The following is a 51,573-nucleotide window of genomic DNA, read 5'->3' as shown; positions in this document are numbered from 1 at the left end:
AATGGCTTTGGAAGAAAACTTTTATTCAAAAACCATTTTGAACCCTAAATTATATTTGACAGCGAGATGATCTGTTGGATTTCTAATCGCGGTGACGTTCACTTACGTCTCTGAGGAAACCGTCGTTCCACTTGTTGATGTCCATGCTTCTGACAGGGTTGTCAAACAGGTCAATCTGTCGCGTTGATAACAATATAAGATCAAGACATTTGTTCATAAAAGAGCTACAAAAGGTTCGCATAATCAAAAGGACATATACGGCGATGCTGTGAATCATTTCAGAGGAGTAGGATTGTTTCTCACAGCCGGTCGGAGCCCCTGCTTTGACAGGAAGTCCACAAAGGAGAGCATCTCTGACGACACGTCTGAGGAGTAGGTTATGAAAACCTTCCCTGAAAAAGAGATCAAAGCAATCAGATTGTGAATCTAAAACACTACTGAACAAGAAGTGTTGTATTTATTGATTTCTGAAATGAATGGAATTATGAAATTCGTACAAATTAGCAAATTTGTATAAATTTGCACAATTTGAGATTTTGCTCGAGTGCACATTTCAAGTTGTTTTGGAGAAAAACAAGAAAGTGACTCACTGCACTCCTCGGGCAGACTGATGGTTTTCCTTCTCTCCTGTGGATGGGACTCCTTCCCCGCTGCAGACCTCAGGTTCAGCACGCTGACCTCTGACACGCCCTCTGCAGGCGGGGCCGCTAGCTGTGGGACGTTGACTGAGACGCCCCCCTGGGCCAAGCTGCCACTCATCAGGGCGTCTGGACGCTGGAGCCTGAAGCAGAGACAGACAGGAAACTAGAGTCAGTTTTCTGTTTTCCCTGTTTGGATCACAGACACACAGATTGAGGCTGTCTTCAGCTGAACCTCCTTTCTTTCTTTTACCAGTTTTGGGATTCATTCCAGGGATTTCTGTGCTGCTGGAGACCAAAGTGTTGGCATGGCTGAAGAAAGCGTCCGGCGGCCGGGCCGTGGTCGCAGTGTCCGCTCCCTGCAGTGTGACGATGAATAGAGAATAAATACTCCTCTGCGGTTGGCGTGAAAACCGAAACAGTCGTCTGTTAACGTTCTGAAGTAGTTTATACCCTCAATTCTAATTTTGTGCCTTAATCTCATACAAGTTCCAGCAAACAGCCCGTTGCTGTGATAACAGACACAGCAGCAACATCCTGATGAATCAGCAGCATTATTTGTACCAACTTATGAAAGCTGAGTTATTTCAATAACATTTCAAAGTTTTCTCATCACAGCTTTTTCGATTTCATATCTCCTCTGAATGCAGTGTAGATACAGTATACGCAGTATTCGGGTGGAGTTGAAGTTTGGGGTGTGGTGCAGCTTCTCAGTATCATCGACTCTCTGTACATATCGAATGAGTGCATACTTCACCTGACTGTCAGGACACACTGCAAGGCACTAATGTAGGAGCCATGTTTAAATCCATACACTGACACAATGTAAGCAACTTTAAGAACTATGCTTGTTACTTTACTTAAAAAAAAAAAGATTTTTTTCAGACGTGTTTCATTTTCTCCTGAGGTTACACTGTCTTCATTTAAAATTTCAAGAGAGTAGCTTTAAAAAAAAAATATCATACCATAAGAAAATACTGCTGAAGTCTTTTCTTGTTTTCTTCCTTTGTGTCACGAGAAGTTTTGCACTGAGAAAAACAAACATAGAGCCTGTATTTCTCACCACGAGTGTGAATGAAGCGTTGTGGGAGCAGAACAGAGTCGTAGTTCCTCTGCCACTCATGGTCATCTCTCAGCGGCAAAGGGAGCTCGAGTTCCTCCTGTTCATCACTCTGATGCTGAGAAATGGGTCCAAACTCACCTCTGCATGTTAAAAAGATAGATTTTTCTGTATTATTCGGAGTAAAAACTACACAGTCACCCCCAGGTCCATGTGCTCTGAGTTACCTGGATGTGTCGCCGTCTGAAGGGTCACTCGACCGCCACCGGTCCGACCTACAGTTCCAACAGCCGCACTCTCCTTTAGTGTCGCTCCAGCCGGCTTGTGCGGGATGGAGAAAGCAGCCATCGGCCGGCTGATGCTGGAGATTTATCCCAGCAGACTCTGCTCTTCTCTGTGATTCGTACTGCTGCATGCGAGCCGGAGACCCCTGGAAGTCTCTGCTGAATCGTCCACCTCCACACGGGTCTCGGAAACCATCTGCACCTTGTTGTCTGGGTGGCATCCTCCTGTTCTGTTGCTGATTAGAGTAAAGCACTTGATTTTGCCTGACTTCAGGGCTCGTAAACAGAAGGAAATTTTCTGGCACTTGAGATTCACTCATCTCACGTCAGTGGAAACAGTCCTGGAAATTAAAAACAGGCAAATGTCGAAAAGAACTCAAACAGTTCACACTCATTCTTCACATAAAATCCACAGATTTTCCTTCGGTCCCTGTCGATACTGTAAAAATCACATCAAAATAAATGCTTCTATAGTTTTTGTCCACTGTTGCATCGAGACGAGACAAACAGATCTGCATACCGAGTGTTAACAATGACCTACCTGTTCACTGCTGGAATCTACACTCCTGCAGATGCACAGACTTGTGTGCTTAACCGGCTATATGCAAATTCTTCAGGTCTGAAGCTGCATCCAATCAGAACAAAGAGACCAGAGAGAGAGAGCGAGTGTGTGCGAGTGTGTGTGTATTGCTTAGCCAAATTGAACAGGAATGAATCCTGTTTAAAATTCACAACGGTCGTTGCTGAATAGCTCAGATGGCAAGAAAAAAAGAGGGCTTTTACAGATTAGGTTCAAGAACAAATCGCATCTCACGATCAATAACACATACAGAGGGTATTGGAGAAGTATTTGCTGCACTCTCTGATTTGCAGTTTACCGACTGCAGGGTAGACACCTATTATGTGATTTGCATATATTCAGCCGTGTTGATTTTTATCTCAGGATGGGCCCGAGGGAAAACCACAAAACGTCAATCACTCCGACAGACGCCGGATCCACTTTCAACGCGTCGCGTTTACACAGTAATGACGGACTCCTGCCATTCATTCTCCACGAGCGCTGGGGGAAAAAAAAAAAAAAAAGTGTTACGTTGAAGATAGTCCCATGGTTCAACTTTAAGAAGTGTGAATGGTGGCAAATTAATGGCAAGATTGTTTATTTCAAAACCAGTTGTGTACGAGTAACAGACAGAGACAATAAATAATGCAGAGACCACAAACTTCTCATTTATAAGCTAAATTAGGGCAAAATTAAACGCTTTTGCACACTTCTCCATCCAAAGCAACGGAAGATACACATAGAAATGTTGCAATGTCCTTCTCAGCCACTGAGAGACAAGTTTGATACTTCGGGATGATAAACTGCTGGGAAAACAAAGAAAAAAAAATAAAACAAACGTATTTATGTAATTTAACAACATACAAGACACAAGATGTTGAGAGAGGAAAGAGATAAAAAACAGAAGGAAAAAAAAAATAAAACATTTGGTCTCTTAAACATGTTATTTCCAAATACACATCATGAAGGGACAAACACAGGTACACTTCCTTCATTCTCATCATGTAGGTGGCAGTTTCTCCATCTGTTTGGCCGCCGAAGCAAAGAGACAATGTCGGATCTTACACAGCCTGCTGCCATACATTAATGCAACATACATTTTAAAATATCATCAGTATATTAAGCAGTCAGCTGAACAATGGCTGCAGCTGCAGAGGAATTGCCCCCCCCCACTTTTTCAACTACATTAAGCTGAACTAAAAGTTACTTTAAGCCGATCTAGAAATCATTGGCTGAAGCTGAAATGCGATGAATGCACTTAATATCTGTGCAGATGCCATACAGTTTGGGTGGAAGAGTCCATGATGCACTAAGTTAGTGTGTATAAAGCATGAAGGCATTCCCTTACATTATAAGAATATTACTAAACATGAAAAGGCAAGAACAGGTGTTATAGTACATCTAAGTTCCTTGAGAAGAGGAGAGCAGTATCATTATTTTAACCTTGTAAAGGAAGGTTAGTGGACTCCCAGAAATATTTCAGAGATACTCGCCGTCCACGTTGTCCTAACTATTACCATTCCAACTATTATCGTTATCATTGTTATCATCATTATTATTATTATTATTGTTATTATGTCAGGATTTGTAGCCAACTGTGAGCCTCATACGTTTCTCTACGAGCCGTAAATCTGAAACAACTTTAACCTTGGATTAAAAAAAATCCACACATTTCCAAATTATCAAAAGTAATATAAAATGAAACCAAAGAGAGAAGTAAACAAGCAATTCATATTTACACTACGTACAAGTGACACAACACAACTCATGTCGTTCGGCCGTGACGGTCATTTTGAACTCCCCCTCCCCGCCTTTCCGACACATCCGCTGATTTGATAGTCAGTTTGCCGCCGTCGCGGCGCTCTGTCCCCGTTCGAGTGAAGCTTGGAAGTCAAAAAGTCAGTCCGTGAAAACTTTCAGAGATCATCAGAGCCACATGATGAGACAGAGAGAGAGAGAGAGAGAGACAGAAAAAGAGAGAGCGAGAGAGAGGGGGGGGGGGGGGGGGGGGTGTCTGGCTCCCTCTGGTGGAGAGCTGGTGCGATGACATGAGATGAGGGTGGCGGTGCTCAGAGGTTGTCCCCCGGCTGGTACTGAGGCTCAGTGGCAGTGAAGTAGTCCTCCAAAAAGGCTTGCAGGTACTCGAAGGTGGGCCTCTCCTCCGGGTCCTTCTTCCAGCACTGCACCATCAGCTCGTGCAGGGAGGAGGGGCAGTCCTGGGGGCACGGCATCCGGTAGCCCCGGTCCACCTGCTCCAGCACTTCACGGTTGTTCATGCCTGCGGGGAAAGTCACGGGGACGGGCACGCTTTAGAATCACAACGCTTTCCGAGAGAACGCCGTCTCCGAGAGAGACAGCAGCTCTGCAATTGTTCTCCTAATGGGTCCCTTTGTGGTCTAAATGGATCTGTATTTTTAGATTATCGATTTAAAAAAAGATTACGTGGCTAAATCATTTAGAAACCTCGGCTATATGTCTACCACATGGTCCATAACCATGAACAGAAGAGCATTCCACATGTTCGCACGGCCAGCTGGGAGCGCTTCTCTTCAAAGTGCACCCGTGTAGCGTACATTATGCAACGCGCGGCTCTTTTTTTAGGCCCGGCGTCCCATCGAACGCTCGCAACATTCAGGTCGATCGCGAGCGATCATCTGGAACTGAGAGGCGGTTACGTAACGTTAACGGCGAGCGGGGGGGGTGGGGGGCCTCTCTCACCTGGATAGGGCACCCTGCCCTTGGTCACCAGCTCCGTCAGCAGGATGCCGAACGACCACACGTCTGACTTGATGGTGAACTTCCCGTAGAGCGCCGCCTCCGGAGCGGTCCACTTTATGGGAAACTTTGCACCTGAAACAAACGAGGCGAATTTAAATACCATGTGGCGTTTCACTTGCAAACATACACACCGAAACAAGAAGCAACTTTTACCGAACGCTCCTGTAAGTAGGTCAGTCTTCACTGTACAGATTTCTTTCTTTTTTTTTTCTCTTTCCTCTCGTCTGTGTTTTCATTAGAGCAGCGAGCGGAGGACATCATAACATCCCACCAGGGAAATAATGGAACAGATTCATTATCTGTCTCAGCCTCGGTTTGCGCTCGGCCCAGGTCGATCAAGTAGGCATTTAAATTGCTAATAAATGAATGACTGAACATGTTGACAGAGTGACTAACGGAGTCTGGACGAGCGCCGGCCGCAGCCCGAGCCTGACTCAGGGGAGAGCGGCACCGAGTGATTCGCTCCGTTTGACCATCCATTCCTCATCATTTTAACTCGGATCAGTGGGAGAAATTGATTTGTTTTTTTGGGGGGGTTTATTTGTGGATTAGAAGGACGCTGCGCAGGGTCCTCTCCAGTCCTGAAGGCTGCGCTGGGACCTTGTGGCCTTTAACACGGTCAAACCGCATCCGATTCTTTTTTTTTTCCACCGGATTCATCCAGACAGATTGGTGCCCGTTCACCGTGCTTGTTCTGAAAAACTGGTGAGCGCGTCTGCTGAAATGGGACAAAGTGGAATAATCCCACTGCCAGCTCTGACTTTTTCCCTTTGACGACAGGCGCATGGAGCAGTTGACGACTAAAATACCATGAAAACAGTCTGAAAAGAGTCGTGGATCAAAGTCTCAAGTTTAATCTGTGTACTTGTGTGTGATTTCTGAGCAGACTTCAGCAGTACACACAGACAAATTGACAGTTTCTCTGTTTACTGAAAGTTTTCAAACTTTGTCGTTTTCTTTTTTCTCCTAAATTAAGGAGGTCACTCAAAACTGTTCCAGAATCCAGTATTTCCACCAGTGTGGGTTTTCTCTTGTATCAACACAGCTTTTGGAGGCAAAACCTTAAATCCATAAAACTTGCAACACTGGATCATTCGGAGCAAGAAAAGCTCTGCAATAACTATCTGCTCGAAGCAGGAAAAGTCTCTTGAAAAGTCGCTTTCGATCCTATTTAACAACACAAGTATTCAGAAAAAAATCAATAAGAAAAGGGACTGTTTGGGTTAAACTTTCCCAAAAAAAAAAAAGAAGAAATCTCAAAGTAAACTGGTAGATAGAGCTTCAAACTAGCGCTTGAGAACTAGTTGAGCGCTGTGTTTTGTGAGAAGCTGGCGCCGCCCAGTGCGGCGGGCTTACCTTGCCTCGCTGTGTACTCATTGTCCTCAATCAGCCTGGCCAGACCGAAGTCAGCAATCTTGCACACCAGACTGTCTCCGACCAGGATGTTGGCCGAGCGCAGGTCTCTGTGGATGTAGTTCATCCGCTCGATGTACGCCATGCCGGCTGCCACCTGGGACAGCAAGGTTTAAAAAAAATAAATAAATTACTACTATTTATTTAACAGGTTTAAGGTTGTTAAATCAGGGCTAAAAAAGATATTCTTATTGAAAAAAGTTTTTTTTTTTTTGCAGGTTTTGTGCAGTTTGCTTATCAAAGACAGTCACTGTGTCTCAATTTCTATTACTATTTTTTTTCATTTTGTTACATTATTGGCCAGTTAACACAGTAATAGTTGATACAGGAAGTAAACCTTCCTGAATAAGCAGATACTTCCACAGTCCACATAAACCATCAAGGTCTTCTCTTGCGCCGTACCTGAGCTGCCATGTCCACCAGGTTTGGCAGTTTGAGGCCTCGTCCTTCTCCATCCTTGAGGAAATCAAGCAAACTCCCTTCAAAAACACACACAAAAAAAAAAAAAAAAACAGGGTGAGAAAATCTGTGGGGCTCTGCTGTCTCATACTGACTCAGTCTGCCAGATCCCAAGTCGCATTTGATCAACTGAAGCTAAATTTTAGTTAATGCTGCATCAATTCTGGGATTTCTTCCAAACATGCCGCACTTGGCTCGGAGACGACTCTCCAGTCATTGCTGCGGTGACTGAATACATTCTCTGCAGAGTCACTCCGGGGGACTGGTGGATTGTGGGACATGTGAGGGCTCCGTCCCAACATAATAACATGTGAGTTAGTTGACATGAAGCCTTGAGCTTGATGTGCTTCGTCACCGTTTGTCTCTCTGGTATTGATGAGGTTTTTTTGGCCTGACAGTGACGCTCCCTGCGCGTGTGGACAGGCGGAGCTGCGCTTCCCGCTGTGAAGTAGGACACACGCTGTAGCCGTGCGTGCGGACGCATGAATTATGTAAACGCTGCGTAGGTGTGCGCATAGAGAATGCGCATATGTAATATTGATGGCGGTGTCCTTGCGCTTATCGGTTTTAAAAAAATGGCAGTCACCTTTGCTCATGTACTCCGTGACGATGTATATGGGCTCCTCGGACACCACGGCGTACAGCTGCACCAGCTTGTCGTGCCGCAGCTTCTTCATGATCTGCGCCTCCTCCAGGAAGGACTCCGGTGACATGGTGCCGGGCTTCAGCGTCTTCACCGCCACTTTGGTCGTGCCGTTCCATGTGCCTGACGGCGATACGAGCATTGAGAAAGAAGACAGAAAAAAAAAAAAAAAAAAAAAAGCTTATTTCTGGAGTCGCCAATTACCTAAACTCCACCCAAACTCCACATAGAAAGGTCTGATTAAACTGGAGTAGTCTCACTCTGAGGCGAGAATGCTAACCATTTCACCGACGTGCAGCCAGCACTCTATAATTAGAGTACGTACTGACCTTGGTTTTATAAGTAACAACAACAAAACAAGTACAATACAGTTGAAAAATAGTAAGAGTCATGAAACATGCAAACTGGGAGAGCAGCAGTGTTCAGTCAGTGTTTTCTTTTTTTGATGATCCAACTTATTTAGACAAAAAAAAAAAAAAAAAGAGAGAGAGAGGACCAGATGTTGAGCAACGGACCAGATGTTGTGCAACAGAGCCGGACAGCTGTCCAAGAGATACACACCCATCCAGACTTCTCCGAACTGGCCGTTGCCGAGGCGTTTGATGAGCTGCAGCGACTCCCGCGGGATCTCCCACACGTCTTTGGTCTTGACGGACAGGTCGGTCAGACGGGGCATGCCTTTGTGGCACGGCACGATCAGCCGGCAGCACAGCCCCGCGGCCCTGGCTGCGCCCCCGTGCGCAATTCCAGTCGGGGAGAAAAAAAAAAAAAAAAAAAAAAAAAAAAACCCAGAAAAACAACGGATGAAAATAGCCGGCCTCGTGTCTGGGCATTTTCTGTAATTTCAGAGGAGGAGTCTCACCGGAGTAGTGCTGCACGAGCTGCTGGAGCGTCTCGAACTGGGCCCTGGTGGTGATGTAGTAGCCGCCGCTGTCCAGCTTGCGGATCTTGTAATGTTTGACGTGGTCTCCCTTGATGTCATCCCAGTCCTGGATGGAGAGCGAGTAAGCTCCTGGAAACCAGAACCAAAAAAAAAACACGAGTGACCCAACTGGAAATGCGAGAGTACAGCTCTAAAGCGAATAACATTTACGTTGAACCGAAATTTAACTTTTGGCGGTGATGGTTTTCTCTGTGAATAATTCACAGCCGTATTCATGAAGTTTTGAAAGCATTTATGAAGCCGGGAAGCTGCAGCCGCTGCTCAGTCTGAGTACCTTTGGTTGTTTCGCTCTCGCGGATGAGGAAAGTGCCTCTGGCGTTGCCGTTGGAGAGCAGTTGCCTCTCAGCGTCTTTTCGACCTAATTTACCAAAATACCAGCTGTGAAGAGAAGGAAAATGAAACCCAAACTGTTAGGTGGGATATTTGATTTTACCGTTTCTGGGATCGTCTAATCGCGTCTGACGATAAACAAAATGAGGTAAAATGACTTGTCAGATATTTATGAGGCCGCTCGCACATTAAAAGGCACAAATTCACTTACTCCTCGGCTTGGATGGAGTCCACGGGAGCTACGTAATTGCTAGGAATGTATCCAGTTCCACCTGTAGTGAGAGAACGAGCCTCCCACCAGTCTCCCTCCCTGAAACAGAGCGCCGTGGATGGATGGATGAATAAAGAGGTAGGTGGGAATACACACAGATAGATCAACATTTACATAATATCCAGACAGAGATGTTTTTTTTTTTCTTCTTCTTTTTTTGATGCGACAGATGCTCCCTTGTTTTAATTCCACCATGCAGCTGTCTGCTGCTTCTGTGGACTCATGTCAAACTGAAATCAAAAGACTAAAATCACTATTCTTTATTTTATCATTCAATGAAATAGTTTAGAATTAATTATGATACGATGTCTGTTAATTGACTCTTTACAGTTATTTATATCACCATAGAGTAAGAGTTGATGCATTTTTCATGTGTGTATGAGCCTACACACACACACACACACTGTTGACGTTTCAAGCACGATACCATCCATGTCTGGGTGATTATGTGCAATTTGTCATTTATTTCTGAGTCTCTGTGAGGCTGAACTGTTGGCAGTTCCGGAGACTCGGAAGTGTATTATTTTTTTTTTCCAAGGCAGCGGTCTCCGTCACGTCACTTCAGGTTGTTGTTATCGCGGCGAAGTGTTAATTTTTTTGGACGAAACTCATTTTAATGAGTTATTTCGGGGGAGGAAACGCCGCGCGACGGCTTTCCCCAGTAAACAAGTCAGTTGTGATTAAATCAGCTCAAAGACCTGGAGACTTGGATCCCTGCTACACAGAAGGTGTTCTGAACAGTGGAGGGAAGGTTGTTGCATCACTCGAACGTTTTCACTGAGGATACCCGGTCTCCACTCGTCTGGCTCTGACTGTACGTTTCGCCAGAAAACACGAGCGCCGCCCTTTCGGATGCCGTCATGCAGATGTTTCCACTCTTACGTGCTGTTGAGGATCTGGAACCTCTCCCCCTTTCTGAAGCTGAGGTCATCCTCGGTCCGCGCTTCGTAGTCATAAAGAGCCACGAACAGAGTCACCCCTGCAAGGAAAGCAAAGAAACGCATCATTGCTGCTGCTGGTTCGGAGTTAAAGAGATAAAGTACTGAAGATTTCCCCGGTCGTCTGTCTGGACACGTGGACTCCATGTTGCGTAACCGCGACAACAATTACTGAATTTGTTTATTCTTCACACCCCATCTGCTGCTTTATCTCCTAATCCTGATGCAGTTTCTGCGCACAAATCTTCCGAAACTACTCCGTCTTCATTTCGGACGGGCGGCTGAGAGGTCAGCTCTACAACCCCGACGTCTGTTGCTGTGGATATCCTTAATTACTTGCATCGCACGTTGTTCCTCAAGGTCAGTCTCGTAGAACCACACACACCGCTGGTGATGGCTGCCATGCAAAGTGGCTGCTTAGGGTTCAGCGTTTTGCCCAAGGACACTTCAACACGAGGTAAAAGTCACTGTACTGCACGTATAATGTGCAGAAATCAGCAGCAACTAACATTCAAGTCACAAAAAAAAAAAGAAAAAAAAAGAAAACGAAAGCAGGCCTTCCTCTTCTGTAAGATTTAACAACCAGTGGAAATGGTGAATGAACAGCTGCTGCCAAGGCCAATCAGCTTCCTTCCTGATATGATTGGGAGCAGCCCTGGAGTCCCCGTATCTCCGAATAAGCCTGAAACTGTCAAATGATTTCATTTTCTGATGTGATCTAAATCCTCTCCTGGACGTTCGGAGTTACAGTGCCGCAGTGAAAATCCCGCCCGTCAACGCCATGATCCCTGAATTCTGTGTCAGGCAGAAGCGCCGAGCGTCTCCGGGCCCGACGAGCCGAAGCTGTCACCACGAGGTCAAGTCAGGTTTCTGCTCTACTTCCATCCAAGTCGCTTTTCTTTTTCCTTTTTTTTTTTTTTCAAATTCCAGTCATTGCTTTACAATCCAGGATATAAATATTCCTCTGCTCTGAGCTCCTGGTGCAGTTTTTTTTATTCATACAAGCTGCTGGTGCTGACTCCTGTTTATTTGTGCTGCGATGTATCTTAAGAAAAAAAAAAAATATAGCTGACATCAAAGCAAAGACGCTGTTAATTTATGCATCACATATCATATGTATCTTTAAAATCTGAGGTGAGAGACTGGAAAGCCCATTTTTGTTGACACTGTAAGCACATTGTCGGGTTTCTCCGGTTGTCAGATGTAGCCTCGGAGAGCGCCGGCGACAATCCGGCCCACTCTGTTTTTATATTAACTCTCAGACTGCGGACATTCATCTTCTGCAGGAGGCTTCATTTGTCGCGGCGAGAAAATGCGTCGATGCACGCCAAAAGAATGCCCATATTTTTATAAACAGAAGCAAAGAAAAAAAAAAAACCCCTGACGATCTAAATCTAGACGGACTTAATTAAAGATCAAGCGGCATCCAGAAAACTGGAGCTGGTTCAGCCGACGAGAACGGCTGCCAGACAATGAGTGGGCTTCACTTCAGAGACGGCTTTACAACTGCCTCTGACATTTCATCTCCTTTTTAATTGCTTAGCTTGTAAATTGACCCCTGACTGCACCATATTCCATCTCGCATGAATGTGAGTTTAAAAAAAATCTATCATATTGCTGGATTGTTGGGATTGAGAAACCGAGTTCCATAAGGGTTCAATCTAGCAAAGTGTCAAAGTGAGAAAGAAATTAACAGCTTCAACGTGTCTGCAGTGGCTAATCTGTCCGCCGGGAGTTGCACTGCTTCAGTGAGAGTTTGGAGCGACGCTGCAACTCGCCGCTGACCAGCAGGTGGCGGCGAAGCAGTGAGCGCTCCATCACTGCTAGCAAATTAGCCGAAGCATCAGGAGCACGGTATGAGGGAGAGTTTGTGTCAACAGGCTCGGAACTCTGCTGTTATCTCCTGTTCAATTCAGGCTTTATAAAACTTTTTAGTTTTTAACTAAAATTAGTCCTTCGGTCAAAACTGAGATAAAAATCATCCACAAAAAAAAGTCTAGTTTATTGGACAAATAAAGTGTGCAGCTGCTGTGTTTTTCTACTGAGGCGATTGAAATGATTCCTGACGGAATCACAGATGTGTGTGTGAAATGATCTTATTTCAGCAGGAAACCTTGGAAGTTGTTCATTTGTTTGTAAATTTAGTTTTCGCTGAACATGCAATTGACAAGATCCAAACGGAGGTTTTGAATCTGGGACTTTCTAATTGCTGGTTCTCACGTTGAGAAGAATACAGACCGTTGTCAGAGCGTGACCTGAGCAGTGGAGACGCGTGTTCTACCGTCCACATGTCTCCAACACAAACCCGACTTTCCAGCCTGGAGATCCGGGCTGTTTTCTGGGTGGCGGATGTAATAAAACGGCTGCTGTCCTTAAGGTAACCTCGGGGGCAGATTCTGAGATTCAAACACGGCCGAGCGCAGCGTGACACGAGCATGATTATAGCACACGAGCACATACAGTTCTGCGCAGTGAGTTACACTGATCTCATAGTGAAATGACATTTATCTAAAATAAAAAAAAATTAACACAGGAAGAAGCAGGATTCCTTCACCTGTCCCTCCCCGAGACCGCAGCGTGCCGGACTGCGAGGACGTGTGGACGCCGCCGAACACCGTCACTCCCTGCGTGGCGGCGCTGTGGAAGTTGTTGTAGTTGGGGATGGTGGTGACCCCGAAGCTGGGGTAGTGCTGCGGCGTGGGGTCCGACCCATAGCGGTAGCCCGAGTTGTGCGAGAGGCTGGTCTCCCGGTCATCAGTGAGTTTTGCTGCTTCTTTATCCTTACATTGGACACAGCCCATTCTCTACTGTCTGAGGGAGGAGAGAGAGAGAGAGAGAGAGGGAGAGAGAGAGACGGGATTAGTAGGTAAAAAAAAATGGCTCCAAAGGAGTCTCCATTGGGGAAAGATGATTCAATATTCTATTATTTCAGGGCTTCCTTTGAGAGTTACAGACTCAAAATCTTTCAATTAAACCGAAATTAAACGATACTTTAGCTCCAATTAAAAAAAAGAACACAATGTGACAGAGCTGTGCGTGCAGTGGGATGGATGACCGTATATCTACGTGCTGGAAGACTTTAAAAAAAACACTCATCATTTCTTCTCTCGTGAGAAGAATTCACACCCCGCCATTGCAGCTTTTTCTGGTCCTTTTTACAAGTCGCTCCCCACACGGAGTCGCGGCACTGAGTTGACATGCACTGAGAGGCCCCCTCGGCTCTGCAGTGAGTGCCACCCGGGGGTGGGTGGGCTCTGAGAGCGTTTGGCCTCACTAGAGCAAAAAAAAAAAAAAGAAAAGAAAAGCCAAACCAGTTTCTGTAAAGAGCGAGGCAATCTACTTTGTCAATTAAAGAGAGCCTCGCCATCTTTACAGACCCAGTTAAACTAATGAACATCTCGGCTCAACGCCCCCCCCCCCCACTCCCTCTTTCAAGCTCTGGGAGCTCACAAAGCCGACTGAAACGCGGGCAGGAAGAGGCCGCTGACAGCGGCGTTGTCTTTCATCAGCGTGAGCAGCCAGCTGACTTCAGAGGCGGCTAATTGGAAACACACTTGTTTACAGTGTGTGTGAATGAAGGGAAGAGGTGGCGCCCGGCGAGAGGATGAGGGACACCCTAAACGGGATCAGCTATTCATGAATGACAGCGTTAACGGCTCGATTTGTAGGAGCTTTATTCAATGACACAGATAAATGTGACGATTTTCCTTCGATACCACCGGGAAAAATGTCCCGTTTTCGCTCTGGAAACTCTCGCATTCCTGAGTGGCGTGTTATGAAGGACTCCAGCTTGATGGTTTGCAAAGCAAAGCTACGCAGTATACGACCAAACTCCTTCGGGCCTGTTTCACATTTACTAGCCAGAAAAACCCAAAAGCCGACATTAGAAAAAAATAAAAGTGCAAACAGATGTGTCACCCGCTCGCATATTGCAGACAGAGCAGCTCGGAACAAGCCAAGTCAAACACTGCAAGTGTAAAAGCCATGTATGTTTTTAAATATGTTCGCTTTAACGCAAATGGAAACTAAAAACCGAAACTTGTGTTTTCACTAAGCGGTCGCTGAAGTCTGAAATTCTTACAGCGATTGAAGTTACGCAGTAGTGGAGAGACAGATAAATTAAACAAAATATATATTTCTATTTTAAAACTATTTAAAATCACTCCTCAGTAATGAACCGGAATCGGCACCGACTGCTGGATCTGTGCAGAGCAGAGTGCATGCGTGGGTTTGTTTCCCTTCACCGTCTAAAAAAACATCCATCTGCGGCTCACTGGTCACTAAACTGCCTATAGATGTGAGTGTGTGCAGCTGTGTGCATGTGTGTGTGTGTGTCTGAGTTTGCCTTGTGATGAACATGTGACGTGTCCACAGTGCTGCCTGTGTTCAGCTGGGATCGGCTCCAACGCCGTGTGGATTAGATAATGCATTCACACTTTAAATTCAGAATCAAACCGTTTCAACTGCATTGTTTGGAGCCAGTGAGTCAAAAATTTACTGGCATTAAGTATCTCGTACTTTGGGTACTTTTTCCTTCAGTATTGTTGAAGCCTGAGGCCCATCGGCACATTAAAATAAAAACTGTAATTATTAAAAGTAAGTGATTACTCTCTATCGCCACCCGAACACATTCGGTTATAGGAATTAACTTCTCGGTGACCCAGATGACTAAACGTCACCTGTGGCTCCGACAGCAGGATCTGAAACACTCATTTCTCTCTCTTGTCTGTGTGGTTTTTCCTCCGCTCGGCTAACCAAAGGGGTTTGAAGACAGCCGCTGCACAGAGAGCGAGAGAGAGATCATAGTGATTCATTGCTGCCAATAAAAGCCCATAAAACACTCAGAAGAAGAAGAAGAAGAAGAAGAAAGGAATCCAGCAGCAGCAGCTTTACAGGATGAGCGCCGGCTGAAGCTGAGGCCGTAGACAGAAAGGAGAGGAGAGCTGCTCCTCCGCTGATCCTTCAGCTATCGACTCTTCTTCTGTTACATTTCTATTTACATCTTCCATCTCCGACTCTTTCCCCAGGCTGGAGCACAAGATCACCTGAGTGATGCTTTTCTTTCTAAGAAATTATTACAAAATATGAGAAACTGTGCATAAATAATGAACAATTAACTTTTCAGGAAGTGATTGTAGGACAGTTGGGCTGGACAGTGTGAGGTGTGTCAATAAGATCGCATTAACATTAATGAAAATATGAGCAGACTCCGTCTTTTTAGCCTCATTTGTCCTTATTTTAAAGGCTCGAGAGCTCAAATAAGTTCCAATTAAGTAAATTATTTGAGTTACATATAAAGTAAAATATGAGGTGAAAAGTGCAATGTTTACAGGTTCTAGTCCATAGAATGATAGAAATCATTATTTTAGGTATTTTTATGAATCAAAACATGTACTTTAGGGAATATTATGTATTCTGAGTGGTTTCTAATGTTTACAGAGAGATTAGAAGAGAAGCTACAGTAGATTGATTTAACTTTACAGATTCAAAGAAGAATTTAAAATATCATTAATCTCAAACCAAAAAAATAAATAAAAAAATACAATCTGTGCATAATCAAATTAAAACAAGTCTGCGGGCATCCAGTGCAACATAACGTGCACGGACATATTAAGTGATGTGAGTGGGATAAATCAGGTAAAGTCTGCTTTGGGATGGATTTTCTCTTCAGCTGCAGTGATTGAAATAGCTCTGCCTCCACTCCTGCAGGGATCCGAGTAAATGAGTGGAGATCTCATGTCGTCGTGCTGCCTGTGGGGATTATGAAAATCCCCCTGCACTTCAAGTAAAAAGGCCAGCCACTACTATAGCTTCGACGCTTCTGCCAACGTTCTGCTGACACGGAATCTAGGCCAGCCGTATTGTTTATGTACATCCAGTCCGTTTCACGTGTCGTAGTTGGGCTTTTTATAAACATGTGCTCTTGAATCATGCCTGTGTGCATCTGTGTTGTGAGATCGTTTCCCTCTAAAATGTCCACTGTGTGGGAGTCGGGGGGGGGGGGGATCTGACGGGGAGAGATGCGAGGATGAATCAAACGAGTCGTGCACGGGGAGAAAGTGCTCCGAGACGAAACGCAGCCGTGACGCTGACAAGTTTCTACAGTGAAGACTCGAAAGTAGAGTTCTGCAATCTCGCCTCACACGGATAATATCTCCTGTTTTCATCTGAGTTGACTACAAGCTAAACACTAGGACTGAGCGATTCTGCAGCCGAGAGGAGGGTTTTTTTTTTTTTTTTTTTTCTAACAGGTTTTGTGGCCACCAAAGCTTCTTCTGCACGCTGGAAGGGAAACCGCGAGGGCAGCAGTATTTGGTTTGATTGTAATCTGCAACCAAGCTGCTAAATGCCACTAAATCCTACATGCTGCTCCTTTAAGGAGATAAACAGTCATTTGGATTTATCAAGCAGATTCAACAGGAACAGGCCCGACTTATCAGATTTTCCCCTGTAACATAATAAGAGTTTCACAAGCATTCATCACCAGCTTTCAGATCGGAGGGACAACAATTCCCGTTATTCAATTACACGCATGAGTCAATGCCGTGTATCATATCAATACATCAAGACAAAACCCCCACGATGCAGTGATTTCAGGTCAGCGTTTCCCCGTCCTGCATGGAAGAGACGCACGCAGACACAAGCAGCGCAACGTTTCCCAAAACAACCCCCCCCCCCTCACAAAAAAAGCAGATGATGGCACTCTGGCCTCGGGGCTTGTTCCTTTCTGTGGCACAGACTGGGTATCGCATGACCACCTCAGCCTCTGCGAGAACAATCATCATGCTATTTTCAGACCCAGATGAACAGCTTTGCCTCAGAGGAGGACGGCCGTGGCGTGATGGAGGAGATCCGACCAAGTTTAAAGTGAGGAGGGCGGAAGAAGTCGGCAGCCGGCCGCCGCCGCTCCGCGCCGCTCCGCGCCGCTCCGCTGGAAATTAATGAACTAAAATGACGGCATTTACTTGAATTGCTGCGCCAGTGTTAATCGTCTATGATAAACACTCAGGGCGTCGGAGGCAATAATGAGATACCAGGTCGTTCATAGTAAAGCTGCAATCAATATACTAAATTAAAAACGACAGACATGTCAGGGTCACACGGCGTGACTGATGGATTAGACAGGAGGCCGACAGCCAGGCCTGAGAAACACACACGTGTGTGTGTGCTCTATTGTGTTTTACCGAGAGGAAAACACAACGTAATTGGATGTGCTTTATCAGAAAAAAAAAAATGGTTTTACTTACTGAACAACTGAAAGGATTTGATTAGCGATCGGATAATCAATGGGCAGAAAACGCATTAACGTTGTGAGAAATGATTAAAACAGTTCCTCATGAAGTCAAACATCTCTGATCGCTTTATATGATTCTGTATTAATGGCAGTGATTTCAGAAAATTTTAGAAACTATCTGATCAGTGAATTGAAACTAATGATTTATTGAACCTCATTCATTCAACTCTGAAAACTCATTTTAAAAGGTTTTCACTCATACAGGAAGTTTTCATGAGGTCGTCCTATAACACTGAAACGGAAACGGGGTCTGAAAGTAATTATTTCTATCATGAATTTATCTGCACTTCATGACACGACGTTCGTCAGGAAAAAGGAAGACAGCTAGAATGATCACGAGCTAAAATCAGAGGGTTTTGGACTAAAAATGACTGAAATTACATGCAAATATCTGCCTTTTGTTAAACCGCCAATCAATTAATCAATTCAGCATCTGGGTGCAACAGAAAGACACGCACTTTTTTTTTTAGGTCAATACTTTCCGGCTGCTTTGGCTCCTGTTTGTTCACACTGCTGCAGAAAATCTCAAGTCACTCCTGTGCAGGAATTACCACATCCTGTAGTGAATATGTTCCACTGGAGGCCTGTCTGTGGAGTCTGCATGTTTTCTCTGCACGCGTTTGGTTTTCTCATGTCTTCCCAAAGTCCTGCAGAAGATGGATGTTTCTCCGAATGCATTGGGGGGTAAAGATAAGGCGGAACTTCTGTATAAAAGATGACGTTCTTACTTTTGCTGGGTCACTCTATATCCAATTTATTCCTAAAGGAAGTTCGACCTCGTCATTTCACCTCTCTAGATAGACGTTATAAGCATCTGGATGAGAGGCGAAATATCCTCTAACCTTCAAGAAGGAATCGTTTTGTGACCTTTTCATTCAAAAACGTAAAGACTTATCCAACTGAAACTGGGTTGGACAATAGTCTCTGTGGAAGCGTTCCTACGTGGCAGCAGAGTTGTCCACGTTTGCATTTCATGACCGCTAAGTGGTTTGGAAACATAATCGCTGTCCACAGCTAAAAGGTAATTAACACGCTCACCTGAATCACATTTCTACTAGAAATGAAAACGGTCTTTGATAGATCTTCTCCGAGTCGTGATGAATAAACCATGTCAGCGCCGATGTTCGTCATCACATTCATAATTTAACTTACAAATTTCTCCGCGCCACAATTATTTTGCAATTCAAGACGGCCGCTAACAAGGAGGCCTGTTCAATCTGAAGTGCCCGGTCCCTTTGCGCCCAGATCATTGACACGGCACAAACCAAGGTCAAACTTCCCACACCCCTCCCACCGACGCCGCGCTCACACTGACCTTATTCAACTCCAAAACCCTCCTTTCTGTTCGCTCGACAAAGGAGAGGCCAGAGGAGGATGGCTTTCAGCTATGTGCCATTTGAATGCACGTGAAACCCACTGTCTATGTTTACTGGATCTGGTACGACTCTTGACGGTCTCCTCCTCACGGCCGCCATTCTCTGAATAGTTACAACATTTTGCTTGTGTCACACAACTGAGTTCATTCAGTGTATCAACAACAAGACAATGGGAACATTTCACTCTGCTACAAGATTATGAGCACAATGAGAAGCAGTGTTGGGGCTTTCAAAGCATTCTTCATGTACTGAATGAACGGCGCTAGTTATAAAACCCACAGCTGAGCTTTATACAGTATGTACATGTGGGTTTAGGCCCCACCGTGTTTTTAGTACCACACTGTTCACGGTCGAATATGTTGAGTCATGTTGTTTAATCACTGCTGCCATTGTTGATCTGCGGCTCGCAGATGAGCACTTTCCAAATATAAGAAAAGAGCAAATTAGAAAGAAGAGTTTTCTTTCTTTTTTTTTTTCTTCCTCTCTCTCTCTCTCTCTCTCTCCCCCAGAAACAGGAGCGGACTGTTGTTTCTTTTGCCTGATGGTCTGAACCGGGGGGGTTATAATGATTTCTTTCCAAACGCCGTGCCAATAGAGAGCAATAGTTGATGTAAGAATCCGCTGGAAATAATGATGTGGTGCGTCTATAGCGATGGAGGGTGGAAGGCTTTCGAGTTGAACTGAAATCACATTTGAATTGATGGAAAGTGCAAACCGAAGTGGGACCACAAAGTGTACAAGTGCTGTAGGCAGAGCAGCAAGCATGAGCCAATTAGATGATTCAGAAAAAAATAGAAATCATTATTGGAGCAACAAAAAAAAAAAAAAGAAAGAAGTGACAGTTTGCTGTATGTCAGGGCTCACTGCTTTTAGTCATTGTGGTATTCGTATCATCAGGCGATCTGAGGGCTGAAGTGTTCTAAAGGTCTGTCTTACTGCGAGATCAGTCCATTCAGGGTGTTTGGTAAACTAGAACTACATTGAAAAAACCTACAACATGGCCAATTAATAAAATACATAATGTAAAGATGTGTTTTTCCATAATCGATTAATCTATTGACTATTTGTTGTCCCCCTGAGGGTCACTCTGTTAATGGCACACACTGGGCGTTTGAAATGTATTGATCATTTGAGTTGTGAAACACCAGGAAACCATGACACATGCCCATCACCGCTTCCTGGAGCCCACACTCATGTTTCCAGGCGCCAGTGAAATGTTTAAAGCGGCCGCCATGGTGGAGTGGGTCGTCCTCCGTTCCAAGGCTGGCAGTTTGATCCCTGATCTCTCTCTCTCTCTCTCCATCCCTGTTTGTGTGACAAAGTGCTGTTGGGCAAGACACTGAACCCTCCAACTGATCCCAATGGTTTACGCACACCTTACATGGCAGCCGCCGTCACTGCTGTGTGGGTGATTGTATAAGAGACGGTGACACGTCATGTAAAGTGTGCTGAGGCTCAGAGTTTCCACAGTGTTATGACAACAGGAAGCATAGATTATAAAAATAGTTACAGGATAGTCATCTGTTGAACATTGACATCACGACGTGCAGACATGGCTGCATGTGTGACACCGGGCTAGCAGGGCCTACTGGCAGCCACCGTGGCTTGAATCACAGTGATCGCCTCGGTCCTGCCTTGCTGATCATTTCTACTTGAATTTAACAGACTTGACATGTAGGAGCTGACGTGGGAGCACCGTCGGGCTGTGTGGTTTGCAGTGTGCAGAGAGTGGGCCTGGGGGGGGGGGGGGGGGGGGGGGGGGGGGGAATGCAAAGAGGTGCGTGAACCACAACATGCAACTCCTTTCATTCAGATTTGTTGCAGATCACGCACAGCCATTGTGCAGCCGGTTCGTGGGCAGAGCGAGAGCTCCGGGAGGGGAGGGGGGGGGGCTTCTGAGGGGGAGAGAGGACATTTGCGAGCCATCACACTGATTGCTTAACTTATCTCCCCTGGATGAGGTTAGCTCTCAGCTACAAACACAGCGCATCCTCCCCGGTGTTTGCCTACAAGATGGATGGCTGCACCCCCGACCGTCGGATGAGAGCGCTCCGACGGGGGAACTAAACAGCTTGACAATGCAGTTCCCTCAAAGCACTGCTTAATATTTCCAGAGGGGGATCAGCGAGGGGCTGTGGCGGCGGGGTTTTCAGCACGGCCCGGGCCCGGCTCGGCTCGGCTCGGCTCTGCAGCGCATCCATCCTTGCTGCTGCTGCTGCTGCAACACAAGAGAGCCCCCTCTCCCGATGGCAGCACTGCAAGACATCCTCCACATTGGCTCCCCCCGTCAGCGCCGCTCGCTACGCTCCCGACGGCCAACTTGACACGGATCGCACGAAGCTACGCGGCGCAGAAAGGCTCCGGGGAAGCCGGCGTGACTGCGGGCGTCTGGATGTGTGTTATTTTATCCGCTTCTTTCCCCGAGATGAATCCATCTCGCAGTCCACACAGCGCAAAAAAAAAAAAAAAAAAACAGGGGACGAGGCGGCGCACCGATTGAAATTCAGCACAGGAAAAAGAGGCTGCTTACCGCAGAAGAATCAGATTAATCCATCGGAGTTTCCAGGAGGAGTTTCGAGGTGGAAAGTCGCCGATGTTTTTCTCCTCTCTGTTGTCCAGGGTCTTTTCTTCACGCAGAGAGAGAGAGAGAGAGAGGGAGAGAGAGGGAGAGAATAGCGGTGGGAGAGCCGTCGCAGCCGATTCAGGAGCTCCTGTCGCCGCCGTGTGTACAGATGATGACGACGGAGAGCAGCGTCAAGCTCGTCATAGCAATGACGCCCAGTTCCGGTGGGCGCCTTCAAAATAAAAGATGGGCAGGGAAACATGAATCGAATACAATAGAATAGAATAGAATAGAATAAACACCAAATCATCAAACAGAACAATCACTAGCTGGTGCACATTTGAATGACATTTTGTTGTAATACAACATAAATGTGACTCGTCACTTTGAAAGATTGAGCTTAAACAGTTTATTTTGTAATAAATAATATGCAGCACAATAAATTAGCGTTATAAATTGGCACAAAAAAATTAAATAAATACAAATAATTGTCTGTTCAAAACTGGTTAGGCTTAGATTAAATAGATCAAAAAGAAATGCTTGTCTCACCTTGGCTAAAGAACAGCTATCAATCAGAACTAAAATGCTAAAATGACAAAACAAAGTTCAAGTGTTTTAATAAAAAGTAAAATAGAAGTACAAAGTCTTATCATGAAAATATGAGATAAGTAATGTTCTTTACCAAAAAAAATATTGACAAAAATGTAGAAATAAAAGTAATCTTCAGGGTGAGTAAATTAAAATTTCTCATAAATATAATGGATAGATGAAAGATGAAGAAAAAGGATGAAAGAAACAATGCTATAAAATGAGTAAAACAGATAAATGTGGAAATAATGTAGTGATAAAAGTTCAGCCTCAATGGTGCTAAGCTTCCTTTTAGCATATTTTACCCACACAGCTCAATTTACCTAATTTCATTTTCAGTAATGAATCTTCTTCATGGCAGTCATTTTGAAATAAAACACTAGATATACAATAGAGGCCTTGCTGCCGTGGCATGCCACGGCCTGCGGTCCTTGTTCACTGACATGGGCACTGACGATGACAGAGTGAAATGTGGAACTCCGTGTTGTTTTACTTTGAAATAAAGTGCTGTCGCACATCCGGTGTGGTGTCGGGCCGTCTTGACGCAGCTGTTGTTGCGTACGGCTGATGCGGATCCACACGGACTGGGGCTCTGATGGACACGTCTCTTCTCCAATGACAGGTTACGATGTGGAGCGAAGGACGCCTCCTCGTTTTTGGAGTGAGTGAAAAACAGGGCAAGGATGGCAAATTGTCTGTTTTTGTTGGAGTGTTGTGGAACTCTGTCTGCTCCTCTGTGCGGAAGGGACAGGCCTGCAGCCCCGAAGAAAACACAAAGTCACGTGAACTTAATTAAAGTTTTAATTACATCTAATATTTGCAAACTGTAGAGTTTGTTCAATAGTCCAGGATCCAGTTTTCCCATAAAAGCCAGTGCGTGTAAACTAGCTCTGTCCCCCATGGACTGATAATAGCTAAAATCACCTGCTGAGGACCTGAGGTCTTTTTTTAATTGGAATTAAAAAGCTGCTCATCACATGAATAACTGCCGAGGAGGACTCAGATAATTGGAAAACACAGTTTTCCTTCTGTTGTGAGAAACAATCTGCATCCCCACAAAGAAATATTTGTGAAAAATGAAACACTAGAGAATAAACAAGAATAAACAATTCTCATCAGGATTGAAGATTTTGACTCTTTATAGGGATTTACAACTGTTTTTATCCTACTGGGACTGTGATAATAAATACAGTTTCACTTAGGCTTTGTTGCTCTTAATCAGAAGCAGAAAGAGCTCTGAAAATGTGCATCCATACACCACAATTCTTACTTGTCGTCCCACCTGCTGTCAGGTGTCATGCAGTTATCCACCTCTCACTGGTTGTCATTACAGACAGTCTGTGGCAAAACTTTGCAAGGAAAATGTTTTGTGCAGCTAAATGCAATGTGGTGGATGTTAGAGTAAGGATTTTCTTACATATTTTGCGCATTGATTGTGATCTACTGGAAGGATAGGAGACAGTCAAGTTCTCGGTTTTTTTCTATGTTCAGACTTCAATCAAACCTCATCAGGGTTAGTTTGAAAAGTGAACTGAAAGACAATTTTAATCGGACTTGGTTTGCCTGTTTGCTGTGGACTATGAACACACAGCATTCACACTTTCACATGTAGGCTGCAAGGATTATACCAAGGCTCCTGACATACCTTCAACTGAAGTATCATTACTTTTTCTTTTCTTTTTTTTTAAATAAACATCTTTAGACACTACACACAATGTGAAACTATCCACAAACACAGTAATTACAATATTGAGATGATTCAGAAGGTTGAAGCAGAGCGCCAACTTTTCTTCACAAAGTCATAAACATCCTTATTTACTGAAGTCAAAGGTGAAGCTGTGAAAGTTTAATGGCTGCGTTTAGAATTTATAGTTGTCATCAAATAAAACACACTGAGAAATGTAACTGCAGGATTGGAATGGACACTAATTCAAGCACATGATAGATATGTTTTCACATATTCTACACTGTGGTGTCGCGGTTTTCACTCTCACCTCCAGCAGCAGTAACCCTGGCTAGTTTGGGTTTCGCACCCTTTTCGTGTGGTGTTTGCATGTTCTCCCCAGGTGTGAATAAGAGAAAATACTCATCGTGAAAAGCTCCCAGTGATGGACAGATGTCTTGTCTGCAGACCCTCGGAGGCTGGAGTTTTTATTCATGAGCACCATGAGCTGTTTCTGTCATCTTCTGACCTCCAGAGACTTTATTCCTGAAGTGATACCGCTTCTTTTAGTGACTCTGTGCGCACTCTTAACAAACATAAAGGATGATCATTGCTTCACCAGATGTTGGTCACTTCTAAAATGATCAAGCAAACATTTTAGTGTGAGTTTGTCTGACTCATTTTTGCTGTTTTTCCTGTAAGAGCGGGTTGTTAGAGGCCCCATCTTCATCATAGAGGATAAATGTACAGATGGATATACTATTATAATAGTGTTCATGGAGATATACTGTATTTTAGGAAAATTAAGTTAAATTTTAAGGTTCGACTGTATTAGTCATAGTTATTGATGATTCTGTGAAGTCCACCATTGTAGCATTCAGAGAGACCTCTACCAATTTTCCACATTTTCCTTTCGATTAGTGCCTCCTACTCCCTCTGTGAAATCACTTCAACGCTTTCAACGCTGCTTAAACACACCTGATCCAAACACAGTCAATAGCTCCAGCAGGACCTGATGGTTTTATTTTAATTACTGAAATGAATCAAGAGAATAAAAAGGATCTTGACAGTGATTCATATCATTTTATTTACCACCCAGTTCCCAAACAAAACATAAAGATGTTAAATTAAAAGTGAGTAAAAGCAATTAAAGCTGCAAGTGGAGCAATAAATGTCTTTTTTGTTCTTGACTAATGACTTTCAGAATCACTTCAATCAATGATCAGATTCAGGGAAAAGAGTATCAGGCTGAATTACATCATTAGAGCAGTTTTTTTTTATAATGAAAAATGTTAAAAATAAACTGCGTTTCATTGAGATGAATGTTTGCAGGTTGTGTTTTGAAGATCTGTTTGAGCAGTTTATATTTCCATCTAGGTAAATGTCCTTTAAGCACACACACACACACACACACACACACACACACACACACACACACACACACACACACACACACACACACACACTCACACACCTTGTTTTGTTTTGGGTTTTTTTTTAATAAAATGGGAGGATGATGATTGGATGTGACCTCCTTAATAGTTTGATCAAATGTACATTCACCACATATGGCGCAGATGGCACCGTCAACACTTCAGTTATTCAAAAAAAGTAATACAATTAAAGAATACAATAAATTTTTGTATTTTTTCAGCTAATGTTTATTTGAAAACACTCCGTGCCCTACTGCCTTTGTCTCTACATCTCCACATTCATGGCAGATCACCATAATAATTACAGCTTTGCATGTAATCAGAATATCACAACAATGAAGGTGGCCTAGTTAGCCTGATGAAGGGAGGGTGGCTGAAAGAAGTCACCCTAATCCTCCAGCCGTGCGTGGCTGTGGCAGTCTTGAGCTCGCTCTCACTCCGCCAGGAGTCACAGTCGCTGAAGCCCCCATCAGCGAGCGTGCAGCTTCCTCTCCGCAGCCATTTTGGACTGGTAACCATGGAGATGTGGGTCATGCAGTGATGGCAGAGAGAGGAGACTTGTGGCTGGTGGTGGAGCCGGAGCACTACAGGCTGCCGGAGAAGGCAGGCAGCAGCAGAGAGCTGTAAAGCCTCGTTATATCTGGGTCACTGGGATGCTCCAGCTGCAACAAGCACACAAGACACTATTATGCAAGAAGAGGGATGAGGGAAGTTGTGGGCACGGGGGCTTATAGTTACAGGGGGACGTCTGTTTACTGAGTGGGGCATATGTCAGAAGGGGGCACACATGATATAACAGGAGACCAGCTGAACCGTGCTTAGTCAACCCAGACCTGCAAAACAGTCCATTGTTTAGAGACTGGCATACATTAATTTCTGATCTCAAGCGAATAGTCCCATTTGTTCGAGCTTTGTTTATCAAACACAACATTAGTGCATTTGTTTTGATTTAATTGAACACACAAATAGTCAAATAACCTATTAATAGTTGCAGCTATCAATTCATATGTCAGTATTAGTGCAAGGAATTGCGAGTGTACTCAAAGTTTGTCTGTTTCTTTCTAAAATCAAAGAGAACAATTCACCCTACATATAGCTGGAGTAACTTCAATAAAAATTGCACAGGTTTGAACAAAACTGCATATTGCATCTTTGAAAAGATGTGATGATGATGATTACAATTAAAAAACATTTCTTAGCTATAATAATCAGATTAAGAGTTTATTCATCCAGTGATGGGCACATTCCAGCCACGTGAGAGCTCAAAGGCTACAGCAAAATAGGACCACGTTTAAGGATTTAAAGATTTTAAAGAATTTAAAGATAAACTCTAGCGCAGATTCAAAATCAGCTTATAGATTAATAGGTTGTGACATATACATGTAACTTGCAGATACAAAAACACTACTTTGTTCTGAAAATGACAATAAATGAGCCAAAAGAAAACCTTTAGCACCTTACTGGGAAATTCCAGTCAACACAGCAGCTCATCAATACAGAGGAGAGACAGAATATGGAAGCACATTTCACATGTTCATTGAAATCATTGCAGCACAGGCTATGTTGTATATTATTACAGCTTCAGTGATAAAAGACAGGTCAAATGCTCTGAAATTTGAATTTCATCAGGAATAAAACGTATTTATCCCATTATGGAGAGGTTTAAATCTTAATAAGGGTTGCTTTTAAAGCATTGCAAAATATGCTGCATGACAGCAAACAGTTTCTGTGTTTCAAAGCCACCGTCCAGAGGCGAGGAGAGCCCAGTCCCACAGCTCTGCTCTGACGCTCACGTGTCTGAACCCTGCTTATCTGGGAGGCCGAGCAGCTGGAGAAGTTTTAGCAGAGTGGAGTGTGGATAAAAACAAGTTGTAGGCCATGTTGTTGTGTCTCTCCATTGTCCCTGGCCCCCCGCTCCCTGACCTCCCCGCTCCGCCGATCCCGGACTTCTGATTGGCGGAGACGCGCGGCCCGTGACGTCACGGCCGCGGCGTCCACTCACCGGCGGACTTGGGCGTTGTACTCCGCATCTCATTTCTCCATTTACAAACTCCACTCGGGGAAAAATTGAAAGAATTCGCGTTTCCTTTCGCTCCTTCGCTCCGGTTTTTTTTTTCCTCCATCGCAAAGCGCTCGTTTTTTTCCTCGTCTGTTTGCGGTCGTTTTGATTTCGGGCCGATTCCTCGACTTCGCTCGCAGTCAGAAGGAGGCGTCGGCGTCTGGCTTGAGTTTTTTTGGGGGGAGGAAGCTTTGCGGTCTTTGTTCATTCATTTGATCGGTTGGGTTCCTTTGTTGGAACAAAAGCATGGGAGCACAAATCTCCAAAACCGCTGGAAAAGAGGAGGCTGCGGTGGAAAAGCCCGCAGAAGGTGCGGCCGTGGCGGCCAAGGCGAACGGACAGGTAAATGTGCATTTTAAAATATTGAAGAGTTAATTGGTGAGGCGAGATTTTGTCCCAATTTAGCAATGTGTTGCGTCAATGGCGTGCTCCATGTTCCCTGTAGCGCATCCCCACGCTCACCGGCTTTCAGGGAAAGTGGCCACATGGATCCGTTTTCACTGGACGCTTTTGGGCTATTTATTCATTGTTCTGCTACATTTTCTCCCAAATCGTAGCGCTCACTGAAATGATTAATTCAATGCACATATTTTCTCCTCAAATTTGCCTTTTTTTAAAAAAAAAAATATGTGGAGATAAAGCTGCACAGTAAATCTGATTTATATTTTTAATTATTTTACTTTAATTGTTTTTCATTGCTTTGGGGTTATTATGTGCAAACTGTTTTTTTTTTCCCCCTCCTCACTGATCTGATGGAAATGTGTGCAGCAGGGATTTGCGGCCGCTCTCACTGAGGCATGGCCATTTTAAAAAACGGTACCACGCCTTTGTTGCCAGATTCAAGAAAGAAGCCACGTTTCTCTGCAGATAAATCTGTCGAATTTACCAGACTACCAACAAGCATGGCAGTCAAACGAGAAAGAAACTCTGCGTGTGAAAATATAATGCACATTAGCGGTCTACAAAGCTCATAAAAAGGGGAAAACAAAAGACCAAATTCCTATGTTGTTTCCAGCGACCCCACGCAGAACGCCCCCTGCTGGACCCACGTGTTACTGCAGTCTCACCAACTAGCCTACTGCTGAAAGCCATAGATCTGTCGTCACTGTCCTAGTAACAGATGTTGGTGCAGTTTTAAGGCTATTTTCCTATTGGTTGCAACTATTCCGAGTATATTTAAATATCACAGAACCCCGCCTTTTACATGCAGGGGTGCAGGATTTCAATTGCATGACTGCTTAAATGAGCTGAATCATTATTTCATAGGATGATGTGTATATTTAAGAATTATTTGTTTTTAATATTCTGTTTCTTTATAGGAGAATGGCCATGCCAAAACCAATGGAGACACCTCTCCTGCTGCAGAAGAGGCCAACAAAGCTGACGTGCAGGCCAACGGGAGCACTCCGACCGAGGAGGCGCCCAAAGAAGATGGTGAGAAAGCAGAGGGTGCCGAGGCCAACGGGGAGAAGGAGCCTGCCGCCACAAACGGAGAGGCTTCAGCCAAGCCAGAGGAAGGCACTCCGTCTACCAGCGACGACGGCAAGCAGAAGAAAAAGCGTTTCTCCTTCAAGAAACCCTCCTTCAAGCTGAGCGGCTTCTCTTTCAAGAAGACCAAGAAAGAATCTGAAGAGGCAGCGGAGGAAGGAGCGGCAGCGGCCGGAGAGGCGGCGGCCGAAGACGCGCCGGCCGAAGGGGAGAAGGCGGCATCGGAGGAGGCAGCCACCGAGGAGGCCAAGCCTGCGGAGGCTGCCGAGGAGGGGGCCAAGGAGGCTGCGGCCGAGGAGCCCAAAGCGGAGGAAGTGAAGGCAGAGGAGGCCGCGGGAGAGGAGAAACCAGCCGAAACTTCACCTACTGAGCCAGAGGCGGCGGCAGCAGCAGCCAGTCCAGAGGCCCCCGCCGAGTAATCCTGCTGAGCGAGACACCGGAATGAAGGAGACGATGTAGCCCGTCTGAAGGAATGCGAGAACTTGTCTAAAACCAGGGATTTTGTTTGTTTTGTTTTGGTTTTTTTTTCTGTTAATTTTTTTTTTTGTTGTTGTTTGTTTACTACTCTGCAACCATCTCATCCATAATGACTGCAGTGTCCCTGGCAGTGATGGACAGGAGGTGTGGAGGAGAGTGTGCTGCTTCCTCACTGCTCGTTGGTGCTTGCATTTGTGACCTGGGTGAGTGTGAATGTGCGAATGTGAGTGGGAATGTTTTTTCTACATGAAACCATGAGTGTCAACACGTTGCTGAATTTGACATATTTAATCACAAAAAAAAAGTATTTGGTGCTGGGCAATTGGATGTAGCAGCTAAAGCTGTGTCTGCAAGATCTGACACATTGTGATATTTAAAGGGAAAGTCCTAATCTGAGTCTTAAATGTTGTCTTTGCAGTGCACAGTTGTTTACAACTTTTTTCAAGCTCAATGCTCCTGTGGACACAAACCATTCCTGAATGATCTAGATTTAGTTAACTGTCAAAAACAATAGGTGCTCATACCTTTCCATTAGAATTCCACCATTTCAAAACTCTGTAGTAATGCACGTTGTATAGACTTTGATATTACTGGTTTTATGACTGAGATGTACCTAAATGACTGAAGTTTTTAACAGATTACCCATTGTAAATGAAGTTTTCTTGTTTTTCACCATTTGTAAGATTGAATAAAAATTGGGAGATGTTTTAAGCAAATTTTGCATCAAGCTGTGATGACTACAACACCACTTTCGAAAATCTCCACTTGAAAGCACACATCGGTGGTCAGGGATACAGTCTCTAAGCAGCATTTCATGTATATAACGGGGTTCCACCTTATGGAATGTAACATTGACTGCAAACTGGAAATCAAGGTGTTGAGATTATTCTGTGAGTACTGCTGAAAAATAAAGCGATGAAGTGAGAATTGGCCCTCTGAGCTCATTTATTCCTAATAATAAGCCTATGTGGCAAATGAAATAAAAATACCTTGCGTCTTGGTTGTGGTTTTGATCAGCAACCACTGTGAATAATTTGACTCCTTTCTGTACAGCACCCTCATGTGGTGCAGTGGGAATAAGACATGCAACATTTAGATTTGCACATTTTCACAGCATTTTAGTGGGAGTCCACATAGTACTTGTGGGCTCCCACAAGATGATATACTTTCAAAGACAAATTTCAGTTTTGGTAATTGAGAAAATGCACAATTTCCTGCGCCATGTTTCTGCCTTTAAATTAAATTAGGTGCCATTGAAGCAAGAATAATGGGAACCAAATGTCACCTCACGGTCCCAAATTATCTTGGTGCAGTTAGTTGTTTTTTTTTGTTTTTTTTTTTCAAAAGCAGATTAATTTGCAGTGAGAGGTTCCTAAACCTCTGCTCAAGGCTCTAAAAGAAGATATGATCACTCCTAGAGAGCCAAAGCATCACATCACTACATTGATTAACTGATAAAAAAAAACACAACAAATGATGAATTTCAAATTAATATGGGATCACCAAATAAGGTGTTTTTTTTTACTTCTTCAGGTAAAACAGGGCAAGCACATGGAGAACATGCAGACTGAATGAAGTGCAGCCTCAGTTCTAATTGTGAGGCCAGTGTGTTTACCACATGACCACCCATGCCATAAAGTATTTTTGAGGAAATTATTGACTTCTTTTGAGGGGAAATGCACACTTCTGCGCATTTGGGCGAGTTCCACTGGAGGTAATCACAGTTTCTGGTTTTACACCATAAATACCAGTGTTTGAAACATTTTTTACAATGTTTAGAGGTTTCTCATCTGCAACAAGCAACTGGCCATCTCTGCTGACATGCATAGGATCCCTTCCATGACACCCCACAAAAAACCCCATAAAGCCTGAAAATCATTTAAAGAGGAGAGCAGATCGCAAAAAAAATGCCTCCAGGGTGTTTTTAAGCTCCCCACAGCTGCACCAGTGCTTATTTCAAACCATATATTTCCTTTGCACCCAGTTTAACCCTGAGCGCTGAAGCTCTGGCCACCAGACGGGCGTGTTTTACACATAATACTTCTATTTGTGCTTCCTCCCCTGCTTGTCCATCTTGGTCAGGTTGTTGAGGGATTCGTCTCTCATTTTGGCCCTTGGCGTGCCTCACATGCAACTTACAGCCAAAAAAAAACCCCCATCGTACCTTCCTGTACTCCCCATTCTTAAAACCACCTGTTCTTTTTATATTTTGGTTGTTTTGTTTTGTTTTTTTTAATGATTATCTACACAGTCAAATAGATATGTGGATGTCATATCAGGTGAGTCTTCGAACAGGTATATATATCAAAGTGAGATATTCCTCTAAAGGAAGGATGATAATTGTGGAGCTTGGCTTGTGGCGGGACTCTCTCCCTGCTCCTGTTCGTCCCTCCTTGTGCCTCGACCGCAGGCCGTCTCTGAACGGCAGCACCCTCACATGGCAATCCCCGGCGGTTTCTTTCAACCCGCCTCGCTCACTCTCTTCTGTCCCTCGGGCCCCTCACCTAACCACCGCCTTGGCTCTCATTCCCAAGGAAGATCAAACAGTTCCTGCAACGCCAAGGGGACCATCCCTGTCCCTCATCCCACACCCAGACTATTTTCAGCTTAGCCGTATTCAGACTTGCATGGTAAAGCAGTCTCTGTAAACTTTGGCTGCAAAAGAGGCAGCCGGTCGCCATCATGTGGGGAATGAATCATATTTTATGATCCTCTTCCACCTCAGCTTCCAGTGGCGGACCTAAATAATACACACACACAAGCTAAAAAAGTTAATATGTATTGGTTATTATTATTTGTCTTGCAGTATTTCAAATGTTCCTTTCTAAATATCATATAGGTAGTTTTGCATTTATAAAATATTAAATTATTAAATTGTGCTAAATTTTGCACACTTCGATTGCATTTCAGATTTGAGTTTGTACATGCACAGCACATTGTGAAAAGTCAGTCTGAGCCCAAAACCATCCGTCCGTCCTGTCTTCTGTGCCGTTTCATCCAGTTCAGGCTCACAGGCTGCTGGATCCCGGCTGACTTTGTTCTAAAGGTCCATGAAGTGATGGACAGGTCTGCAGTGGGCAAACAGACACACCTGGCAGTAACTTGGAGTTACCAGTTAACCTCAGAGTGTGTTTTTAGACTGTGGGAGGAAACCAGAGAGAACACTCCCGTGTGTACCGGGATCAACATACACATTCACCATAGAAAGACTACCGAGCAAAACCGAGGCTCAAACTGGGGACATTCTTACTTTTGACAGACTTTCTTTTTCATTTTTCTTTCTTTACTGTTCAGTACATATAACACATAATATGTTTGACAAATTGCCGGCCTGTTCTCTGATTGCCTTGACTTTTATCCCTGCATGATATATCACAAAGTCACCATGATCATGCAGTATACATATTGAAAATGTCTGACTAATTACGCCTTAAATTATGTCGTTGTGCATTATGCATTCATACTCAGTTTATTCACTGGATGGAACGCCGCTGCTTGAGATTCTGTTCATAATGGATCTTATTTCACACAATTTTATGTGAAATGTAAAATACAATGGTCAGCAATCTGATCCACTTATGAAATGCTGCTAGTGAAAACTGCAGGTGTGAATGTGATGAAAAAGAAAAGAAAAGTAAAACACGCCTGGCGCGTTTGCTTCGGGTTGAACATGGGTCCAAAAAGAGAAAGAGCACTGTTATGAGGAAGAGCGAATTCCAAATCGTGAGGCTGTCAATATCTTATAAGTAGGGATGTTTGTTTACATGTCACATCATGATAACAATACTCATCAGTAATATTGCATTTTGCTTGTTTAACTAATATTGTGCAGCCCATAATGCATTATTCTGATATGTAACACTAAACCAAAACCACATTTTAGAGAAGCTTTTGGTGGAGTTCTTAGTTATCATTTTCTTTGAACACAGTACAGGATTTCTAATGCAGAATTTCCTCATATTGGCGTTATTATATTTAGATAGATTAAAAAGTAAAACAATCTTGCCAATAATAGAAACTAATTGCATTAAAGTTTATCTTACTGTATATTCTATTCTCATGGATTTGATTATGTATTGAAAATTTACACCTTTTGTGGATTTGTTCGCAAAATGTTTTATCTGTCGTATTACAATAAGTTTCATTTATATGGTTGCTTTTTACAATATTTTGGCAGAACAATCTTTAAAGTCCAATATTTGGACTTTGATTTTTGTTTGCCTTAGTGCATGTTTGATCTCATGTTGAACAGGGTCGGTTGAGCTTGAGTCTGATTTACCACTTTTTTTCTCCAAGTTGTATTGAAATCCAAGCAATGAGAGACCATTCAAACAATTCAGTTCAGGTAAAAAAAAAAGACAACTTCATACAGAAAGTATTAGGTAAAACATTTATTTTGGTCATTATGTTTTACATGACATAATGCATTTCCAGGGATACAACGCTGTTGCTGTTAAACAGTTTGAGTTTGCATGACAGTATGCTGATGACTTGTTTCTCTGCAGCGGTCAATTTGACCGTCACCATTTCACAATCTCTTCAAGTCACATTGAGTTACAACATGTTGCACGGAAAAAAAAAAAAGTATTTAGTGTACTTTTAATAAGATTATTGGTCACCCAAACAAACAAAACAAGGTCGTACAAAACAAAACAAAAACAGACAAACATTTAAGAGTCACCAGCGGAAATCAGTATAAAAGGAAACAGAGTGGAAATGAAAGTCAGGACACGACACAGTAACAACGCCTCAATTTCACATGCTGTATCCATTACAAAACCTCACTGGCAACTTTGTGGATTGCTTCCCCATCCCTGATCACTCGTTATCATAAATTAGTTTTCCTTCTTCTTAAGCACCTTTATTCTCGCAGTTTTCAAGTCGAGATGCTTCTATTCCTCAAAGGAGGGTGAACTTCCTGTCTGTTGGGTTTGAGGAGGATGAACAGGGAGTCTACTCTGAGAAATAGATCGCAAATTTAGTTGGTTGGCTTTTCGGGGATCGCTGCGTCAACGTATCACGTCGAAGCGATGAGGAAACCGGAGAAGGAGCAGTGGACGTTCTCGGCGGCGAAGACGCCGTTGGCCTCGTCGTCGGGGATCTGGACGTAGACCGTGTCCTGCTCGTCCAGCAGGAGGACGGCGCTGCCGGACATCTGGTCCAGGAAGCCTTTGTTGTACTCGTCGTAGGTGAACAGAACGGGCTGGCCGTTCTTGTACAGCGCCACCAGGGCGTGAGCGCCGTTGACGTGGATGCTGTAGGAGAAGTAGTAGACTCCGGGGACCTGGCAGGTGAAGATGCCGGACTCGGGGTCGTAGTGGCCCTCGGCGTTGTACACGATCTGGTCGAACTTGATGGGGCTGCCGGCGGCGGGGTACGGCGTGGCCAGGGAGGCGGTGAAGGCAGACATGGGGGACTTGACCATCACCTCGCTCATCCCCATGCCCTTCTCAAACACCACCTCGCCGGGGGGGCCCGGGGGGCCGGGGGGTCCGGCCGGACCGGCCTCTCCGTCGGCGCCGTTCTCGCCGGGAACGCCAGGGGGACCCTGGGGTCCGGGGACGCCCTTGGCGGCCAGGCCGGCGGGACCCGGAGCGCCGGGAAGACCAGGGTGTCCCTTCAGACCGGGAGCACCGGCGGGACCTTGGGCACCGGCGGGTCCTCTGGGACCCGGAGCTCCGTCGGAGCCTGAGGCTCCCGGCTCACCGGCGCGGCCGGGGTGACCTTTAGGCCCCGCGGGGCCGGGGATACCCGGAGCACCGGTGACACCGGGAGCTCCTACATGACCTTTGTCGCCTGTGGCTCCGGTGGCCCCTTGGGGTCCAGGAGGACCGGCGGCGCCGGGATAACCCTGCTTACCCTGGAAGCCCTGCACTCCCTGATCGCCCTTGTTTCCCTTGGGTCCCTGAGGTCCGGTCGCGCCGGTGTCGCCTTTAGGGCCGACAGCACCGGGCTCTCCGGTGAAACCTCGCGCCCCCTGAGCTCCGGCGGGCCCCGTGGGTCCGGTCGCTCCAGTGGCACCAGTGTAGCCGGTCGGACCCTGCTCTCCCTTTGCACCTGGGGCGCCCGTGCTGCCTGGCGCTCCTCTCTCTCCCTTCTCTCCGTTCGCGCCGGGCTTTCCGTATCCGGGGACTCCGGGCGCGCCGGGCGCTCCGGCAGGCCCCTGGTGGCCTTTGGGACCGACGGCGCCGGGCAGACCCGGGGCGCCGTTCTCACCCGGTTTCCCTGCAACGCCGACACCCGGGGCACCGGTGTGTCCCTTGGGTCCCTGGGGCCCCATGGGGCCGACGGCTCCATCTCTACCCGGGGTGCCCGATTTACCTGGCTCACCGGGCAAACCTGCTCTCCCTGGCTTTCCGACTCCGGCCTCGCCGGGCTGTCCGGGTGGGCCCGCGGGCCCCTCGGGTCCTGTCTCTCCCTGAGGTCCCGGAGCTCCGATCCCTCTGTCACCCTTCGCACCGGGCAGGCCCGGGATGCCGGGATGTCCCTTCAGACCGGGCTCTCCTCTGGGCCCCATGGCTCCGGGCAGACCTGAGGGTCCAGGCTTCCCGGTGGCGGAGAGCCCGGCGGGGCCGGGGCTGCCGGGAGAACCGGGCGCTCCCCTGGGCCCCTGCAGGCCGGCGGCGCCGGTGTCTCCCTTCTCTCCGGGCGCCCCGGGGCTGCCGGGCTTGCCGGGCCCGCCTGGAGAGCCGGGCTTTCCGGCGATGGAGCGGCCGGGGCTTCCCGGAGGTCCGGGGGGCCCCTGGGGTCCGGGGAGGCCGACGCCGTCCTGACCGGGCTCGCCGGGGGGGCCTGCAGGTCCCTCGGGGCCAGGCTCACCAGGAGGTCCAGGCTCACCTGCGACCGACACCACTGTGGAGAGCGAGAGAGCGAGAGAGAGAGAGAGAGAGAGAGAGAGAGAGAGAGAGAGAGTGAGCACAGAGACACACGGTGTAGAAACAGGAAGCTCTGTATTGAAATATTTCAGAATAAAAGCTGACACACACGCGCGCGACGAGTCTGTTCCTGATCAGTCTCTGAGTTCGGCGTCGGAGCGTCAGACTCAGCAGCGTCTGAGTAAACACAGTTTCCAGAGAGCGAGCGACTGGTTTGACGTTGTTTTCATTCATTTCGTCTCCATCCAGAGAAAAATGGTTTGAACTTCCAGCATCTCCTGGAGGTGGAAGAGCTCTCCGGTTCAGGATTCGCCACTGACGCAACCTCCATGTTCACTTTATCAAAATCTAACTTTCATCTTTAAAAAAAAAAAACAAAAAAAACAACTGATTGAAATTCTCTTCTGATCTTCCATTATTATTTATGAAACTGCAACATACAGCGACTTAAAAAAACACAGAATTTAGCTTGTTATAGTTTAACAATAGTTTTTAATAAGCGTTTTTTAAGAGATGCGACTTGACTGTGAAAGAGTCCAGATCGGAGCGACTTCGTGCTTTTATTTGCTCCCTTAATGTGGTCGCCTGCGTTTGAGTGTAAAAAAGGCTGATCGCTCCTCGGCTCGCTCCCACTCAAGGCTGGGTAAATCCAAACAGATGTTTGGACTTCTGTGTGCAGCAGGCACGCCCAAACCGACCGCACCGCTGGGTGACTGGACTCTAATTATCAGTGTCAAGCTAAAATGATCCACCGAGGGCAGCGCGCGCTCACATAAAAATAGACGCACGCTGATGTGAATGAAAGCAGCACTCAACAATGAAGACCGAACCAAAATTTATTCTTTAAATCTATTTTAAAGGACTCTAAATGTACTTGAAACTGACTGTTATTATTTTGGAATTTTAGGAGAAAAAAAAAAGCTACTTTAACACGTTTAAACTGAACACAAAAAAACGAACAGGCAGCTGAAATAACTGATTAAATATAAGAACATGTCTTTTGGAGTAAATCCTCTGAATGCACTGGGAGCAGCTGCAGCCATGATGGCTGGGTTGTAGATGAAGAACATCATGTTACATCAAGAAAGTTAAACTCTTCCAAAGAACAGCTACATTTTGTGCACCAGAAAGAATTACCCAAAAAAAGATAGTTGAGCTTTAAATTGCATTTTGTGCCCGTTTAAAAAAAATCATTGCTCAAAGTCGTCACAGTAAATTGAAATATGTTGCAACTGTCAGTCGTTTCTTTTCCTAAATGGCTAAAATCTTCTATAAATCTGTGCTGCGCACTGAGAAGATGCACTGAAGCAGAATACTATCAGATCTAAACTATGTGCTGAGTCAAAGCGTGGTGTCATTCAGGCACCACATCTAAACGTGATGTGATGTGGGATTGGAGAGTCATGCAAACCGCCGCGGCCAATCAGAACGCAGACCGTGAAGCGAGGTGGAGTTCAGTTTTCATAGTAAAGTGCGGCTCCACAGCAAAGATACGCACGCTTTGAATTTGAATGTGAGGTAGGTAAAGGTCAAGAAGTGTTCCTTCTGACAGGATTTTAGAAGCTGCGATTGAGTTTTTGCTCGGTTTTGTTCTTACCGTGGCTCTTCACGTTGTAGGGCACCACCTTCTTCACCACGTACCCCTTCCCGTGGGCAGCAGTGGAGGCCGCCATGAAGAGGAGGATGCATGCTACTCGTAGGTCCATCTTGCAAGGTCAGACCTGCAGGGGGGGAAAGACGACAGTCAGTATCACTCCAGTGTTTTCTCTCAGCTTTCCCTGCAAAATGCAAACCCCTATGTCTTTGTTGAGGGTTTCTTCAAGATAGGATCTTTATTTCTCTTCAAATTAAAGCAATGCCGTATCTTTCAGAGCTCGCGTTTCTCTCTAAGCCATCCCGAGTCTCCCACGTTTCCCCATCCAGCCTTCAGAATGCACGGCTAAAGGCCTGCACAGAGTCTGGATGGTGTCTAAGCTCCCCCCCAGACTGTTAAAAACAGTAGAGAAGTCACACATACCAGCATCCAATGAGAGGAAAAGCAAGTTTCTTGAGCACCAGTGAGCTCCTGGTGCTGCTGTATATCCTTAGGGTATGAGCACAACTGAGGATATGCTGCCCTCCAGTACAATGATGTGGGTATTTATACCATATCTACCCCTCGCATCACTTGAAAAAAAGAAATGCCCCCACCACGCAAGTACCTCCCTCTTCGGAGCCAAGCTGTAATTAACAGACAGATCTGCCCAAAGCAGGCATGTCACATCAGGGTGCCTCCATGTCTTGAATATCCAGACACATGATTATCACTTATTTCAGTCTTCTGCTGAACTAAGACACAATCGTGTTCAAAGCGAATAAATAAATAAAGTCAAAGAATCTTGCTTTCCGCCTGGTTGCACTTTCACATTTACAGTTTTTCCAGCTACATTTCAAAGAAAATATGGCAAAGGGAACATTTATATTTAAAGGCTCTCTGTTAAAACATGGAAACGTCTGAAAATAGTTAAAGCAGATCTATAAAAAAAAAAGAGCGAGACGGACAGATCTGTACTGGCACCTGGGATGCTTCATAAAGCTTGCATTGAGGATGTATGGTTCATCTCCAAATTTACATCTAGTCCAGCCGCCTTCACCTTTACCGTCTGTCTGGGCTCTTCCACCACTGCTGTGATAATGTAAACAAGGGAAATGGTGGATGAATGGTGCAGGATATTTCTGACTGAAATCAAATAATTAGGTTTTCTCCTTGTGTAAAGTCCTGATTTAATGGATTCCCTCATATAGTTATTTATATATTCAGGCTGGTACGTTTCCTGAGTATTATTTGGTTGGTGTGTTATTGTGGTCCGTGCAGGACAACGCGGCCTTGATTGCACAATCTATTTCAGGATTTACCTTTTTTTTTTTTTTTAATAAAACATGTGTATTTTTCTTAGTGTTTGACCCTCCAAACAGCCAACTCAAGCTATGTAGGGAGTCCCTGGAAAAGACATTTGGGCTCGTTTCTCTGCAGCCATGTGAATGCAGCGCAGTGTGCCAGCCATACTGTGCAATGCTCACGTGAAGACACCAGGGGGCAGGTTTTACTGATGCACAGCAGCGACTCGATTGAACGAGGCTCCTGCAGCAGAGAGGAGCCATCATGCCCCTGTGGTCACTCGTTATTTTTGGCCTCCTCGGTGCATATACATCATCAGAGGTTTCAGGCCTTATTCCTACAATTAAAGTCGGTTTTTCTGTCGTGATGTTGTATTTCCTCAATCAGCGCTATCCTCCAGTATTATCCTCCCTCACCGTCACCCTCCTCCACCTTTTTGCCTTGCTTACTCTGAGATGTTCCAACTGTAATTTCTCAGTTTCGCCCCGGCCGCATAGGAAATGCATACACCCAAATAATCACATGTTCTCAAGCAGCACGAGTAGCCATAAACGATGTGTAGGGTAGTTTGTATCCCAACCCAAAAAAACTCTGCGAACACAGCCGTTTACGGCACATGTTCTTCCTGTGTTGTTATATTGTCTATGCGTTCTGCTGACAGCGTGTGTATATTTGCAGAAATGATGATGAGCGGTGTGACTGAGGGCTTTGACCAAGTTTCTATACCGGGCGTTCTATACTGCACGTGACTGTGACAGGCGTCTTTCACCGGCGCTGTAATTAAAGATTCTACAGCTCGGCTTGTTGGAAACCTTCTTTTTTTTTGTGTAAATTAGACCAAATTATCTGCAATTTTCCAAAGTGCTACCTTCTCTGACTTATAACTCTAAATCTTATTTGGCAAGCATTGTTTATGATCACTCTTCTCATCCAATAAAACATTACGCAATTTGTGATCTTCATTTTCAAATGTTTTAAATTCTGTATGTAACCAAAATTGGAGAGAGAGAGGGCATCTGGGCTTTTATAACGGCTCTGCTAAAAGTCACATATCGTTCAATCCTGAGGCGTCCAAGCTGATATCAAAGAGTCTCAATCCTCATTTTGTGTCATCAGCTGTGGAAACTTATGTTTATACCGCAGCTGCGTTCACCAGTCATTTAATCTATTTTGAATAAATTACTGGTGAATGCCACACCAGCTTGCAACCACTTGTGATTTTTTTTTTTTTTTTAATAGAGGTTCACTTTGTCATTTTGTCAGTCTTTATGCCGGTGCCCTGAGAGGAGGCCAGAGCTCTCCAAGCTTCAGTCCGATTTAGATGAAATGACAGAGCAACGGAGGGTGGAGTCAGGATTCTACATGTTTATAGGTTCAGATCATTTTAGTTTATTTATGCTTTTCAAACATGTCTAAACCGCTGAAAAAGAGGTTCTCCCTTTTTTTAGTCCGGTGTCCTCAGAACAATGATTCATCTCTTTATGCATTAAAAAAAAAAAAAAAAAACTCCCCCAAACAACCTGCATCTGCATGAGAGCCTGCACAGAGACAGAAACACATTGAACCCTGGAGACAGTGTACGCTGGACAGAGTACACTTTGGCTCGAGGAACACTCGAATTAACAGTGTAATTTGGATGTTGTTTATAACTTTGCAGCATATTTTTTCACGTTCTAAACACGCCACTGCATTCATCAGAGAAGGACTCGCTGTCCTTGTGCGGAGAGGCAGAACTGAAGACTGTGAAAGAGGATGGCGGCGCTCTCTCTGCTCTGCTCGTTACGCCGCCGCAGCAGCTTGATGTGGCCGGCAGGCCTCATTGTAATAACCATTAAGAATTAGGCTAACAGCCCTCAAAGTGACGTCGCCTTGCCCCTATAGTGTTCTCACCGTAAAACGCAGACGTGTTGGAGTTTCATGTCACATCATACATCAGATAGGTGACATGAAATGGCTTTACTGAATTTATAGAAGTGAGAAAATCATTAAAAACACACCCAAAGTCACCGAGTTCAAATAAAAGCTCAATGGCTTGTAGCTGAATAGCGCTGGTTAAATACATTGATATTACGAAAGCTCGCACTTGCTGACTCTTTCATTGTGTTTTTCCAAACTTTTTTTTGGGCATTTTCAAGCATCCTCAGAGTTTCAATAAAATCTGTGAGCTGATGTGTTTCTTTAAGCTCCATTTTAATTTTCTTTGACTTTATTTTCAGACTTCGTGATATGATTCATACTCCTGCAAGCCTTCTACCCCTGAAGTTTACCGTATTTATAGGGGGTCTGAATTTGTTTGTCTTTGCAGTAGATTGTACATGCATCTATACACTGTACATGTCTGTCAAGTAACTTCCCTTTTAAAGATCTTTACGAACGAAGAAGCAACGAAAAAAGAAAAACTTCCCAAAGGAAAAAGTAAAAGACTCATACCAACAGTGAGTCTGACTTCGTAAAGTCGAGCGAGCAGGATGTTATGAGGCTGTAATGATTCTATTACAAGATCACCCCAGAGATATTTGCTCTGGAAATGAGAAATGACACATTTTGTACTGCTGGACAAAATGCTGTTTCAACCATTTCTGAACATGACTGCAGTTTTGGTGACAGTTAAGAAATGTACTGGATTTTCACATTTTGGAAAATGATCATTCTAAAACTAGAACTACAACTAAAAAAAGAGAATCTTTATTTGGTAGCAAAAGTAGCAACTGAATAACTCAGTAAATTTCAGTAACTGTGTTACTAATTTCTCCAGAGTAATTCAGCTGCCAAACGTAAAAGAAACTGAAAAGAAAGAATAAAAAACAAGCATGGGAATCCATGACAGGGCAAAGCTGAGTTTGACCCTTCGGTAGAGGACAGGAGCTGGCACTGTGAGGTCCTGCCGTATCTCACAGCGGCCCGCGGATTTAGCCAAATTCCCCAGAGTGCACGGCTGAAGAGAATTACTGGCAAAGCCAGTGATGTTTCTGCTTGTAGTCCGCAATGATAACAGCGTTGGAGAGAAAGGTTTTCGCATTTTGTCTGTTTTTGTTCACTCCGCTGCCCAAGAATTGATGTTTCTGGTTTCCTCGCTATACTGACCGAGGCGCAGCCCACACCCAGCAGAAAGAACATAATTGGCTGGTTGATGTAAAGGGACCCGACCGAGCACGTGAGTTCGGCAAAAAGCTAAAGATACACCATCACTGCTGGGATTCAAATTTAATGTTTCAATAAACTCCACGGACCACTAAGAGCTACTTTAGACTTTATGAATGGCAGACGTGACGGGGGCCCTTGTGAGTGATTGGTGGGAAAATTACAGGTCCCGAAAACAAACTTGGACCCAAACTGAGCCGGAAGCGTAAAAGCAACTGAGAAACGCAGGCGGCGGGAGCCTTAAGGAAGAGCTCCGACGTATGGGAGGTCACGGGATAAAACCCCGAATGACTGGAAATCTGGTGGGATGGACGGGAAAGTAGCAGCTCCCAGGTGTGAGTGCGTGAAGCTGTAAAATGGCGTGCCGACATGAAGTCCCTCCCCGACCAGACGCAACATTATATGCTCACTTTATCTTTCTTTTTTTTACTTCAGGGGTGTTTTACTGTGTAAACCCAGAATATTTGCTGTGTAATTAGGTAGATAAGTTGGAAGTTTGCTGCGATTGTTATCGCCGGTCTGCACAGCGAAGCCGCTGCCACACATGTGAAAGTGAGAACTCGCCGTCAGTCAAGCAAGTCAAGTGCCCCTTTATCTGACTTGATTGTTTCTGTTTCCGTAGTTGAAGTTGCTTTAAGGTTATTTCTGGAAAGCGCTGACTCAGCTTTGTTTGAGCGAGGAAATCAGACTTTTTAAGACCCGCTTCAGCCGAAAACTCCGCCGCACTCACTTTATGAGGAGCGCAACGCACAAAGGTAAAAAGGTCAAAACAAGACAAAAACATATTTATTCATCCCTGATGTGATCTTGAGGGAATAAATAGTCTTTTCATGCTTTTCAGACATCAGAGCAGTGCCGCTCTTCACCTTTTTGTCTTGATCCAAAGCTCTTTGAAGTTTAAAAAATTAAAAAAAGAAGGAGAAGATGACAGTCTTCCAGCAGGATCGAGTTTTTGTTGTGGGATCATTTAAACATATCAAAGCGAAATTTAAGAAAAAAACACTAATGGGATTCTTGACGCTAATGCATGGGCGGCGGAGTCCTGTATTTAAGGATAATGGCTAATCTGCTACACCTAGATGGTGAAAATTTTAGGTTTCACTGTCTGTATGAGACAGTGTTTGCCCCCGCCCCCCCCCATCCCCAAATACAAAGAAGGAAAAAAAAAAAAAAAACCCCGACATGATTGTGAAAGACATGAGGAGCAGGAGGACTAGTCTGTTAATTATAATTACATTTGACTTAAACACACACCGCAGCAGGAATGTGTGGCGGGGAATGACACTTTCTGTGCCTGGAACGCGGAGGGTGACAACTAGGAAACAATGTTTACACAACACAGTGTTACCTCTCGCGCTGGAGCAGGTAGTTAACGCCGCACCATAATGGCTTGTGGAGAGACAAGACCGGGCTTGTTTCAGCGCTCTATATTCAGATACCGCCATGTCTGTCTCAAAATTACGAGTTAAACTGTCCTTTATTGCCCACACTGTTCACATATCTTTGCATGTCTCGTTCATATATAAAGACACGACCACAGGAAGTCAGCTGAAGTTTAACATTCTGTACGACCAAAACAATGGCGGGGTCTCGATCCGGTGCGGTCCAGAGGTTTGTTTTGCTGGCTGATGGACGCTGCGTGGGTTGATATTCTGACTGGAGCCTGGAACAGTAACCCCGACTGTGTCGGGGTGGGAACGGTTCCACGTTATGCAATGTACACAAACATGATCATCCTGTCTGCTTTTCACTCACAACATGGCAGCAGTAACGATGTGGAGAGTCCTGTTTCATAAGTTTGGAACTGACAGTGTGGTTTGTAAATTTTTTTGGGACTGCAAGTGAACAGTCTGAAACTGTATGGCTTCTTCTAGTCTAATAATCTCATTGATTTCTTCTCCTTAATTGGAAAAAAAGCCACATTTATCTCTGAATGTGGAAAATTCCATCCATCCATCCATACTTGACTGCTTTATCCAGTTTAAGGTCAAGGGGCACTGGAGTCGATCCCAGCTGAATAATGGCAACAGCAGATTATACTCTGGCAGAGATGGACCCGTTTACATCTATCGCCAATTTAGAGCCACGGATTACCCTCACAGCCAGCTCTCTGAAAGCTACATAAACTGGTCAAACATGCAAACTCAGCGCACTAAAGACCCTTCTTCAAATCCTGCATGCAACAGACATGGAAAAGCAGCCAGTGTTTCATTGGCTTGAACTTTTTGAACTTTTACTCCACATTCAGTACTGAAAATGTCAGTCAGATCTAAAAGAAGTCCCTTCTGCTCTTATTGTTTTTACTAGAATACCTAAATATATGAAAATATGAACTTCCTCATGATTTAAGTGTAACGTAATATTATAATTTTGGGGGTCCTTCTGGGGTTATTCAGGACATTCAGCATTATGTCAAGAATCATTCCTCCGCTGGGGTTTTGAACGCTGACCATTCATTGTCATTTAGCAACACCGCCGTCAGCTGTCGAGCTCTGCAAAGGCTATTCCAGCATCTATAAAATGCGCGACTGACTGAGAACAGCTTAAACACAGATCCAGGATTTATGACTCTTTCATTTCAAAGGAAACAGTGTGGATTGCAGCCTGCTTAAAAATACAAACTGATGCTTGTAAACTATTCATTTCAGTTCCCAGTTGAGTGTTCGTCTTGTAGATGCTGTGAGTCAGCATGTCTGCTGCTTTGAGTTATGCTGGTTTTTATGTCTGTAGTTGAAAAAAAAACCCCAGAAAGTATTTAATCTGAAAGGAACAAAATAATTACTGGAATCTACAGTAAGCTCTGCAGAATTAAAGTATTAATGAGATGTTTAATATGTCGTAACCTCTCCGTTAAGCTCAGATGTGGCCGATGTGTCTCAAACTTTGCCATAAAAGTGGGTCAAAAAATTCAGTCGGCTGGTTTTTCAATAAACAATCATTCAGACGTGCAGCTGACTGCAGATGTTTTGGAGTTTCTTCTTAGTAATCCATAAACATCCCAGAATAACACCAAGTTTCATCCACTCGGTTTGTATGGTGGCAGTTGGCTTCTGGTCGTGTTTGTTTAAAGGGTTGACGGGACCAGACTTCATATTTGCTGGATATTTTGAAGAGATGAGCCAAAGGTGGATCCTGAGTGCAAAACATTGGCGTTGTGTGAGTTTGTCCAAAGTCTGGCGAGTCCTCCGATTGTGGAAATGGGAAGTCGTCTGACACAGCGCGGCTTCCAGGTATTTTCTGCCTATAGTGTTTCTTTTGATGGCCTACCATAGGAGGAAACCGTAGGGCATTAAAGCTGTCTCGCCACATTGGATCTGAGACCGTCCCTGACATGCAGACAAAACAAATCTACAGTGGAAGTGTAAAAAGGCTCGAGCTAAAATTGAGCGTTCTGTTGGATGGATACTTTCTCTGAAATGTGTGAGACACAGTGACTTTGTGTTTGCAGTTTGACACGCAGGCTTTGAAATTAAAAGCAATTCAAATGTTTATCTTTTCTTTTTTCTTTTTTTTTCAAACAAAGAAAAGTCATGACTTGGCACATCTTCAAGAGAGCTATTAGACCTGCATTTATGTTAAATGAGCTGTTAAAAGCCAAGTTTTTAGCAGGTAACTTCTGAGTATTTGATGATGTGGAAATCCGCTGTTTTCATCGTTTTCGTGCACGACTCACTGAACGTTTTTAACAGTGTGAGTGAGATTAAAGTGTCATAAGGAAGTGTGACTTCAGGATTTCTGGTCATCTTGGGAGGTATGACTTCAAACAATGACCCCAAAAAGCTCTGTTCACGTTTCCCCTCAGAGACAATCAACATGTAATGACAGAAACAACAAATGCTTCCCGGTGGTCCGCAAGGGCCGAGGCAGAACAAAGACTTTGTTATTTTGATGAGGCAACAGTTTTTTTGCTGTGGAGAGCCTGTTCTACCGTGAGGCTTGGTCTCATCCTGGCCTGAGCCAACGCAGAAAGCGTGTGACTCACTGCGCTCTATAATTTAGGCGCACACTGCAGCTGTCCTAAGTGACCGCCACTGCAGACCTGTTAACCAGCCTGATCCACATGTAAAACTTTCCCTTCCTCTTAACAAAATAATTATAATGTCACTTCGCAGAGCTCTCCCCCTCGATTCCTGCATGTATAGGTTTCACTGCAATGACAGCTTGCTGGAAGATCTTTCTAGGACAGGCCCGACGACTATTTTGGGTCTCTGACCTTCTTTCCCGACAAAGAGCCTCTGTTAATCTCTTCTATAATTCCTCCACCAAATCTCCTTTTTCCCTGGACGACACAGTTACTGTAAATACCATTTTCCAAGGTTATGGGTTTTGCTTTAAAGGCATATCTAAAACCTGTAAGTATATGTCTCTCGCTATAGCAGTGAGTCGCCGGACAGTGGAGCCTGGATGGCATAAGGTGAACTGCGAACTCGGCTCGAGCCTTTAAACTCTTTCCAATTGGTATTTTTCTCATCTATTTACAGACCTGTATTTCAAACAAAATCTCCAAATGTGGAAGTCTGAGGTCCTGCGGTGAAGGAAGACAGAATTACACTGCTAATACTGGTGCCCTTTCGCCGCTGCACTGTTTACGTTGGTCTAGTCACTTTCTGGTCAGATTGCAACAGCTTGTGGTCGAATGAGGCTGCGGTTGAGGCTGCTCCTCGTGTCCCATCTTGTGCCAGACAGACAGGTGGACTTGTGTCTGGAAAGTATTGCAGTAGCATCTAAATGGCAGCAGCTTTCTCAAGTGGCTGTCTAATAAAGAGAGAGAAACATTTGATCAAACATGTTTTCCCTTGAGTGGAAAGGCTCCCCATGACCAGACTGTGCTGATGTATGCAGCTCATTCAGAAAGCTAAACCAGCCGTATATACAGTCTGTGGCCTCTTTAGTTGCAGCAGTAAATAAAAAAAGTACAGTTTATTCAAATTCTATCTGTTTCTTCACTTAAAACTTGAATTTTCTTCTTTTTTTTTTCAAGCCAATCAAAGAAGCAGAAAAGAGTGATATGAAGAGTTTTAGTTTTCTGCATGAACTTGTCTTCAAATATGATCTTCATCTGAGTAAGTCACAAACACAGAAAACCACAAAGACTTTGATAAAAAAGCAAAAGGAACGGCATCATCATGGCGTTACAGTGGTTAGCGCTGTTGTCTCACGACAATAAAGACACTGGTTTAAACTCGCCAGCCTTTTAGTGCAGCTGCTTTATGTGGTTTTCGCTGCTCCGACAATGGAAACACACCATCAGCTCCAAGCAGGCTCTCGATGTGAATGTCTGTGGGCATGTTTTGTCTATCTCTCTCTGTTGTGATCTGGTCTGACTGGTCTACGCCGAGGCGTACTGGTCTGCTAACCTGGCGATGGGATAATCTTCAGCTCCCCGTCACTGCATTCAGGATAGAACATCATAAAATGACCGGACGGATAATGAAGCCATGAATGAAACCATCATGATAGAAGGTGTTCAGACAGGTTTCATGCTTGTTTCAGTAGCACCTTTAGCAGAAATGAAGCATTTAGGAGATCAGAATAATCTAACACCTTGTTAAAACCTCATTCCATTGGTTGGACAGATTTATTAGCTGCTAACAGAAAGATCTTTTTATAGGCATTAGCCAGTAAGACAGAGTACAATCCTGGTCTTGCAGAACAATTGTCCTGCACACCGAATGTCTCTTTGCACCATCATGCTTCACTCTAATGAACGTGTTATCATCAAGCTGTATAGAATTCCTGACTGCAAGCCCCTTATTACAATCAGACGAAGACATTTAAAATATAGGAGACACCAGAGCCTTGATTAGAGAACCCTGACCGAAGGCCTGTGTCTCGTCCCTTTACAATAACGTGCCGCTGGTTACAGACACAAAATCAGATGAAAATACTTTCAGTCGTACTGAACTGGTGCTTTGTAATTGTCACATGAACATTGCAAGAATAGTGTGGGAAATCTGGGTCCTTACCTCCAGAAAACCTGCTTGAGATTTGCACAATATGAAATGAATAATGAAAAAACATTTTTGGAAGACATGCATGCTGAAGACTCATTTTCCTATTTAATTAATTCTCAGAAATTAGATTTAAAAGGTGAGATAGGTTTCAGACATCTGCATCAGCTATGAGAGAACTTTTTAAAACAAAATAAAAACTTCAAATGTTATTTTTTTACTGCAGTTTTGCATTTGAAACCGTGAAGCCCTGCAAATGTTTCAGGAAAAAAAAGGAAACTTCTTTGCCTGTTGTTGTTGAGATGGAGGCTGATTTTTAAAAGTGCCAGGTCAACCTCTGCTGAATTGACACACGGTGACCCCGACTGTGTCGTGCATCAACATGAAACAACGTCACGGCGTCAAGGTCATGGTAGACTAGACGATACATTTCACAGACAAGGCCTTTTCCACCACACCTCCACAAGTTCGCCCTCTTTAAAAAAAAAAAAGAAAACAGGGTGGATCCATGTTTTATAGTTCAAGTCACCACCTGACCCTTCTACCTGTGGAAATCCCTCTATGATTCTCACCAATCTTCTCTTTTCCACATGATCGAGCCTGTGTAGACTGATCGTGTAGACTCAGCGTCCTGCTTGAAAAGAGGATCTCTGATTATGGTTTTCCTCTGCAGCAGCTGATCTGCTTCAAGATTTGCATTCAGAGACGGCGTCTTTGCTCTATTTAAGGTGAAACATGATGATTTTAGTTACTGCGACATCTCAGTCATTTTGAAACCGTTTGATCATCCTCCTCTGCCATCATCGAGGCATTGTCAAACCCAAGTGTGTAAGTCCAGTAATGGATGTGTGTGAAAAACACCAGCAGTTTGTGAAATACTTAGAGCAGTCAGTCTGGCACCAACATCCCGCTTGTTGGTGCATTCAGAGTCATTTAAGTCACATTTTCTTCCTCATTATGTTGCGGTGTTGGAGCTTCGGCAGCGTGTCTACACGCCTGAATGCAGTGCGCTGAGAAACAGTCGGTGTATCTGATGTTGTGGCTGCCGCAGCGACCTTCAGGTGCTGAAAAATGATAATAATGTGTTGATTAAACCAAAACAAAGAAGCTAAAGTGCTTTGTAGACATTAGCAGCGCTATACATTTTTGAAGTTCAGGGTTTTTTTTTTGTTATTCTGTTTACATGTTCTGAACAACTTGTGTTGTCAGGAGCTTGACCCTAAGCTGAGGTCACAGTTCAGGAGAGATTACCCTCCGATGCAAAATGTCTGTAATCAGGCTTCACACCTCTTTTATGACAGGATTGTATTTGTCTGTTGTTCTGCCAGCGTAAATTGTATACATTTGTTTTTTTAGTACTGGAAATTAAGGATTGGAAATTTCACTGAGATCATTTTCGTGCTCCAAAACCCTTCACTTTCACTTTCCATACCGCGTGAAGCCCCCCCTTGTTGATTTTGATCTAGTCTATACCTCACAGACAAGTGGTTTGCTTCATTGAAATTAAGCCAATTATAATCCCCGCCTCTTCGCATGCAGCCACTGGAAGCTATACTTTCACCTGCTATTATCTCAGCACGGTTTCATAGCTCTGAAACACCCTCTTCAAATTAAAGGTCGGAAACGTGCCAAAACCTGACATTATAAACCGGGGAGGTTTTTTTTTTTTTTCCTAAACAGTTAAAGGCTGCCCGTCTCTGCAGCCCGACGGTCTGCACCAGTTTGACCTCAGCTTTACAAAAGCTCCGCCATCTTTAAATCAGTCTCTTTCCTTCGGCCCGTGCAAAGAGCGATAAAGCAAAAGTGAGCAGCCACGGACGTTTTAGACTTTCTGCCTCGTGATGAAACGCAGCAATAAACCGTAAATGTCAGTAAACACCTGGGGATAAAGAGAAGAGGGTGGTACGAGCAGGCGGTGCACAGACAGCACACAGTCTGTCAACCACACCAAACCACAATCATCACAGGTGATTAAATAGCTTTTCACTTAGATATGGATCATTTCTGTTCATAATTTGGACAATTTTTTGATATTAAAGTAAATTGTGTATTAAATTAAGATGTACTCCGTACACGTCAACAAGCTGAAGTGAAGACAGAAGTTGTCCTATGATCTGGAGTTTCAGATGACGCAGTAAAAGTTCAAATGTACATCGAGCTGTAGAGTTCCATCCTACAAAAAGAAAGACATTCGAGGACATTTAAAGCACTTTTAGCCCCAGGATTTGAACACAGTGTACAGATGTACTTCCCCAGGTTTTACGGGCTTTACAAACATCCCAGCTCGGGTTTAGTCACACACATAATCGCGGCTGTCGCCATGGAGTCGTCGCTTCATTAGGCTTCATGTTTAGCATCTTATGTTATAGGGCCCAGAGTTGGTTTTGGTGTTTAGACAATGGAAAGCTGCAGAGCTTTTTTTGGGATGTTTGTGATTCATGGCGCTGCGGCCGCGGCGCTGACTGCCTTCTGATTTACGGCTTTATCTGGACCCACAGGGTTTACACACACTGAACGCTAAGTGAACATATCATTCAGCAAGTACTTCAAAGGACAGCGTCATGGTGAAGGGCAGGACCGAGGAGTGGTGCAAAAACACGTCCAGATCTCATACTTGGATTTAAAAAGAAATGCCTTGAATGAACTTGAGGAGCAATACTTCTCTTTCACATAACATTAATAATATTCTGAATTTGATTCTCAGAGTTAGTTTTTTTCTATCACTCCATCTATCTTCTATACCTACTATTTTCAGAAAAAAGCTGTGGGATCCCCAAGACCATCAGCTGGATCCATCTTCTGTACTATATCCTGCAGTCAGTCACACACACACACACATTCACACCTACGGGCAATTTAGAGACACTAAATCATGTGAAACACATGTAAGGCTTGATGGTGGGCTGCAGAATACCTGGGGAAAACTATAGAGAGAGCATGTGAACTTCAAACACAAAGTCCCCACAAGCCTGGACTTGAAGTTTGGATACCGTCACTGTCAGGGGATTTCATTCAATGCAGGGAAAAGACATAAAGACGGATCACCAGATGCCCTTCTTTGTCTCATCTGGGTTTGGAACCCAGAGACAGTCCACTGATGCAACATTGGGAACCGCATGCTGGTCCTGTCATGTCTTACAAAGGCTAAGAAATAAATAGTTGACCCACAGTCACCCGGTCAGCTCCATAGCTCGGAGCGAGGTGCCGACAAGCTAATGAGAAACAAACTACAAGTGTTCAAACAGCGCTGACTCAAACTGATCCTCACACGGCTCCAAACACACTCTGCTGTGCAAAGCATTTTACATTTAATCACAATACTTACACACTGACATGAAAACAAGTTAACAGTTGAAAAGAAAGGACGGGAAGAACGTGACACATATATTTATAAAGTTTAAACAAATGTTAGCTCTTCACGTATACTTTTTGGTCACAGAACACGATGTACTCTTTGAGAATGGTTGATTG

The 51,573-nt window shown here is 44.5% G+C and overlaps 3 protein-coding genes across 3 annotated transcripts; 1 reads left to right on the top strand and 2 right to left on the bottom strand.

Moving 5' to 3' along the window:
• Positions 1-4,099: 4,099 nt before the first annotated feature.
• LOC115406303 (tyrosine-protein kinase fyna) lies at positions 4,100-21,715 on the bottom strand. Its single transcript, XM_030116246.1, has 12 exons — positions 21,517-21,715; positions 12,871-13,127; positions 10,261-10,357; positions 9,319-9,417; positions 9,052-9,155; positions 8,697-8,846; positions 8,396-8,560; positions 7,778-7,957; positions 7,135-7,211; positions 6,676-6,829; positions 5,260-5,391; positions 4,100-4,819 (listed from the first exon to the last, which is right to left on the bottom strand). Exons 2-12 carry the CDS (start codon positions 13,115-13,117, stop codon positions 4,611-4,613), a joined length of 1,614 nt encoding a protein of 537 aa, XP_029972106.1. The 5' UTR covers positions 13,118-13,127; positions 21,517-21,715; the 3' UTR covers positions 4,100-4,610.
• A 5,525-nt stretch (positions 21,716-27,240) lies between these two features.
• LOC115406305 (myristoylated alanine-rich C-kinase substrate-like) lies at positions 27,241-29,635 on the top strand. Its single transcript, XM_030116247.1, has 2 exons — positions 27,241-27,634; positions 28,612-29,635. The coding sequence occupies exons 1-2, from the start codon at positions 27,539-27,541 to the stop codon at positions 29,197-29,199; spliced, it is 684 nt and encodes a 227-aa protein (XP_029972107.1). The 5' UTR covers positions 27,241-27,538; the 3' UTR covers positions 29,200-29,635.
• Positions 29,636-33,626: 3,991 nt separating this feature from the next.
• On the bottom strand, positions 33,627-38,248 carry LOC115406299 (collagen alpha-1(X) chain-like). The gene is made up of 3 exons (XM_030116244.1): positions 38,150-38,248; positions 37,730-37,853; positions 33,627-36,109 (listed from the first exon to the last, which is right to left on the bottom strand). The coding sequence occupies exons 2-3, from the start codon at positions 37,836-37,838 to the stop codon at positions 34,275-34,277; spliced, it is 1,944 nt and encodes a 647-aa protein (XP_029972104.1). The 5' UTR covers positions 37,839-37,853; positions 38,150-38,248; the 3' UTR covers positions 33,627-34,274.
• Positions 38,249-51,573: the final 13,325 nt, after the last annotated feature.

Source organism: Salarias fasciatus, chromosome 19 (assembly GCF_902148845.1).
Source record: "Salarias fasciatus chromosome 19, fSalaFa1.1, whole genome shotgun sequence".
Taxonomy (NCBI): domain Eukaryota; kingdom Metazoa; phylum Chordata; class Actinopteri; order Blenniiformes; family Blenniidae; genus Salarias; species Salarias fasciatus.
The sequence above is the reverse complement of the archived record's forward strand: the minus strand, read 5'-3'. Positions and strand labels throughout refer to the sequence as shown.

Bases quoted from the DNA above. Each gene is read 5' to 3' on its own strand.
- LOC115406305 (XM_030116247.1), top strand. From the start codon at position 27,539: ATGGGAGCACAAATCTCCAAAACCGCTGGAAAAGAGGAGGCTGCGGTG. The intron at 27,635-28,611 runs GTAAATGTGCAT...GTTTCTTTATAG, and splicing joins CGGCCAAGGCGAACGGACAG to GAGAATGGCCATGCCAAAAC.
- LOC115406299 (XM_030116244.1), bottom strand. From the start codon at position 37,838: ATGGACCTACGAGTAGCATGCATCCTCCTCTTCATGGCGGCCTCCACT. The intron at 36,110-37,729 runs GTAAGAACAAAA...CGCTCTCCACAG, and splicing joins CTACAACGTGAAGAGCCACG to TGGTGTCGGTCGCAGGTGAG.
- LOC115406303 (XM_030116246.1), bottom strand. From the start codon at position 13,117: ATGGGCTGTGTCCAATGTAAGGATAAAGAAGCAGCAAAACTCACTGAT. The intron at 8,561-8,696 runs GTGAGACTCCTC...ACGGGGGCGCAG, and splicing joins GCTCGTGCAGCACTACTCCG to CCAGGGCCGCGGGGCTGTGC. The intron at 6,830-7,134 runs GTACGGCGCAAG...TTGCTGTCCCAG, and splicing joins TGGTGGACATGGCAGCTCAG to GTGGCAGCCGGCATGGCGTA.